The 60,948-nt window shown below is 47.5% G+C and overlaps 2 protein-coding genes across 4 annotated transcripts in view; one reads left to right on the forward strand and one right to left on the reverse strand.

The window, feature by feature from the left end:
- PNOC (prepronociceptin) overlaps window positions 1–10,027 on the forward strand; it is a 21,674-nt gene extending 11,647 nt beyond the window's left edge. For both annotated transcript variants that reach the window (XM_032389130.1, XM_032389129.1), the window contains exons 3-4: window positions 6,382–6,828; window positions 9,618–10,027. In XM_032389130.1, coding sequence (XP_032245021.1) covers window positions 6,382–6,783 — 402 coding nt within the window. In that variant the 3' untranslated portion in view covers window positions 6,784–6,828; window positions 9,618–10,027. The remainder of the gene's footprint in view (window positions 1–6,381; window positions 6,829–9,617) is intronic.
- A 1,736-nt stretch (window positions 10,028–11,763) lies between these two features.
- ZNF395 (zinc finger protein 395) lies at window positions 11,764–59,176 on the reverse strand. 2 transcript variants are annotated; one of them, XM_032389079.1, is made up of 10 exons: window positions 59,082–59,176; window positions 27,043–27,289; window positions 25,379–25,611; window positions 23,263–23,372; window positions 19,567–19,802; window positions 19,021–19,121; window positions 18,017–18,296; window positions 16,587–16,679; window positions 15,476–15,579; window positions 11,764–15,182 (listed from the first exon to the last, which is right to left on the reverse strand). In XM_032389079.1, the coding sequence occupies exons 2-10, from the start codon at window positions 27,274–27,276 to the stop codon at window positions 15,071–15,073; spliced, it is 1,503 nt and encodes a 500-aa protein (XP_032244970.1). In that variant the 5' UTR covers window positions 27,277–27,289; window positions 59,082–59,176; the 3' UTR covers window positions 11,764–15,070. The 2 variants fall into 2 exon arrangements, with proteins under 2 accessions (XP_032244970.1, XP_032244969.1); XM_032389078.1 differs by lacking the exon at window positions 59,082–59,176 and adding an exon at window positions 58,919–58,971 and having other exon boundaries at window positions 11,764–15,217.
- Window positions 59,177–60,948: the final 1,772 nt, after the last annotated feature.

Below are 60,948 nucleotides of genomic sequence, written 5' to 3' on the forward strand. Positions count from 1 at the left end.
CCTTTATTTTCCGCTCAAAAAAAGCATTAGGACTTAAACAGATATTTGTGCACCCAGGGAGGAATCTACACTTGCAGCTTTGACCCCCTTGTGCTGCAACACTCCTTAGCTGCTGTCTCCGGGGTCTGGGGCCAATTTGCAGGCTTCCTCCTCCTTGTCCTCTCCTGGTGACCTTGCCTGGGTCTCTTCCCCATTCCAACTCTTCTTTTTCTACTTCCTGTTGGGCTCCTACTCCCCTCCCCACTCCATAAACACAAGTGACCCCCAAGATTCGGGGCTTATCTCCCCATACCCTGTCCTTCTGAGATGCCATCCCTGGATCCCAGGCCTTCGGCTCTCCCCAAGCTGCAGGTGACTCCCCAAGGTACACTCCTCGCCTCAGTCACTTTTCATAGTTCCTGACAAATCCCTCTTTCCCTTCCTGGCCTTCCCAAGGCTTCAGGAACTCGCCCCACCATTCTGTGCATGTCTCTCTCTCCTCCTTCATCCAATACTCCTACTTCAAAACTCAGATTAAACTTCACCTATGAGAACACTGTGCTGATTCTCCACCTGTCCCCAGCAGAGCCATCCCCTCGCTCCTTTATGTCCTGTCCTGACAGTTACTTGTGTCCGCCAGTCTCTCACCATAGGTGTTTCTGACTGTGTTAGGGATCCCCAGCGTGTGGCACAGAGCGTGGCACGGAGCCGTACTCAGTGAACGGGGTCCATGGTAATTGTAAGACTGCAAGATCCTTAGTCTCCTAGTGGGTCCAACCCCTGCAGATGCTGCAGAGTTTTTACATTGGTGTCTTCCAAAGCCAGTAAAGAATTTGGAGCACGCTTCCATCCCTCCCTTGCATCTTAAATCTCTGGGGTCCAGACGACGCTGTTAGATACTTCTTTAAAACAAGTTAGAATATGGCCAGTTAGAGCCTCACAGTGAGGGATAAATCTTTCAAAGTGCTTGCTGACCCTCAGAGGACCTGACTGCCTGGTTGTTTTGTTTCTAGTTTGTATTCACTTTTAACCTATTTTTAAAAGTTTGGTGAAATGCCTAGAATGTTGGCAACCACATCTCATTTCCAAATCTTGCAACCCTTTTCCAACTCTGTGAATTATGGGGGCTGGGGGAACTTAGATATTTCAGCAAGGATCATCTTCCCAATCCCTACACTAAATTATGTAATACTGAGCTATTCCCAGGACTCCCTAAATCCTTGGCTTTATCAAGAAGTTCTGTATTTCTCACTCCAGATCAATGGTCCAAGTATGGCTGGCTTTTTGTTAGACTATAAGTTGGGTCGGTAAATGACTCATACACCCAAACCCATTGCAATGTCTTGGGCGTCCACCTATGAATGGTACCTACTCCATCAGCTTACATAGAAAAAACTAGATTCACCGAGTCATTTTAGAGGCAAACAAGAAGGTAACCCTCAAGGTCTGGGGAAATTTATTTACAACCTCCTGAAACTTGATTAATAGCAAAAGAAACTAACTAGTGCTTTCTATCCTTCAATACAAGAAAATTCTTATTTGTTGATTTGCAGTTAAGAGTTCCTAATATGGGGCTGCCTGGGTGGTTCAGTCGTTAAGCATCTGCCTTTGGCTCAGGTCATGATCCCAGGGTCCTGGGATCGAGAACTGCATCGGGGTCCCTGCTTGGTGGGAAGCCTGCTTCTCCCTTTCCCACTCCCCTTGCTTGTGTTCCTGCTCTTGCTATCTCTCTGTCAAAATAAATAAAATCTTTAAAAAAAAAAAGAGTTCCTAATATGTTTTTCTCTTGCACTATTCATCTGCTTGCCTACTAGTGTTAGCCCTCAGATATTCTAGCAGAACCTCCCAAAGCAAGTAGCTCCCAAATGTCTCTTGGTCAGAGGTGATTCGATCCTTTGGCAGAAACTTGACAATCTCAATGAGCCTCTTCTTTTCCTTCCAATGGGTTCATGTGCCTCTATTTCCCTAATGTTTGATCCCAGACCTCCAAATGGCCCTTTGCTCAGTTTCCCCACAAACCCAGCTTTACAGATCAATTTGGCACCAGTCTGAGACTTTCCAGATGCTCCTCCACACTCTGGCTTAATATAGCAATGTCATCAGCGTGGGCTGTGAAAGTGTGTCCAGCTCACTTAATAGGCCATTAACCAGTCTCTGGAAAGAGGCCAGTGGGGCCCTTAGACCAGAGTGTTAGGCATTAAGCTCATCTGCCCATCTGGTGCTACAAATGCTGTTGTGAATTTGGATTCCTCACATTTGCCCAAAACCTTCTCCTAAATCAAGAGTGGAGATGATTTTGTTAGTATCTAATTCATCTAACAGTATGTTGAGTCTCTGCACAGCCTATGCATCTGGTTTGATCACAGAATTGTATTTTGTCTGATTGACACCTAATCTAATTACCATCTGGGCTTAGCAACCCAGGGGCTCACAGAAGATCTAATAGCCTCTAGGTTTAACAACCTCCACCTGTTCTTGTAAATGGAAGGAGCAGAATCGTTCAAAAAGCGTTTGGGGCTCCTATTCTGTGAGGAGTGGACTGAGTCTGCTCCAAGTCCATGTTAGCTCCAAAGTTGTACACTTCTGCTGGATTTCCCAATACTCCCCATGCTTTCCTGCTTTCCCCTGTAGAGTAGGAGTCCTCACACTCACCACTGTGGACATTTTAGGCTGGGTAATTATTGGTCATGGGGGGCTGTCCGGTGCATTGTGGGGTGTTTGCCAGCCTCCCTGGCCTCTGCTCATAGGTTAGCAGTGGCATCTCCCCTCCCCCTCCCCACCGTGTAACAACCAGAAATGTCTCCAGACATTGCCCAATGTCCCCTGGGGACAAAATTGCCCCCACTAGACACCCACTGCTAGAGAGCAATCACCCAATAGGATTATGATCTGAAAGATCGTACTACAAGTTTTTCTACCTGGTTTACTTCAAAGTATTTCAGGAGCAAGCTAAATACAGACCCAAGTAACCCTTTCTCTGAGGGAGACTCCGACCTCTGTATTCCGTGATGACACCTTCCTCCTCAGGGCAAGTTCCAAAGCAGGATTTCTCAAAGCACAGTCCAGCCTCAGAAGCACCTGGGTGTTTGCTAAAAATGCAGATTCCTCAGCCCCGCCCTTAACTTACTAGATGAACATCTCCAGGAGTAAAGGCTAAGGAGCGGCATTCTAACAAACCAGTAGCAATTCTCAGGTTTGTAGCTACTATTGTCTTAAAATCTGCCCTTCCCACCTATGTAGAAGCTGCTTTCATACCCAGGGACACTGGGGTGTGAAAAAGTGATTTCTCTATGTATCTCTGCTGAGTTGGCACCGATGATATTAGTTCTATCAGCATCTCTGCGGAAAATCTAAATGGAAAAGACATGCTCGTGACTTGTGTATCAGCAGGGACCACCGTGACCACCTCTGGCTAGTCGGGGCGGGGGGCGGGGGGGAGACTCCGCAAAGGCTGCACCTGGGAAACTGCATCAGTGAAGAAGAGCGGCACTCCCGCTGGCCACTGTCTCTTTCTCCTCTCTGGCCCAGCGGAAAATGAGCAATTTTCCCATCAGAACTTTACCTTTTAGTCTCGAAATATCCTTACCTACTCTTGTACTCATTTGCACCAATTTGCATTGCAACACACAGAGCTCACTGAATAGGAGATGTCCTGGGTTGGAACTCGAGACATTTGGGTTCTTGTTCAGGTAATATCTTGTCTAACGGTGTAGTTTTGGACACATTACTGAACCTCATCATAACATGGGAACATGGAATATGTCAGTGGTTACCAAACCTACGCAGATACCAGAATTACCTGAGCTTTGTAAAAGTAAGTTTAAATCCTGGTTCTATTCCTCAGGAATTTAACCGGCTTTTGAATTCTGTCTTTTTAAAAGTTCTGGGGGGCACCTGGGTGGCTCAGTTGGTTAAGCGTCTGACTCATGATCTCAGGGTCATGGGATCGAGCCCCACGTCGGGCTCTGCTTCTCTCCCTCTCCCTCTGCCCCTCCCTGCCCCCACTCTCTCTCTCTTGCTCTCTCGCTCTCTCACTCTCACTCTCGCTCTCAAATAAATAAGTCCTGAGATGATCTGGATTCACACCCAGACCAAGCAGAAGAGCAGACTTAAGGTGGAGAAAGTATATTAGATAATTAAATTCACCTGCCAGTAAGAAAGACCTAAAGTAACAGTGGCTTAAATAAGACAGAGATCTGATTCCTCATAAGGAAGCTGGGAGGTAGACAGTACGGGGCCGGGATGGCGGTTCTGACACATCACCGATGTCCCAGGCTCCTTCTCCTTCTACTTTACCTGTATACCGGTGCCACTCTCACGTGGCTTCCGTCCCCTCAGTCACTTCATGGCTTCAAGATAGCCAGTTGAGCACCAGCCAAAATGCCCACATTCTAAGCAGGAGGCTGGAGGAAGGGGAGAAAGAAGGGAAAAAGGATGCTCTCCCCAGATAAGTCAGCCTCCTGCTTTCCCAGAAGCCCCACCTGGTTACTTCCATTTATATGTCATTGGCCATCTCTGGCTACAAAGGAGTTGGAGAAACATATGTGTGGCCTTTCTTCCTGAAGGAAGAAAACAAGTGTTCTGTTAGGAAGGAAGAGGGCAGATGGGTATGGAATGGACAACTGGCAGTCTCTGCCCCAGAGGGAATTCTTAACAAATTGCATTTAAAGTGCTAGTCAGACACGTTGAAGGAGATACCAGACAGAGATCAGAGAAGCGTTGGGAGTTCAATGTCAGGGGCTGGACATACAGACATGGGATGCCCTGAAAGAAATGACCGAAATCACAGAAATGAACAGTCAGCAAGGGGCAGACTGTAAAGAGAGATGAGAAGAATCTTAAAGATAGAATCTTAGGAACACAGGAGGAAGGAGCACAAACAGTCTGAGAGGTGAGTGCACGTCAGAGAACTTTCAGGAGGGCGTGCTCTGCAGTGCCAAAGGCAGCGCAGCTGTGACAATGAGGGCTGATCGGAGCCGGTGACCGGGAAGTCACTGGTGGTCTCGAGAAGGCAGTTCGTGGAAGATGAGGGCGGGAAGCAGATTTCCAGGAGATGAGGCAAAAATGGAAGATGCTGAGATGGAGGCATGAGTGCAGACCACATCTTGGAGAAGCTTGGCGGGGACAAATAGGGTCAGGGTCAGGGGTGGCAAAGGGTTGTAGGAAAAGTAAGACTGGAAGGGCCATTTTTTCAGGTTTGGTGGGACAACTGTAAGGTGTGTGATTTAGCTGCATGCACATCGCACTCCTTGGTTAGGGATCAGGTTGGGAACTTTGCCCATATTGGTATCTGTTCCACTCTGAACATGGGGGGCAGGGTATCAATCCCCAGAAAGGGGGTATCGGGCACACAGTCTTCTGATGTCCTGCAGCTGTCCAGACAGAGCAGTAACTCTTGATGCCCCATTAGCCAGGCAAGAGCTCCAAGTTTGATGAAGGGCTCTGCGGCTGCCCACTGACCATGATGGCAAGGCCAGGTTGAAGTGGGATTTTCATCTGGATGAGCACAGAAACACAGAGAAGCGTTCGGGGTGAAACCAAAACAGCAGATAGTAAGAGAAGTTGGAGGTTAGACGCTTCCAAAAGACCCAATCAGAGATAGGAAAGTGGGAGGTAGGGGCAAGGCCAGGACCATTCAGGAGGGGTGTGGAAACGTCATGGCCAGGCTCTCGGTCTAGACTAGAAGTGGGAGATACCTGAAGACACAGAGCAGCATGAGAAGTTCCCAGGGGCCTGGCAGGTCCACTGGATAGCATCTGATGGTCTCTCTTCCCCACCTGAACCCGATTGTCAACCTGCCTACATTCCAAAGGGTCTTGACCCTCGTTTTCTATAACTGATGCGCAGATAGTGATAACTAGTATATGTGGGATGAAAAATGAACACCACTAGGGTTCCTCTTAACATGGTGACCTTAAAATGGCCATGCAGATATAAGTACATGCTTTAACATCCGCAACTTCTTAAACCAAACTGACCTCTCTCACGCCTGATAAGAGAACAAAATAAAATTCTTCGTTATGGGTGACCCGCGTGAGTTGTGTTTGGCTCCAAAAACTCAGCTAGGGGTCTAACTGGGTGTAGTTCAGGGCACTCATTCTGCGTTGACTTTCTGTGTCACCTGGGGTAAATTAATCTCACCTCTCTGAGCCCCGAGTTTCTTCATTTGTGAAATGACGGAGCTGGGACAGATAGTTTTCTGTGTCTCTGCAACTGTGAAATTCTATGAACCTGAGTAACTACATGTAAAACTGCTACATGGTCCTTAATAAAGAGATGCTTCAGAGTCACTTGCATTGGTACCGATGTGGATTTGGTATCCAATAGAAAGACTTTATGTCATTGCCTTGGACTAACAGGCATTCCCAATCCTTCTCCTTTCTCCGGCCTCTGTCTTTGCAGGTGTGCATCCTTGAGTGTGAAGGGAAGGTCTTCAGCAGCCCTCTCTGGACTCCGTGCACCAAGGTCATGACCAGGGGCTCCTGGCAGCTCAGCCCTGCTGACCCAGAGCACGTGACAGCTGCCCTTTACCAGCCAAGCGCCTCCGAGATGCAACTGAAGCGCATGCCTCGCATCAGGAGCCTAATCCAAGCCCAGAAAGGGACAGAGCCTGGCATGGATGAGGCTGGAGAGATGGAGCAGAAGCAGCTGCAGAAGAGGTTCGGGGGCTTCACCGGGGCCCGCAAGTCGGCCCGGAAGTTGGCCAACCAGAAGCGGTTCAGTGAGTTTATGAGGCAGTACCTGGTCCTGAGCATGCAGTCCAGCCAGCGCCGGCGCACCCTGCATCAGAATGGTAACGTGTAGCCGGAAGGGGAGCCCCCCAGCTGCACCGTCCACTTCAACCCCTGAGTGAGTTGGGCACGAATGAGCTGGGCGTGAAAAGAAACCTTATATACCCAACTGTCTTAGCCTTCCTCCTGGGCCTGGAGGCACATTCGCCCCCAAATACATACACACACCCCCCACACCACCTCAAGGTGTTCAGCTCCTGGGAGGCCGGGGAGGTATATATTCACCTCCCCCACCTCCTACCCACCCTTTCTCTAGGGAGCAAAGATTTTCCTAGGCTTGCTCCTTAAGGCTGACCACTGCCATTTAGAGACTGGTTACCATGGGGATAATAGTAGCACGTTAAGATAACTAATTCCTCCATAGCTCTCCAGGAGCTCAGTTACTATGGGGACAGTTAAGTGGACCAATCTGCCTATCCAGTTGCCATAGCAACCATTCAGTTCACCTTTCCTCAGAGTCTATCTCTAAGAACCCATAGCTGGACCTACCTCTAGCCATTTGCAGTCTGATTTCTGTGGCCGTGATGTTGCTATTTCACCTCTGAAGACAGCTTAGCTCTCTCCTCCCCTACCCCCTGTATCTCGAGGGGACTGGATTCCACGGAAACCACTGCCCTTTCCCACTCTCCCCCTGTCAAGGAGTTCTTGTTAGGACCAGGAGTTACACTTTCAGCTCTTCTTCCTTCCACTCCTCATTTGTCCATCCTGCCACCTTGCCAGAGATGGACTGATTCCCTGAAGTCAATGGCATCATCCCTGAGCAAGGCTTGGAGAATCTGACCCACCTGACCAAGTAGTTTTTGAATAGAGACTAACAGATCATCCATCATCTTTCCTCACTTCCGCTTCTTCCCGAGAGCCATTTTTGGTTTTTTTGTTTGTTTGGTTGCTCGCTTGCTTGCTTTTACTCCTCTCTCCCTCCTGTCCTTCCTCCCATGGGAATGCTTATACACGTACTATATTACAAATCAGATAATAATCAAAACCCCTAATTTATTGCCCAGTCATTACAAACTCCACTCTTCCCAGCCCATCAACCTGTATAGAACTTCAAGTGGCATAGGAAACTAGCACAGTGGAATTTTCTGAAAATCTAAGAAAACCCCCCCCATCAGGCATATGTGCCTTAATTCATATATGGGAATCTGATTATCTACAAAGCCTCATACCTCTTCTTTAACAGTCTAAAAACTCACCCTAATGGAAAGAACTAATCAGTTGGCCAAAAACATTCCCCAAACATTACCCAAGCAGGACTTTTCCCTAACTCAGGGGCATTAAAAAAAAGAAAAAAGTCTACATGTGCTGTTTTATTTTGCTTTCCATGTGTCAGAGGTAGCCAGATCATTAATAATCTTCATTCAAAGCATGTTAATACAAAGGTTAATCTTTGGCACCCACACTTCAGCATGGGGGCAGCCCACGTAGCTCTTTGCAGGTAAGCTGGTTTGCAAAAGGCCCATTGCCTAATACAGACGTCGGTATTAAGTTGTGAGGAGAAGGCTGCCATGTGTATTTTAGCAGAATGACTAATCTCCAAAGGCCCTGAATTAACCCGCACCGTTTTTGAAGTCATACTCTTGGATTCTTAACAAGCATCCTATTTCTTCCTAAGCCATATTTGCACAATATCTAATACAGTGTATCTTTCAGAAGTGGCCTGGATTGAATTCTTTCAAATCTTAGACATTTATTCTTCTTAAAGTGGCTCTTAAGGGACACTGAGGCTCTTGTCTAATTCTGAACCACAATTATTTTCTTTACCTAAAGACAGTTTAAAATCAGTCACATTAGCAGGAATCAATTCATTAAAAAAAAAAAAAACTATTTGAGCCCCTATTGAGACAATTGATTCTGCTAGTTTTCTATTAAGCTTCCAGCTGAGAGGCCCTGAAACATAACTGATAACTAGCTTCTGTCTGCTGCTTTGCTCAAGATGTAACGTTCTCGATGGAACCATTGGAAATGTTAGCCAGCTCATCTGGGTGTATTACTGATTGCTCTCCTTCCTCTTTCTACAACCATCTGTTTCCTTTTTTGCACACATTCATGGTGGCTGAGTTCCAGTAGGGATATGTACTTACGAGTCCACCCCAAGCAGCTTAAACCCTGTCTTCACTCACCTACACACACCCCAACCAGCCCCACACACACCTGAGATGTCTCCATGGGGCGGGGGGGAGATCCTGTTGCCGGGCTGTTCTGGACTTCCGAGATACCCAATACCAAACTATACTTGCAAGGCTGCAGGAAGTGGGGCCTCCTCACACCAAAATGGGTAAAGAACCCTATTTAGAAGGTGTAATGTGTTAGGAAGGAGGGACACTGAGGTGCAGGGACAGTCCTAGACAGAACTGTGCAAAGGGGTGTCCACCTCCTGTCCCTTTCCCTGTCCCTATTCTACTCTATCTTCTGCCCCACACCTTGACCCTTCCCGACAGAGAAAAGTGAGCAGATTCATTCATCGTGAGGAATTGGTGAAATCAGGTTTAAAGAGATATATAAGAGAGCCATAAATGCGGACACTATTTAGCCTCAAGAAATGAATTATTGCACATGGATTCCAAATATTAGGGCTAAGAGAGCTGTTTCTGGGCACTGGGCCTATGCTATGCCTTTCAGGTCTCAGCCCACAGACCTCCTCTTTATTCTGAGTCCTGCCAGTAGACTTGAGGCCAGAAAAAGCAGGGGCATAGGGGAAGTTAGGGAAGCCTACTTGCAGCTTTAGGAGCTCTTTACTCAGCTGATAAGCTTTTCATTGCCTCCCTATTATTGCTCAGGCAAATGGGATTGAAAGGTCAGAAAAACCTATTGGGTTTGCCATTTTAATCACTTCTGTCTCCCCAGGTGTCCGGGTGATCCCCAAAACAGCATGTCTCCAGCCCCAGACCTGCCGGCTGGGAATCGGGACTCCTCCTTCCCCAAGGCACTGAGGCAGGATTTGCCTCCAGGTCTCCGCCCCCAGGGCAGAGACCCTCCCTGTCCAATTGTCTTTCCCTCCCCATTCCCCCACCCCACCCCCATGGCATGTTTCATGACAACCTTGTTGCTACATCAGAGTGTATTTTTGTAATTCCTCCAGCTAACATAGAAACAGCCCCATTTTTCCTTCTCACTCCCCTTTCTTCTAACGGGTGGGTCAAAGGAACAGGAAACCAAGCCTGGGGTTTTGACTTGTCACTGCCATAACTTGTTTGTAAAAGAGCTGTTCTTTTGGACTGATTGTTTAAAACACGTATTTCTCCATTAAACTTCTACTGAGCAAATGGTTAATAAACTGGTTGGCTGTTTTTAAGTGAGGTAACTGAGACCTGGGCCATCAGAGCTGCCTCTCTTGGGAAGCAGAGGCAAAAAGCACACGGCTCTGCTTGATATAAAGCACGACAGGCAAGAATATGTGAGCATAAATACCCCAGTTGTGCTAGGTCTCCAGATCCAAGTGCGTGAATGGATGGGGGGCGGGGTGGCAGGGTGCTCAGTACCTCCCAGTGCCCATCAGCACCACGGCTCGGGCAGCTCACTGGGCTCCACCCCCAGTTTCTGACTCTGGAGGAATTTGCATTTTTAACAAGTTCCAGGTGACGCAGATCTTGCTGGTTTGGGACCACTGGATGGAGACAACGAGGAAAAGGGCAATATCATTTTTATCTCCAATTTAACATGAAACATGTTAAGGAGTAACTGTCAGGCCAAGAAACATGGTGCACCCAGACAGGGTCAATGAGGAGAGTCAACCGTCTACAGTGTAGACGGGGTGATGAGAAATCAGTGAGAGAGGGTAAGGAGCTCTTCCGGTGAGGGGGAGTTACTACTGGAACCCAGGGAGAACTGTAGCTCCCCCCGTACCTCTCAGCAGGGAAATGGTAGCCATTCAGACACTGTGTGGTGCAGGAAGGGCCAGGAGACGCAATATCCCAACTTCTCTCTCCTCCGGCCCTTTAGACCCCAGTCTGGTCTCACCTGTTGATCAGATCCAACTGGAAGCTGGCAAGTTAGAGTGCGTGCATGCAGCCATCAAGGTGAGCCTGGGAGGTGCAAATGGAGAATGTGCAGCCCGAAGTCACAACCGATGTAGAAGGGCTTGGACAGACTGTAGCTTAGCAGTGGATTCTACTGGGACTTTTCTTGGGGGCGGGGGCGGGGGGTGGGGGCAAGGAAAAAGGGGCAGAAAGAAGCCCTCTGCTCTACTACAAGGTAACGGAAAAGGCCAGAAGAGCACCCCCATACCAGCATTACCAGCTGCTGGGCTTGAGTGATGTAATCCAGCCCTGGGGTCTGGGCACATCACTCTCTCCGTCAGGCCCCATTAGGGGTCCCTAGGTCCCACTCCCAGAGATGCCTGTGGTCCCGGAAGCTAAACTTGCATACAGCAGTTCCAGTACAGCAACAATAGGATGTTACTCTCTGCTTCCCACCCAGACCAGCTTTATCTAGCCCTTTGCGCCATCACGGGACATGGAATCAATGAACTCAGGGAGTGCCCCGTGTTGCTCCCTGTAGTCAGAACCCATCCCATAAGCAGAATATGACTTTTTCCTAAGTCATCTGCCAATTCCTCAACAAACTCAGGAATATAGCCAAGAACATGCTCCCCACTGTCCATATAAGCAGTACAGAAAAATGCTTACTGCCTGGGTTACAAATCTTAGTGGCCTCATTTCCCAGTCTATGACCTCGGGTAAGTTCTTTAACCTCTGTGCCTCCCTCTTCTCATCTGTAAAATGAGAATAGTAGTAGTAACCCTTTCATTGGGTTATTTAGGTAAGCACTTGGTTATTCATGTGAGGACTCGGCCTGGCCCCCGGTAATGGTCCCTATTATTATAAGCTAATGAACGTGTACGCCTGGCCCAAATGCCGTCATTTGTTTACCACCACCACCAACAGTAATCTTATCCTTTATAGGAGGAGGGGGTAGAGGGACAGGCACACATTAAATGAGACAATGTACCATTTTATTCCTTATAAAATATATTTCATATTGTTGCTGTAAAAACATTACATTTCACATTTTTAAAAAAATTTTCTTAACAGTAAAAATAATACTTGGAAGACAGCTGGGGGAAAAGGCGCCAATAAGACAAATTCACAGATGGGATTTATCTCCCTCTTCTTTTTTTTTTTTTTTTGTGGCCCCTGGTAAGGTCAGAACCTGGGAGGACCAGAAAGTAACAGGACAGATTTCTTCCAACAAATGAAAGTTTTCCACATCCAAATTAATAATGTCCTCCAAGGAGTCAAGCTATCGGCTCACTACCACAATGTGGATATCGCGTGAGACGCTCTCTGAAATTACAAAATTGCTTTCACAGCCAGCTTCAAAGCCACACAATTCAATCCAAGCTATTTTCCTCGCTAGTCAGTCCATGAGCTTTGCCCCTGTGATCTCACTTGACCAGAGACCTCATTCACCGGCCTCTGCACTGAATGAGCACGGGTTCAGCTGTCCAAAGCACGCGCCACAGACTCCAAAGGTCATTCCAAGAAATACTTTGAATAGGGGTAACATCCCTGTAATGAATGGTTTCCCCGAACCACTTCTTTTGAAAATCAGTCCTGTTAGTTTCAAATGCTCAGCTGTGGCACCTTCCCTCCTGTCAGATTCTGCTGCCCAGGTGGGCGGGGAAGTAGGGAGAGACACAGAGATGAAGAAAACAGGCATAATCGCTGATCAGTTCACAAGCCACCCCCACCCTCCAAGAAGAAACAACTGGGGCAACCCCAAGGACAGACCACATGTCAAGGACCAACACAACGGCCACAAGATGGAGGAGCGGGAGGGCGGAGGCCAGAGGCGGCCACCACCACCAAAAAGGAGCGAGGAGCAGATACAGACAGGGAAAGCTGCACCAAAATAAAACATTAAAAAAAAAAAAAAAACCTCAGTTTTTAAACTGTTTCATCCATTTCTTCTTTCTCTCTTCCTTTGCTGCCCTGGGTACCAATGACAGGAGAAGCCTACCTCACTTAGAGGAAATCTTTACAGCCAGTTAGAGCTCCAGGGTCCAAACCAGGGTGGGGGGGGCGGGGAATGAAGACGGCTTTTCTAGAGATTCAGCAAGAGCTGTGATTAAGAAGGGAGGGGAAGACGCTGCTAGGCAGAGTCCTCCCATCTCAAAAGCTCCCTCCCCTCACCGATAAGATCTGAAGATGGACAAGGAGGCAAGCACAACCTTCTGTCAGCTTTTAATTCTCACGGAGGTGGAAGGGAGCGGAAGGAGAACCCTGGGCCACCTCTTGCTGGCCTGGTTTTGGGCTTTAGGGACAGATTCCACATACATTTTTTTTTTTAACTAAGTTATAAAAATACACCCCATCACCACCTTCCCTCCGTCACCAAACCAGGGCACCATCACCCGTCACACACATCTAAGGTTGGTGGGTTTTCTTACACTCAGGGTGTCACAGATTGACAAGCACCTGCACAATTCCCACGCAAAGTGGCCAAAGGAGCCTCGAGAGCCGGGGATTTCCACCTGGGAGAAAGAGGACGGCCTTGGTGACAGCCAGGGGATGGACGCTGCTGCCCAGCCCCAGGGTAGGGGGCCTGATGGGATTCCTGAGCCCCTGAAGCGCTGGTGCCCCGGGGCAGGTGGACAGCCGGCCATGCTCCTGCAGGCCTGAGGAACTCCCAAACAAGTCTTAAAATAAAGGGCAGCTCCAAAACAAGACGAGCCCTCCCCTGATGGCTCAGGGGCCTGGTCTCTATTCAGCACAGATGGGCAGGGCACTAAACTCCCCACCCACATCTCCTTCTCATCAGCCAGAATAGCTTTGCTGATTTACTTCCCAAGCAACGCAATCCCCACTCCCGGCTCCCCTCGATCCCGGAGGGCTCCAGAAATAACAAGGGCTGAAGCGCCAGGAGCTGCTGATCCGACCTCTCCTCACAGGAGCTCCTCACGGCTCTCCTACCCTTCCCCTCCCGCCTGCAGGCCAGAAACGCTGCTCAGCATATCCCTGAGAAGGTTCCTCGGCATGAAACTGACCTTCCCATCACGGGGACCGGACGACACGGATAAACACCCAGAGGCCGCCGACACTGATGGAAGAGTCCTGTCCTACCTGTCACCTCAGTAGGAAGACCGGATTCTCCCGGGACCCTCGGAGCCAACAGAACAATGGGAACCTGCCAACTCCATCTCCATCACAGGGACAAGCTGCCACTTACCTTTCTCTCTCTCCTTGCCTCTCTCTCCCCCTTCTCCCGCACCAGCCCTAACTGCAGCCTTAGGAGGGAAAGGGACTGGTAAAACTAGAGACAGAGGGAGCTGCGCAGGGCGCGCCGATGGGGGGCTCTCACCCAAGTGGAAGGGAACTTCCATAAAAACCTTCTCTGAATACACGGGGAAAGAACACAAAGTGTTTTAGAGGTGTCATGTCCATAATTGGAGGGAGGAACATCAAGAGGGAGTTTATTTACTCAGGTAACAGCAGAGGGCTTCCACAGAGACTAAAACCCTCCAGCTTTTCCTCAAGGAAAGAGGGGGAAATGGTCAAGGTAGTGTTTAACTGCCACATTTTTCAAAAAGTGAATTCATATAGCCTTTTGGCTCAGCTATTTGGGGACAGTCTTTAAAAACCTACTAGTCTGGGCTTTGAGAAGAAGCCATACAATATTTGTTGGGATGCAACCCAACAGCTGAGGGACCCCAGGTACAAATCGTTGTCATCAAGAAAGGGTTTTCCTTTTACTTCCACAGAAGCTGCTCGGTGAGAACAGGCTCTCCCTTCTCCTGGATTCGGGTGAAGAGGGGCCGGCTGCACCTTAAAAAGTGCACAGATCCCCCCAACTCTTCCCACCCTACCCACAGCAGGTCCTGCTCTCGGACTCATCAGCCAGAAACTTTTTTTTTTTTAAGAAAAGTAAATTCATCTTGGTCACAGTCCCTTCTGGAAGAGTTGAGAAAGCAAAGAATTCACCAACTCAGCAGGAAACAGAACGAGCTGTTCCGTCTTTTGATACATGCAAACTAATCCCCTAGAGAGAGACGTGGGAAAGGGAGGGTAGTTAATTCTTTGGTCTCTGGTTCACTGCAGAATACCCTTGGTCAGTTTTGGCTCTCTCCTATTTTTTGGGGCGGGGGGGGGGGATGTATTTTCCTTTCTTCTTTTAAGAACTAAAATGTTCCCCAAAAGGGAGGGGGAAATGTTTTAACTACTGAACGGTAGCCAACAGAGCCCAAACTGCCAATGTCCACTCTTTATCTTTCAGGTTTCTGCGCAGGGCTTGTGCTGTGGCTGTCTTTTGTCATCTGGCTGCAGGGCGGGGCGCGAAGAGAACGGGCCGGCGGGACAGGTTCAGTCCAGGAAGCGCTGACAGGCCTTCTTCCAGCGGCAGGCCGTGCACCACTGGTCCCGGTGCTCGATGCCGTACACCTTCCGGCACTTCTTAGCCTCCCCGCGGGCTTTCCTGTCACACAAGAGTCAGGAGGGTACAGACACGCCCTGCGGGGGGAGGGGGGGGACTTGGGGCAAGGGCGGCCGGCGGCATGAGGCTGAGCAAACCAGGCAGGGGCTGGAAAGCTAGGAGGAGCCAAAGCCTCCCTGGCACCCAGTGTGTCCCCCCGCCCCGCCACCTCCCCCACACAGGGAAGGAACCCTGGAGACTCCGGTCGGTCGGTGGGCTCAAGGTCTGCACGGGCAGCGGGCAGGGTGGGGACGGAAGCCAGCAGGGAGGCCTCGGGAGCGAACGGTCTCACTCACCTGGCACCGCTCTGGGCCCGGGGCGGGGAAGTAACAATCAGGTGAGATTTCCCTGCGGGCGGTGGCTGCTGGGGCTCGCTGAAGCTTAGCGAGCGGCTCCGGACCTGGGCACAGCGAGAGGGGCCGTAAGCACAGGCCGGGGACAGGAGGGCAGGAGTGAAAGGGGAGAGAACCATCCCGCAGGGCAGTCAGCCACACCCGCTGAGCCCTTCTTGGTGCCCGGAGGGCAGGCCGCCTTCTCCGGTGAGATATTCCAGGTGGAGGCGGGCAGAGTGAGGGGCAGGCCTGTAAGCCACGCTTTCGATACAGTAGGTGCCCCGGGCAGGGGAGCCTCTTGACGGGCCGCCCGGCGGGCTGCTCCCTGCAGATTTAGATGGAGTCACCGCACGGAGAACAAACGAGGGACTGCACTGCTTCGGGGGCACTTTCAGGCACTCAGGTTCCACAGTGTGTAAGACCTTCCCGTAGGAGATACTGAAGACCACGACCCACTGGGGGGGGGCCAGAAGGACTTGGGATTGATATTAGTTCAGAGGCAAGCAACCTAAGGCCATAGTCCACCCCATCCATGCAGGGCTCCTACAAGCTCCCATCTTCCGTCTTGGTTACCCTCATCCTCTCCAGCTTCCCCACATTCTCTCCCTTCTCCTCTGCACACTGAAACCTTAACAAGCACCCACAGACACACAGTGCTCACAAGGGACTGACCCCGGACTCGCCCAGTGACTTCCCTGGCAGTAAACGGTGCTTGATCTGGGTTCTCCTGTGCACACACCCGCCTTGCACCTCCTAAGAGGGGCTGTGAGCAGCTGGGTGCGAGGCAAGGGGAAGAGGAGGCCTTCAAGAAGTCTGGGCGCTGCTCAACGGGAAGCCTGCTTCTCCCTCTCCCACTCCCCCTGCTTGTGTTCCCTCTCTCGCTGTGTCTCTCTCTGTCAAATAAATAAAAATTTAAAAAAAAAAAAAAAGAAGTCTGGGCGCTGGAGGCAAGTGGGGAGGTGGGGGGGCGGGGCGGAGAGGGGATGGCCTCCAGCACCAGTAATGTGTGGAAGAGCCTCGGGCTTGCTCCGGGGCCCCCAAGGGTGCCCACGTACTCAGAGACAGGCACACTCACCGGGGAGAGGGAGGAGGCCGTGGAGGGGGCGGCAGCCCAGCTAATACTGGTGTAGATGTGTGGCGACACGGGGATCTGGAAGGACGGCAGGGCCTGTCGGAGACAAGAACAGGTCAGCCTCGGGCCCGCTCGGGCAGCATTCAAGTCCACCCACACTCCCTGTAACTTCACGGGCCACAGCAGAGTACTGGCCTCCGAGCGGATGATACCGGGACACACTCGAACGTTCTGCCCGAGAGATACTAGCAAGCCCAAGTCTGCGAGCTACTCTCCTTAGTCCCAGGCTCCAAGCTCTTTTTGGATCCCTTCTCTCAGAGCGGGTCTTTGTGCCGGCCTCAGGACTGAATCCCAGCGTGGACTAGCGCCGGCTCACCCACCAAGAACAGGCTATAGGCAGTGCCCAAAAGAAGTCCGCACACCTTCTGGGCACGGGCGGTATTGCCGCACAAAGTTTATGGTGTCCCCGGGCAGCCTCTCGGAAGGAGCAACACGCTCCTGGATGGCCGGGTTTAGGTCTGTTCGTGAAAGCACCAGCCGCGCTCTCTGGGTCCCAGCTCGAGGGTCAGCCAGCTGCCCCAAGGGCCCCCTGAAGTCGGCCACACGTGAACTAGCCCACAGCCACGCATTCTAATGAGGAGAGCGGGCTCATCATGTAAAGGCTTTCTGCCTGAAAGCACTGCTGTTTAATTACTGACTTGTAAGCCAGCCTAGAGTCTGATAAAACCAAGCTGTAGGCAGAAAAGGATTTCTTTTTTAAAAAATGGCACAAAGCGAGCTGTGCGTTCCCTGATTACCACCTGTGTGTGGTCAAGGTCACCCTACAGGTCACCCCCTCCATGACAACGTGCCCAGCCACACAGGCCCAACAGCTTGGTTCTTCCTGTACCCACAATTTCTCCCGCTTCTCGTAAGGTGCTTTGACTATTATAATTAATCAGACTTATATATTCATTTCTCTCTCCAGCTAAACCATGCACTTCACAAGGTCAAGGACTATGTCTTATTCTATTTGAAAAGCTAAGCCCAATGCTTGACTGGTATTCAAAAAAAAAATGGGAGCCGGATTGTTTGTTAATGTCACGCAACTTTAGGAGCTAGGATTTACTGTGGGAAGCCCAACTACACGACTCCACGCCCTCGTATAACCAGTGACGTAACAATTCGCCTGGCTACTCAGGGATTCAGCCAGATTTCTAGTCACTACCCATGACAGCCACCGATGTAGAACTCTGGAATTCCCACATTTATTGAGTGTGAAGTCATTTTCCTTTTCTTCTTTGTAGAAGTTAGAGATTAGCAATTCAGCAGAAGGCCTCAGCCTCCAGCCAGGGCGGTCAGTGGCCTGTGATCAGGCGGGCCGGTGACAGGTCAGACACGGAACATCCTCGCGGCCACACGGCTGAGCCCCCAGGTGTGCCCCTGCCCCATACCTGGTACGCGTGGTCGGCCTGAATGTGCCAGAAGGAGCCAGGAGCTGACTTGCTGAGAGCTGCACCCGAGGGCAGGTAAGACTCCAGGCCAGGGTGTTCGGGGCCTGAGGACTGGGTTTTGGGAGGAGGAGGCGGAAGGAGAGCGAGGGGCGGGCTGGTCATGCCGGGAGCGGGAGCTGGGTCAGCTGTGGGCGCGCCGGCAGCAGCTTCCTCCTTCATCTGCACCTCCGTGTAGTAGAAATCCTCCTCCCGCTTGAACTGGTCCGAGTCCACAGTGTCCCTGTGAGGGCAGGAGATGTGGTGATGGTCAGTTCTGACACAGGGGACACCGTGGCCCAAGAGGGACAGTGCTTGCTCAGGCCGACCCGGCCACGTCAGGGAAGGGGCCACGAGAACGTTCACCCAGGAGCCCCACTGCCGGTGCGGAGTCACAGAAGAGTGCATGCCTGCACATCAATGGGCATGGTCTTTCCCGGCACCGAAGGCTCCTCCTCGCACATGACACATGCACACCTCCTCCTGCCGCAGTCATCTGGCTCTGCCACGGGCCCTCTCTGGGCCCCCCCACTCCGCTTGTGCTCACACCTCTCCATCCTGTGGGTCCGTTTCCACTGCCATGAGCAGCCCTGGCTCCAGGGACTCAGAGCTAATGGAGCCCCGGCTCCCTGAGGGGAAGCAGGTGCAGAGCCCACGGTGAGGTCTCCCCAGATTACCCAAATTCTACCCAGAGCTAAAACCTCTTGCTTCCTACGGTGAGGCGGGAAGACACGTCCACAAGATGGACAGAGTGCCCTTCCCGGGAACAGCATCACCATTCACGAGAGGAGGGCCCTTCCTTCCCAGCAAAGATCTCTTTCCAACAGGCTCTTCTGCCGGGAGAGGCACCAGATGGTGGTCTCAGCAAGTCATTTTCTTCGAACCATTCTTGCCTGTGGGTCATGGGGAAGGGCGGAGGAATGCCCGAGTGGGTCCCCAGGCAAACAGGCCCTGGGCGGGAGACCTACCCCAGGTGGAGGGCTTTGACGTGTCGTTTGATGCCCACAATCGAGCGCAGAACTTTGCCACAGTTTGGCCACAAGCACTTGTACATCACCTTCACGGAGTTCTAGGAGAAAGGAAGATGGGATCGTTGGGAGAGGCTCCTCATCCTCACCCCACGGGGACTTCGGCTGCCCTCAAGCAGAGCTCAACAAAAGGCTCTAGGGAAGGGATTGTCTGGGACCAGAGACACAGACAGGCAGGGGCAGGGAGCCGGAACCCAGGAGGTGGTCCTGGTGTCAGCAGCAGCGCGTGGTGCCGTGGGTAAGACCCCACGGGAGGTCTTATGGGATCCCTATGGGAGTGCCGCGAGGAAGGCAGGGATGGGGCAGAGGTGAGAAGGAACGGGCACGACAGAGGGGAGGAGTGAGCCCCTGCGGACAGCACGAGCAAACACGGGAGCAACGGGAAACGGAAATGGGATGGAGCCTGAGAGCACGGAGGACCCGTGGGGCCCCCGCCGCTCCACCGCCGGCCCCAAGCCGAGGTCCGCCCCGCACCGTACCACATACCTTTCTTTTGCGTGGAGCTGGTTCATCCAACAGGAAAGCATCCGGGTCGGTCTCAAATCCATTATCAGTCTGGGGAGAACCGAAGGCATCCCCCAAATACTTGGGGCTGGCCTGGGGGTGGGGGGGCGAGGGGGTGGAGAGGCCACTGCCGGCGCTCCAGTGCCCGCTGGTGGTGCTGCTGCCGCTGTCGGACACGTCCCCGCTCTCCTTCCACGGGTCACAGGCGGCTCGCGAAGCTGAGCGGAGAGAAGACAGGCGGCGCTCACAGGCCGTCCCCCGGCCGCCGGATTCGGACCAGCAGCCCCGTCGGGGACCATGAAGTGCAAGTCTGGAGTCTGGGTTCCTGAATCCAATCCCTGGCTCTGGCTCTGCCTGGCTCTGCCACTCCATGGGGGGCGGCACGGGGGGGCGAGACCCCCCAAAACCTCTCCTTTCTGAGCTTCCGTGAAGTAGCCCTGCTCTGCGCTAGCGAACACTTCCTACCACAGCCACACTGATAATCGTTAACCAACAGACACACACTACAACTTCGTTTTATAGGTTACTAATAGAAAGACAACCTCATTAAAATCTATTTCTCACTTTGTATGTCAGGAAAAAAAAAAAAACAAGCAGGGGGAGAGTAGGGTGTGGGGTGTAGGGTGTGGGGAGGGGAAAGCCCCTCCACCTGCATCTGGGCCTAGAGGTAGGTGAGAACTTGCACAGACAAGCGTGAGGAGTCTCCCCTGGAACCCTTTCCCAGCAGCAGAGTCGGGTGGAAAGGCCGACTTGAGGGCTCCGTGGCCAGGCTTTCTTGAAAAATGCCTTTCGGTAATTAAAACCCAGGCAAGGACATCAAAACCTGCGTGTGGAAGACAATCCCGCGAGCTAGCTACAGCCCGGTGAGTCCTGCCCTCACCCACAAGTCCCACGGCCGGAGAAGGCAAGACAAACTCTGAGAGTAACTCGGACTGATCATGAGCAGACGTGGAGGCCCTTCCACCCTACACGGCCCTGCACCCACCGCCCTGCTCCCAGCAGTGCGTCTGGACACGGACACGGGTGAAATTCTCAGCTTCTATACGGCCTGTCTCCAGGCTGCTTTAGGCCAGACCCAGACTCTCCCTGCCTAGGCCATAAATCCGGATTGATAGTAATCTGAAATTCTGATGCAAGAGAAGGGGGGCAAAGCCTGTGACACGTGTAGGTATGGTGGCCATGTCCCCCGAAGCCCCAACTGCCAACAAGGACAGGTGTTCCAAGGAGCTGCCCTACCCTGGATTCTGAGACCGACTACCACATCCCCTGGGGCAGCATAAAAATCCTACTGCTTTTCTCTCATCCTGCTCCAGATCCCCAACTGCTTCTAGGCCCATCCAGACATCTGAAATAGACCCTGAGCATTACAGGTTTCCAACGCAGGCTCTCCTCCATGTGAGGAGAAGCCCACCCAAACAGAATGGCATGGAGGAACTCCTCCCTCCCTAAGTATCACTGTCAAGTCTCAAAGCTCGGACTTCTTAACCCACAATTTCAACATGTACACAGGGCTTAACACAGGATAGCCCTTCGGGGCGCCTGGATGGCTCAGTCAGTTAAGCGTCCGACTCTTGGTTTCGACTCAGGTCATGATCTCAGGATCCTGGGATCGAGCCCCATGTCAGGCTCCACGCTTGACGGGGAGTCTGCTTGAGATTCTCTCTCTCCCTCTCCCTCGGCCCTCCCCACCCCCCGAGCTCACTCTCTTTCTTGCTCTCTAAAACAAATAAATAAATCTTAAGGGAAAGACAAAAAACAGGGTAGCCCTTCAGGGAAGAACTCAGGAGCCACTAACAGGCCAATGGGTCCAGGGCCCACACACGTGTACTCAGGAAACCCACCGGGGAAAGAAGGGTCAGGGAGCGGAATGCTATGTCTAGTGCGATCAGGAGTCTAGAGAAAACAGTTAGGTCAAACAGCAGGCCAACCCTACAATACAGCAGCCTTCCACAGAGGAACCGTTCAAATGGCTCAAATGCTCAAACTGGCAAACTGACTTACAAAGGAAGAAAAATTTAAAAAAAAACAAAACACTTAGTATCGTAAGTTAATCTCTAAGTTATAAGATAAACATAAATGACCCTACCTTAGATCAACAAGATCTTCTACGGCAAGGTTAAATGGTATTCTACACCATTTGCGCTGCAAATGCAGAGCTATGAGAGTTTACAGTGAATTTCTAAGAAATATTTATAATCTCCTCTGTTCTACACACACACATACACACACAGCCAGCCTAATGATACAGAGAACAAAGAAAATAGGTGGTTTCTGTGCAAACCGTACCCAAGACTACAGCAAGGTATAGACCTCACCTTGCAGAATACTTCAATACCATTAGCTGCCAAGAAAGCCTTATTTTTCCACTGACTTCGATCATAAGATCAGAAACATACTGTCATGGGAAAAAAGTCTTTAATAGATGATTAAAAATGCTTGTCCAATGGGGACCTATGCTATCAGGATCAGGCGTATTATCAGTCAGGTGTGCATATGCTGGTGTTGGGCTGTGTGTGAATAAGTATTTATGTGTGACATGTACACATATCGCACACACCCTGATGCGAACTGGAGTCAATGATTTTCTCTCCCTTTGTGACACTTTCCTGACCTTCCTCCTGCTGACAAACCTCCTGGGTCTCCTAAACTTGTAGAATTTCCTGAAAACGTAAAACAGCCTCCTTCCCTCCCCGTTCTGCTTGTGCAGCTCCCAAGCACTAACGGAGCAGGCGTGCGATGCTGAGCTCCGCCAACTCGGCGCCGCCCAACTGCCTCGACTCACTCTAGCAGCCTCGGCACTGACCACAGGCTCTGGGTGAAGACAGGAAGCCTGCCTCATCGCTCCTTTAAATTCACTGTCCATCCAGGGCAATTCCTCATGAGGGAAACCTGCAAAGTCCACTTTCCTCCTGGCACATGCTCTGAGCGAACTCTTATTTTCCCCTAAGCTTTTAGGTAGCTCGCAATTCAGTTAGATGTCACCAATGGAGACAAAGTTATTCCCTGGGAGTAAGTTAGGCCAGCCCTGTAATGAATTTCGAAAGAACTCCAGGTTCACTACCGGTCTCGTCAAACTGCTGGCATCCAGCAACCCTTCTTCCTCCCGTGTTACCGATAATGTATTTTGGGCATCGCGCCAGAAGGATTTTATTTTAATTCAGAAGTTTGCTGTGCAATCGTACTATCGCTTTGCATTAAGCAGTTCGATTTGTTAGACAGACTTCAGCTCGTGCATTCCAGGTCCTTGGCCTGTAGGCCCGCACTGATTTACAAGGCTGAAGTAGGCACTTGGAACGGGGGCATGAATCTTCTGAGGCCACCAGGGGACCATTTGTTAGCTTCCCCTTCGTGAACTAAATATTCCTCGACTGGCCTTGTTCAGGCCCCCACCAAAGTGCCTCGCTCACTTACTCCCACAGAAGAACTTACTCGAGCGGCCAGTGTGGCTCAGCCTCGTGCTCAATCATCTTCACAATGCACCAGGAAACTCCTCTCCAGCTGAGGAAGCTGAAGAAAAAGAATGGAAGCCTCTAACTCAGTGTCACTCAGCCAGTCTGAGGAGCTAGTGAGAAGAGACCCCGGCAATCCTACTGCCAGGCAACGGGCTGGTCAAAGCAGAGGCAGTGAGGGGCGGGCCTGCGCCACACCCAGTAGCCGCCAGGGGGCCCCCTTCCTCACCGGAGAAGTTGGCCTCGGCCCCAGGAGGGCTCTGCACGACGGGGCTGCAGGACAGGGACGTCAGCACCATGGCCGCCATCATCTCATCCATTTCCACCGCGTCGGACTTCCTGGATTCAAGTGGGTGAGTGCCAAAGGTTACTTCCTGACACAGCGGGGCACGTGATCGGCTCACACTTCTGGACTGTCCCCTCCATGCCCCCACTCCAATCAGTGTGCGTGCTCAATAAAGCATGAAGGTCTCTCCTCATTCTTGATGACAAATACCCATTCGGAATTGCGTTTCTACTCTCAGTCAACCCGGGTGCAAGCAGGTCGGTCCCCAGGCCACTGCGGACACCTGGAGGCAGCTCCATTCTCCCCTATATTCACGACGGACCTCTCACTGGGGCTTAAAGTCAGAACTTTATTCGGGGGAAAGGAAGAGCGAAGCCATAAAATCAACCATGGGCATAAAAGATGCCTGCTGGAATTCAAAAGCACTAAAATTACCTTCCTTTCCCCATCTTCTATTTAAATTGAAGAGGGAGCAATTACACTAACCAGTTCCCTTCCCCTCCCCTGAGAAAAATGATGAGGTATTCTGATGGCTTCTGAACCTAGTACACAAGCCAATGAGCAAGTAAACCAGAAACACTAAAATAAATCTCCTGGTATAAATCTTAATGCTTTTCACAGCAGAGTTCTATAAAATTTTACATATAATTTTTTAAAAACCCATATAAAGTTACATTACGTGGATGTAAACTTAGAGCTGTCTGTAAGTTACCGCTAAAGTATGAAAAGTTATTCTGAAATAAATTTCTAGGTGGCTCGTCTATTTCAAAGGGTTGTATTAATTCATTCTTCACTATTCAGATCCACTGAAATATGCGACTGGGTTGGAAGAAGTTAAACCAAGACTTGTAATATACTAAACAAATTAGCATCCCCTTTGTGTGATCTTTGAATGTTTATTTCCATAGAACAGCAAAACAATTTCTTTGCCGGCACTCCACTGAATTCACAATCAAAAATTATTGCTCTCAGGGGCGCCTGGGTGGCTCAGTCGTTAAGCGTCTGCCTTCAGCTCAGGTCATGGTCCCAGGGTCCTGGGATCGAGTCCCGCATCGGGCTCCCTGCTCAGCGGGAAGCCTGCTTCTCCCTCTCCCGCTCCCCCTGCTTGTGTTCCCTCTCTCGCTGTGTCTCTCTCTGTCAAATAAATAAATAAAACCTTAAAAAAAAAAAAATTATGGCTCTGGTCTGGTCTGAAGACCCTGGATATACTGTATCAGTAGTACCCACAGACAAACACAGAAGGAGAGGTGGAATGGGGCCTAACCGCTTGCACATCCTGATTTTCCCTCTTGATCTAAAAAGATCAATGTACACTACAGTACATAATATAGAAATTAGGAGGCAGATATATATTCTCAGGGAAAAATTGTATCATAAAATTTTAAAGCAATATATACATTCTTCACTCATCGACGGTTTTGAATAACTAAGCCAGGGCTCAGCAATCTGTGGGTTGTGGGCCAATATGCCCTGCTGCCTGTTTTTATATGGCTCGTAAGCGAAGAACGGCATGATTTTTATATGGTTTTAAAAATCAAAAAGAATTATCTCTTGATACGTGACACGTGAAGATTACATAAAATTGCAATCTGCATGTCCGTAAGGAATGTTTTGTTGGGGCGCAAGCATGCCCGTGTTTATGTGTCATCAGCGGAGCTGAGCTGCCAGGACAAAGACGATCTGGCTTGCAAAGCAACGCGACTTACCGCCTGGCCTGCTCAGAACAAGTCTGCGGACTCCTGATCGAAGCCATTTTTTCCTGTCTCTCATCATGAAAAACTACTAATCTTAATTTAAGGATGAAGGGGGGAAATAGCCCTTGGCCACACCAAAGATGTACCACCCATAACAGAGTCACAGGGAAGAAAAGATCCCATTCTGGGTTTTGTTTTGTTTTTTTTACAGGATGCCCCCCTCTCTGTATCCCATTTGCCCAGTATCTTGACAACTAGACACCTAGGTCTTTCATGTTCCTTCTCCATCACAAGCCAGCCCACAACCCCATACCTCACACCCACAAGACTTTCAGAGCCCAGAGCCCAGGGGCTCCCACACAAACCTCTTTGGGACATCGATGTTCCTGGAGACAGGCCTGTAGGCTGGTGCCTGGGTTCCCTGCTCGGGAGGAGGTGCCTGGGGCACGGGGCCCTGCAGCTCAGCCAGCCACACCTCCTCCGCTTTACAGCAGATCTGTAACTTCTGATCCAAAAGCCAGACAGTCACCTTATCCTCCGCCCAACTATGCTGCTCCACCAGTCCTGTGCACTCCTGACCCCCATACCACACATAAACCTGAGGGGGAGAAAAAGAGCAACCAGTGGTCAGTACGTGGTAGTTCTTACATCATATGACCCAGTTCTGAGAGCCAGGATCCACCTGCGTCTCTGACTCATTTTTGATTCAAGCAGATGCTCCCAGGTACCTGCTTCCCACCTGAGCACCCAAATTAGCCATAGTGGATCAGTTCTTCCCAAAACAGAGCCTTATAACCTCTCTAGATACAGCAAATGTGCCAGTTTCTGGAACTTTTTTCTGATATTGGAATCTGTGTACAATTAAAGTTACTGCCTGGCCCTCTCAGAACAAGTCTGTGGACTCCTGATCGAAGCCATTTTTTCCTGTCTCTCATCATGAAAAACTACTAATTTTAATTTAAGGATGAAGGGGTGAAATTCCTTTTGATGGTAACCAGAGAGAAAAAGATGTTTTCTGTAAGCTTCATGGTAACCAGAGAGAAAAAACCTCTAGTAGATACACAAAAGATAAAGAGAAAGGAATCAAAGCATAGGACTACAAAAAAAAAAAAAAATCAACTCACAAGGGAAGACAGCAAGAGAGGAAGAAAGGAACAAAGGAACTACAAAACAGTCAGAAAACAATTAACAAAATAGGAAGTACTTACCTATCAATAATTACTTAAAATGTAAATGGATTAAATTCTCCAACCAAATGAATTTGGAATCTATATCCACCCTCCTGATGACTTGCTCTGTCTTGCTCTTGAAGTCCTATATATCTGCTGCCTGTATATATCCCCAACTATGACCTTGAATAGATCAACCCTGCATTTTTCCCTTCAGAGAATTCTAAGTCTACCTGGGGACAAGACGGTAGGGGAGGAGAAGTAAGCTGCCCACTCTCAAGGGGTGCCTAGCAGTTGGCAGGTCACCTTATATCATGGGAAGAAAGGCCTGGACAACACAAGCCTCAGCAGGAGACAGAAGGTAGAGTCTCTATGGGCCCTTGAGAAGGCAATGCACTTGGACCTAGTGATTATATCAGGGACAGGGGATGACTGGGCCCTGCCACAAGGGGAGGGAACACTGGAAAAGGAAATCCAAATGTCATTCTGATTAAACACCTTTGCCTCTTGAAAATGTCTAAAGGCAATTCAAAGATGCAATATTATCTGTCTCTTACAAGCCTAAGATTCTTGTTTGGTCAAGTTGGAAACGGAGGCAGATTGAGAAACTGAGCCCTTGTCATGCTTTGAACTGAGGCTTTGAGTAGGCCTAAGTCTGAAATACCAGATGCCAGACAGCACTGTCATGGAGGAACCCTGGGTCTGCTAATGATGGCTCATACTCTAGGGAAGCCTGCTTCCCAAGGGCCCCACAGCTGCAAGTAAAAGGTCTGTGCACAAACTGGTGCCCAGTGAGTTTCTGGCCTGCCAGCCCCAAGCCTGGAGAGATCAGACACCTGTCCACTCGGGGATCAACCTACCTTCTGCCCAGGCTGAAAGGCCACTTGCTGGAGGCCTGAGGTGCCAGGAGCCTTGAGGATTTCCTTGGGCTGCTCCTGGCAGGAAGTGTCCTTGGAGGCAAGGAAGTGCTGGGGAGCCGCCCCTTCCAGCAGCTCAGTCTGAGGCTCTGAGGGTGGGGCAGCCCCGGGAGGCCCCAACACGCGGGCTCCCAGGAGGGACCGCTTCCCAAGGCGCCGGGACAGCACGCTGGCCATGCTGCTGCCTTTCCTGGTGAGGCAAAGGGGACAGAGAGTCCTTTATCCATTATGTGGAGGAATCAGGAAGCTTTTACTACAAGGCCCTGCGTGCAGCAGGAGTCTGTAAGTATCCATTAAAGTAGATGAAACAATTTTAAAGTAACTTCTACAATTCCTCTTCTTTTTACACAAGTAACAGCCATTCCTAGTAGGACATTTACAAAATACTGGTAAGCACAAAGAAAAATCAATCACTCAAGATGCTGCCTCCCAGAGATACCCAATCTTCCTACAGAACATTCCATGCTTTCTTCAGTATGTATGTATTTACATACTTCTATTTACACAAAAATGGGATCATGGTTAGGTAAACTGAATTTTTTTTTTTTGTAGTTTTTAATTTTATTATGTTATGTTAGTCACCATACAATACATCATTAGGTTTTGATGTAGTGATCCACGATCCATTGTTTTCGTATAACACCCAGTGCTCCATGCAGTACGTGCCCTCCTTAATACCCATCACCGGGCTAACCCACCCCCCCTCCCCCCTCCCCTCTAAAACCCTGTTTGTTTCTCAGGTCCATAGTCTCTCATGGTTCATCTCTCCCTCCAATTCCCCCCGCCCATTTTTCCCTTCCTTCTCCTAATGTCCTCCATGTTATTCCTTATGTTCCACAAATAAGTGAAACCATATGATAATTGACTTTCTCTGCTTGACTTATTTCACTTAGCATAATCTCCTCCAGTCCCATCCATGTTGATGTAAAAGTTGGGTATTCATCCTTTCTGATGGCTGAGTAATATTCCATTGTATATATGGACCACATCTTCTTTATCCATTCATCTGTTGAAGGGCATCTCGGCTCTTTCCACAGTTTGGCTATTGCGGGCATTGCTGCTATGAACATTGGGGTGCATATGGCCCTTCTTTTCAATACATCTGTGTCTTTGGAGTAAATACCCAGTAGTGCAATTGCTGGGTCATAGGGTAGCTCTATTTTTAAATATTTGAGGAACCTCCACACTGTTTTCCAAAGTGGCTGTACCAACTTGCATTCCCACCAACAGTGTAAGAGGGTTTCCCTTTCTCCACAACCTCTCCAACATTTGTTGTTTCTTTCCCTGTCCATTTTTGCCATTCTAACTGGTGTAAGGTGGTATCTCAGTGTGGTTTTGATTTGGATTTCCCTGATGGCTAATGATGATGAACATTTTTTCATGTGTCTGTTAGCCATTTGTATGTCTTCTTCAGAGAAGTGTCTGTTCATCTCTTCTGCCCACTTTTTGACTTGATTATTTGTTTTCTGGGTGTTGAGTTTTTCTTTATAGATCTTGGATACCAGCCCTTTATCTGTAGTGTCATTTGCAAATATCTTCTCCCATTCTGTGGGTTGCCTCTTTGTTTTGTTGACTGTTTCCTTTGCTGTGCAGAAGCTTTTTATCTTGATGAAGTCCCAAAAGTTCATTTTTGCTTTTGTTTCACTAGCCTTTGGAGATGTATCTTGAAAGAAGTTGCTGTGGCCATATGCTACCCAGAGCAATCTATACCTTCAATGCCATCCCAATCAAAATTCCAATGACATTTTTCAAAGTGCTGGAACAAACAATCCTAAAATTTGTATGGAATCAGAAAAGACCCCGAATCGCCAAGGAAATGTTGAAAAAGAAAAACAAAGCTGGGGGCATCACGTTGCCTGATATCAAGCTCTATTACAAAGCTGTGATCACCAAGACAGCATGGTACTGGCACAAAAACAGACATACAGACCAATGGAACAGAATAGAGAACCCAGATATGGACCCTCAACTCTATGGTCAAATAATCTTTGACAAAGCAGGATAAAACATGCAATGGAATAAAGACATCTCTTCAATAAATGGTGCTGGGAAAATTGGACAGCCACATGCAGAAGAATGAAACTCGACCATTCTCTAACACCATTCACAAAGATAAACTCAAAGTGGATGAAAGACCTCAATGTGAGACAGGTAAACTGAATTCTCAATAGCATGTGTAGGTTTTACTCTATCACTAAACGTTTATTCAGTAAAAACAATAAAAACTCTTTTAGAAACCACACAGTATTTTCTTAGGCAGATGCCATCATTGCTAACTTAACAAATCCTTTATTATTGTACTTGAGGGCTAGATCCCTCGTGGTGCTGTTTAAGCTGCTCTGCCGGCAGGGAGCATCCTCTGAGCTCAACCTCTGCACACACATACCAAGGATGCTTCCTTAGGTCAGGTTCCTATATATGACATCGCTAAGTCGGAGCATGAGGACATTTGTCAGAGACTTGCAGATTCTGCAGCTTAGTTGGCTTCAAAGTTGCAAAGAGTAACAGAAATGAGATGCCAACTCTCCTCTCCTCATTTTACACTTAAAGAAACTAACACTGAGAGCTTAAGTGACTTGTTCGCAGCAGGCAAAGTGGTCGATGCCAGAACCTGAAGGAGATCTGCTTTCCCAACTCCAAATCCAGGTCTCCTCACTGAATCACCGTGGCCTGCACACTCTCTCCAACAGCACCTGGTGTCAGACTACTAATGCACTAAGGGGTGATGGAACCGTAGGACCACACCCCTGACACGGACCGAGGAAGACTATTCCAGGCCTTGGCGGGTTCATCCCAGGATAGGAGCTGTTGTGAAAAATGGCACGTGTCATTTCAGGATACTCCAAGGCATCCCTGTACCGTTTATCACACTGCAGAAAGCAGGGAACTGGGTAGCACTTGCCTTCCGCACTTTAGAGAAGGAAAAGCTAGGAAGGAGATTGAAACTGATGTTTCACTATTCAAAATCCTCCTGCGTGAGAGGAGGGGTTCTACACACCCTGGCCCTCAGTGAGCCCCAGGGCTAGGGGAGGACCCTCAGGAGTTCTTTGGGCCACTCCTTGACCTTGATGCACCTACACCATTCCAGAAAACAAGAACTCTATCTTCCAGATCCCTCAGTAATCAGCATCAGTCAACAAGCTGAGTCGGGAAATCCTTCCCCTGACCTGCAGCCTCCCTGCTAAGTGAGATGCAGGGAAAACACAGAGCTGTCCTCGGGCCACATGGGCAGTACCCACTCAGAGCCTGTGGGTCCTCATCTACAAATCACAACACTAATACTCCCCTCACCAGTATCTTGGAGGAGCACATGAGAATGTTCCTGTAGAAGCTTTTCACGACCTGCGAAGTGTGACAGAAATACAAAGTAGCATTATTATGATGAAGTCCGCTCTAGTTCCAGATTCAGGGAAATGAACATTTTGGACACAGACTTCTACATAATTCTGTAATAGACTTAATTTTCATATTCTTAAAAAGATGATGAATGGTCCCATTTTTTTCCCATTGGGTAACAAGTCCTAACCCCCAGGCCAACTGGACAGCTCACCTCTGAATACCTCTCGTATATACATAGACATTACATTCATACCTAGTGCTTATGAGCACTTCCTATGTGCTGGACCCTATGCTAGGTGCTGTACTGGCATTCTCTTTTCTGCAGGTACCATTTTCATCATCCTTGTTCTGCTCTCAAAAAAACCCCAAAGGCTCAGAGAGATTGAGATATGACCAAGGTCAAAGTGGGTTAAGGCCAAGTCAGAGACCCCAGAACCTGCTGACTTCAAAGTCTGTTTCTTAGGAGTACACCATGCTCCCCCTCCTGTTTCCAAATATACTTTGGGTAGGACCCATGACCTAGAGCCTCTACCTCTCTATTCCTCATCTCCTTTGACTCCACTGACCTCCATCTCCACCACCTATGTCATGAACTGGCTTCAGAAGGTACTGTCCAATTCCAAAGGGGCAAGCTTTGTGTTCACAATCCCCAACCACATCCTCCTTTTTGGCTCCCCCAGCCTACCAGCTGCCCTTCTCACCAACTCCCGAGCACTGACTTCCATTAGTCACCTAACAAATGGTAGACCTTTGCAGTCCCTTCAACACCACAAACATGAATCCTTTGCTCCTGCACAGGGTTCTAGGGGCAGGTGCCTACTAGGGGGCCTAGCTGCTCTCAGGCCTCCGTCTCCTGGCAGAAGAGGAAGAATCAGACCCAGCACTTTGCAAACTCAGGCTGCCCTCCTTCTCTACAGCACTGATTCTTCAGCCATCCTGTGGTTCATTTCCTTTGGGGCCCCTAGTACATTCCTAATCTCCACTGTGCCAGGTCCTCTGTTCCCTCCTACTCATTTATTTAGTTAGTATCTAGTTGAGGAATTGAAATGTACAAAGCACATTCCCCAGTGCTGTGATAAGTATAAAATACAAGGATATTCATGGACCTCTACACCAATGCTATTTCTCCACCTGGAATGTCCCACCAGGCTACCTCCACCCCTGTCTATTAAGCTTGGCATTTCAAGAGACTGTTCCAGTCACATTTCTCCTCCCTCCCACCTCTTTTCCCCTGGCCACCCTCACACCAGAAGAAAACCATCACCATAGCTATGAATTCAGACTTGTTTTGAACAGTTCCACAAACCTTCTCTGCTTTTTAACCCCTGTCCCAAAGTGCATCGGGGCTTTGTTTGGTCTCATGCTATCTCCACATCTCTCAATCCTGGCCTCTTTTCAACCATTCCAGCAAATTATGCTAAGCAAACATCTCTACAGTAACAAAATACAAACAGGGAAAATAAACTTAAAAGATAGTAATAAAGTTGCAAATATTGGGGGGCTCAGTAGGTTGAACGCCCGACCCTTGATTTTGGCTTAGGTCGTGATCTCAGGGATGCAGCCCCGCGTCAGGCTTCACACTCAGCACAGAGTCTGCTTCAGATTCTCTCTCTCCCTTTGCCCCTCCCCCAACTCATGCTCTAAATAAATAAATAAGTAAAATCTTTGGAGTTGCAAATATTGAGAAAAAGTGTTTGGCTCGTTTACAAATATTTTTTACTCCAAGCTTCAGATAGCATGGTATCAGAATCAGATGGAATCAGATAGCACGGTATCCTCACCATGATTTCCCTAGAAAGCAAAGAACAGATAAGAAAAGGTCAAAGAAAAGGTCAGAGTCACAGCATCCTATTGAGTTCCTGTTCAGCTGTCTGGTGACTTTACATTCAGGAACACTATTGGGAAGCTTTAACACAAAAAAGGAAGAAAAATGTAAGGAGTAAATTCTTTACCACTAAAAAAAAAAAAAAGTATATCCAAGCTAATTCAGTTTCAGAAACTCAGTTGCCTACCTTCATCCTTGGAGCCTCCAGCCAGAAACAAGAACCTGGGACTTTCAGGTTGATTTCAGTGGGCTCCTAAGAGCTAGAGGCGAAGCCGCAATGCCACTCGAAGACATCAGATGGCAGCACTCATCCAGAGAAGAAAAAAGGAGAAAACCACCCCTTCTCTTGACCAAAAAAACACAGTGGCCACCCCCACTTTCCACAGCAGGAAGTTTGAGGTTTCTACCACTGAAAACGAAGAAAGGATAATACTTCCAAAATTCCTGGGCTTCCAGTCTTCAGATGGGGCCTGAAATATTTGGCTAACAGACTCTGACAATGTTTTTGTAAGCCTTTTTCTTTTTATTTTTTCTTAAGATTTTATTTACTTACTTGACAGAGAGCACAAGCACAAGCAGTGGGAGCGGGAGAGGGAGAAGCAGGCTCCCCACTGAGCAGGGAGCCCGATGCGGGACTTGATCCCAGGACCCTGGGACCACGACCTGAGCCGAAGGCAGACACTTAACCCACTGAGCCACCCAGGCACCCTCTTTTTAAATTTAAAAGAATACTTTTCCCTTGGTCTGTGAATCCCACGCCCTCCAAAGCCTGCTGGATCTGTGCAAAGTTGGTGAACCTGTCCACTCCCAGCTCGTCCTGACGTGCATTTGCTTTCATTCTCTGGCCTTTCTCCTTTAACTGGCCCAATTCCACTGAAATGCATTTTATTATTTGATTTATTTATAGGATGCCCACATCTTAATTTTTAAAAGCAGAAGAGAAAAAAGGAAGGGAAACTGCCTTTATTAAGTACTGAGTAGGCACTAGCTTTCATAGATTGTACTTAATTAAATCCTCAGAAATGACTTGAGAGCAACAAGTCTTCTATTTCTGAGGAGGAAACTGAGCCCCAGGGAGGTTAGCTTGGGGAGGCTACACAAATAGGAACCAGTGCTCCGGGTGGGGGATTTCTAGTATGTGTGGGAACTCTCAAAATATAACAATTAAGCTGCTTTTTATCTACATGGTATTTTTCTTTTCTATGTCAATGAACTTCGATAGAAAAAACTAGCTCCCAATCCTACAAGTCTCTTTTCCATTTCTTTGTACACTTTCTTTACTTGAAAATCTCTTCTCCATTTAGCCTCTGACCTACAAAATAAAGGTCAATGCCTTAGCACGACCCTGTTAAACAGTCCAAGCCACTGTTAATCATTTAGTGGTTCAGGAAGACCTTTACACATATATTGCCCTCTCAGAGGGCACAAAGAGATAACTGACAATCCCAAAAGTTAAGGAAAATTTTAGCTAAGTTTATACTGGGGATTGCTAGTATGGACGTGAAGAACACAAATCTAGACTGAATATAGACTGGGCAGCATCACCAGGGGTGAGTTGATGCCTCTCTTGTGTTCATCGGTATACTCATTATTTTATGGACATGGCTTAATGCACAACATAATCAACAGAGTTCTTCAGGGATTCAGAAGTGAACCTAGCACCCACAGAGGTCTGTCACGCAGGTGGGTGAAGGGACCAGGGTAACTCCGAACCCAGAGTGACTTGCCAGGATCGCCTGTTAATTTACATCTCCGGTGGAGGGTCCCACCCTCCCTATTACTGATAGAAGCCTCCTTCAAACCCCTCTTTCCTCATCTCTACTTCTATTCATTCCCCATCTGGTTTCTTTCTTGGGAGCTATCAGTGGTCCATATAAACAGCCATGCCCTAATTTGCTACAGGGTTCCAGTGCAGCCAAGAGAAATCAAGAAACCTCTATTTCAGCCTAACAGTAACAGTGTTTCAACATGTAGCCCAATCCCACTTTATGAACTCACTTACCGAATTCCTTGATGGAAGCACAAACTATGCTAAAAAAGCCTTCCCAGCTGATGGACAGTTTTAAGGGGATCCTGAGCCTTCTTCCTGCGCTTCTCACCCCTGCTGTTGTCACTAATAGGTGGGGTGGCTGCCCTTGTATTTTGGTCAATGTCCAAAAGGGGTTAACCTCAGCAAACATCTTCTGATGTACTAATAGCCCTTCATGAGGACATCTGCCATCAGTTAAATAACTGGGACAGACAGAATAGGAAAACAACCCCTTTCTGTGGTTCTGAGTTGCAAATTGCTATGTGACACGTGACTATTGCTGGACAACCACCTGTCTCAGCACACGTGCGTGTGTGAGCGTGCATGCGCGTGCACGTGCTCATGCACAATGGCTGCTCTCTCCTCCCACCCAAGGACACTGCAGCAAGCCAGGACATCACCTAGCAGCACTTTCAGGAGGCAGGTCATAAGTCAACTTGATTCAACACACACCTAATGAGGTTTCTTGGGGGGTGTTGTTGTTGTTGAAGGAGAGTGAAGTTTGGAATAAGACTCCCATTTGTTAAATCCTGGGTGCTTGCTGCCTCTCTAATGAACAATTTATGGATCATGGGGAGGGACACCAACCCTCTGCCAGGAGTTTCGGGTCCCCTACTGAACCTCAGCTTTCCATTTTATGATCTCCACTGGGTAACTACTACACAGAACAACAGTTTGAGTTTTTAGTTCTTTGGCTAATGTTTTGCATATACTTTTTTTTTAAGATTTTTTTTTTTTTTTAGAGAGAGAGAGTACAAGCAGGGGGAGCGGCAGGCAAAGGGAGAGGGAGAAGCAGGCTTCCCACGGAGCAAGGAGCCCGATGTGGGGCTCGATCCCAGGAGCCCGGGACCATGACCTGAGCCGAAGGCAGACGCTTAACCGTCTGAGCCACCCAGGCACCCCTTGCATATCCTTCTTAATCTCTTATCAGAAAGCCAATTTTTTTTTCTTTTAAACCTATAAAGTTTTTTTATTTTTTTATTTTTATTTTTTAATCAGAGAGAGAGAGAGAGAGCCCAAGCAGGGGGAGTGGCAGGCAGAGGGAGAAGCAGGTTCCCTGCTGAGCAAGGAGCCCGATGTGGGACTCGGCCCAGGACCTCAGGATCATGACCTGAGCCGAAGGCAGCTGCCCAACTGGCTGAGCCATCCAGGCATCCCATAAATCTACAAAGTTTTAACTTGAAAATTTTTTTCAGTGTGATTGTCTAAGCTCATCCAAAGGTCAAAATATTGTAGCGAACCACATCTATTATTTTACAACAGAACTCATCAGGGTATAGGATTCCCAAACAATTCATTTTTCAGCAATGCTTAGCCAGGGATGATCTCTGTTGAGAGATGCCATGTGCATTTACAGCATATTTATGATTATGTGCAAATACGTCTGTGGTTCTCTTAGTGTGCAGGTCACCATTTCAACCCTGGCAGAAGCAAGTTGCCATACCCATATGTCATCACCACCCAAATGCTGCCTGGCAGTTCTCAAGCTTTATTATTTTTTCTTTTTTCTGGAATGCCTGCTTCAGAAAAAGTAAAAAAAGTACTCACTTCACTGGGCATACATTGACCTTTCTTCCCAGAAGCCTCTGCCCAGCCTGGCTTTTGATAGAAACCCCTGAAGAGTGGCCAAGGGCCTAAGCTAAAACATCAAGTTATTTATCAGGCCCTATTACACCATTTCAAAATGTATGGTGTGCATTTTAGATTTTCGCAATACAAGCTTAAGATATACAGCACTGAGCATGTTGGTGATTGACTCAATACCAACATTTCTTAATCAGCTGTTCGAAAAATGACTATTTGGATTCTCAGGGCCTTCTAATTATCATCTTTTTCTCTAGGTTTGTAAAAGCTGGATTACACTGCATCCGTGTATAATGGTTTAGGCTACCAGTAAAATTAGAATTACTATCAAGATCGACAGGGACCTTAACGACTGCCCATCTGCCATCCAGGGCTGGAACCCTCTCCTCAGCGCCCCCTATCAGTGAGCACCCAGCCTTCCCACTACTGGGAGTAATAGATGTTAACAGAATAATGGAAGGAAAAAATAAAGGTCCCAAATAGCAGTGTTATTTTCATATTCCAGCAGACGGGCCATAGAAATAGGTCATCTGATCTGGTTATACTGAGTTTTCTCCAGCAAATACTCAATGACCCTGATCAGCAAACACGTTTTGTTGGTCTGACTGCACAACCACCACTCAGTCAAGTAGAAGAGACCACTCTGTTTGCACTGCTGGCAGGGAAGGAACGCTGCTTTCACAGTTCTACCCAGGAACAAGTGCACTTCCCCCTCCTTCACACCTAGCTCCCCGTTTGCTTTCAAAGCCACCGCGGTGCGCTTTGTACATTGCTCTATCCTGCATACACTGCTCTGCAGTAAGCAAGACAATTCTTAGGCCAGTGCTTGGCACACAGGTCCACTCGTGCCAGGAGGACTGCATCTCCCTCAGACTATAAGCCCTTTGAGGACAGACCAAATCTTGCTTCTCCCATCAGATTGAGGATTTTTTTTTTTTTTTAGATTTAGGATTTTAAATGGATGATATCCCTATGGGGAGGAGAGCCCCAGATTCCAAAAATAATGTGTTCTAAGAAATAATACCTGCTGCTTGCCCTAAAATGAAGATAGGTTATCAAAAGCAAAGGTAGAGTTTTAGTGTTCAAACTCAGTTCTGAGACTGTAGTGTTTTCGTGAAAACAGGCAGGGAATTCTATATAAGGAAGCAGGCAGAGGTAAAAATATGGTTACAAATGTGCCGTGTGAGGCAGTTTGTGCAGCATGTTTTTGTACATGCACGGGGGGAAGGGAGAGCACGCATACACATGTGTACGTGTGTGCGTGCACTGTGGTTAAACCTGATCTGAACTGTGCTCAAACTATGTGAGCGTTCCAGGAGGAGGTGGGGAGATGAGTGACTGCTGACTCGGCATTTTACCCAGAGCCCAGCGGAGGGAGGAAACCAGGAACTGAGTATCTCCCGGAGAACGAGCCCAGAGAACTAACAGTTCTCTCTAGCAGTTTTTTAAAGGAAGCACACAAGAGACCTGCTCATTAACTCACACCACCAAGGGCTGTTTGAACGGCACTTGGGTTTACACTCACTTTAATACACACATTTGGGGACTTCCTTTTCCTCCTGACCTCATGGCAACTCAAGAAAATATGGAGGGACAATATAATCCCCATTTTCCAGCTAAGAAAACTGAGGTTCCTCAAGGTCATTTTTTTGCCCAAGCTAACAAGCTGTGGCGTTTGCAGTTTTCCTGGATCCTCTCTGAAGCAGTTCTGTTTTTTCCACAAGTGGAGACCCAGCAGCAGGACGGGGGCTCAGGATGGAGGGCTCTGGAGTTTACAGCCCCCATACCTTCCCATGGCCTTGTCTGATCCTCCAAGGACTGTGAGGAAGAAAGTGTGAGTTTCACTGGGAAGAAGGGATCTATTAGAAGCACTTATGGTAATGGAAAGCACAAAGCTGGCAACAAAACAACCACCTCCAAAAATATAAAACATGGAGGTGAGAATTTAAAAAGCCTAACAATCCATCAGCATAAGGTCCTGAGTAGCACACGTGCCAGAAAGGGAAGTCTGTGCAGTAATGATGCCCAAGGTGCCAATCCTGAAACAAAAAAAAAAAGGCTTTCTGATGTTCTCCCTTAGGACGGCAGAGAAATACACTCTCTCTCTCTATATATATATATTTTTTTTTTCATTTAAGTGGTTAAAGTAGAAACTATTTGGAATTCAACAGTCATATGAATGAATAATTACATTCCCTAAAGTCCTACAGAATGGGAAAAAAAAAAAAAATTTGCAAACCATGTATCAGATAAGGGGTTAATATCCAAAACATATAAAGAACTCATACAACTCGGGGGCCTGGGTGGCTCAGTCGGTTAAGCGCCTGTCTTCGGCTCAGGTCATTATCCCAGGGTCCTGGGATCGAGCTCCACCCAAGTCGGGCTCCCTGCTCAGCAGGGCACCTGCTTCTCCCTCTCCCTCTGCCCCTCCCCACTGCTTGTGCTCTCTCTCTCTTTCTGTCAAAAAAAAGAAAAAAAAAAAGAACTCATACAACTCAAGAGCAAGCAAACAAACAAAATCCTCAAATTACCCAATTAAAAATGAGCAAAAGGGGGCGCCTCGGTGGCTCAGTTGGTTAAGCGACTGCCTTCGGCTCAGGTCATGATCCTGGAGTCCCGGGATCGAGTCCCGCATCGGGCTCCCTGCTCAGCAGGGAGTCTGCTTCTCCCTCTGACCCTCCCCACTCTCATGTGCTCTCTCTCATTCTCTTTCTCTCAAATAAATAAATAAAATCTTTAAAAAAAAAAAAAAATGAGCAAAGGATCCAAATAGACATTTCTCCAAAGAAGATATCTGGAAGGCCAACGGGTACATGAAAAGATGCTCAACGTTGCTCATCATCAAGGAAATGCAAAGTAAAACCTCAATGAGATATCACCTCACTCCTGTCAGAAGAGCCAGCCTCAAAACGACAAGAGGTAACAAGTGCTGGCCAGGATGGGGAGAAAAGGAGTCCTCGTGCACTGTTGGTGGGAATGCAAACTGGTGTAGCCGCTGTGGAAGACCGTGTGGAGAATCCTCACAAATTACAAACAGAACTACCCTATGATCCAGGAATTCCACTGCTAGGAATGTCTCCAAAGGTCAAGAAAACATTAATTCAAACAGATATCTGCACCCTCATGTTCACAGCAGCAATAATTTATAATAGCTAAGACATGGAAACAGCCTAAGTGTCCATCGACAGATGAATAAAGAAGAGGTATGTATATACTGTGGAATATTATTCAGCCGTGAACAACAAGGAAATCCCCCCACTTACAACAACACGGATAGACCCTGAAGGCATTCTGCTAAGTGAAGTAAGTCAGAGAAAGATAAATACTGCATGATCTCACCTACATGTGGAATCTAAAAAAACAAACAAAAACAAAAGCAAAACAAACAAACAAGCAAACAAAAACTCATAGAAAAAGAGATCAGACCTGTGGTTACCAGAGGCAGGGGGATGGCAGGGCGGGGAATCAGAGGAAGGTGGCCAAAAGACACAAAGTTCCAGCGGTAAGATATGTAAGTACGCGGGATGTGATGTCCAACGTGATGACTAGAGCTACCACTGCTGTGTGGTCTATAGCAAAGGTGTTAAGAGAGTAAATCCTGCGAGTACTCACCACAGGAACACTTTTCTCCCTTTCTTCTTTCTTTTTATTGAATCGATACGAGAAGACAGATGTTAGCTGAATCTGTTGTGATTATCATTTCACAAAATATGTAAATCAACCCATCACGCTGTATGCTTTAAACTTATGCAGTGATGTATGTCAACTGTTTCTCAATAAAACTGGAAAAAATAGTAATCACATTTCTTGACAATGCTAAATAAACAGACAGTGGGGCTTGTAAGGAGGGTGAGAGCCACCTGCTGACTTGCCTGGCTGGAATCAGCAGGTTTTTAATAAAAGGGCAGCAGACCCTTCCTGTGGTGGGTAATCAGAGCACACAGGGCTTCGGGTGCCCAAGAAAGGTGCCACCTGGTCTGGGGGGTGGGCCAACAGTGTGAGACCCCAAATTAAAGATGAGAAACCATGCACATGCAGACAAGATTGGTCAACTTGGAGACACCTAACGAAGAAAGATAAACAGGTGAGCAAAGGGACCAGGGTGTTTTCTGTTTCCAGATGGGGGGCAGCCCCTCGCCCTGTCGCTCTATCATCTTCTCCTGGGAGACTCTGCTCTGAGAGGGGAGCAGTCCTCCAATACCAACGGGAATGCTTCCAATCCCCCAGGAATGCCATGGCTGAGAGGGGGAAAGGCTGGATGATGCACAGGGGGCTGACCCTGGCTCAAAACGGACAGCCAGCCCATGCAGGAGAAGCTAAGCCATGGCACACTCAGTGCACAGGGCACTTCTCCAGGGAAAGAACAGACAGTAGATAGGGATGTGAGTCGGTCCCCTCCAGCTGTGTGACTTGTGACACTCAGCCACCATACTGGAGCCTCAATTTCCTGCCTCACCTGTGAAAAATGAGAAACACACCCAGCATCTGGAAGGCACTCGACAGATGTGTTCCCTTGCCCTATTCCCTGACTCCAGATGGGTGCTAGATCGCTACATAACACAATACGCCACTCTGAATGCTCAGTGGCCACTGTACCCTGGCATCTGGTAATCCCACTTAGCAAAGGATATTCAACCAGAACCAGCAATACAACTACTGACTCCAAAGGAAATCAACAAGTAAACCACGGGTGAGCCACTAATTAATGGAAATCACAACAAAACTGATTTCAGCAGGATGAGGGGAACTGAGAAGTCCAACAGTGAATCCCTTTGGAGGCCTGTTGGCTACAGTGAATCAGCCCCAGGGATCAGTGCTTAGAGTACGACACCCAGCCAGACAGCTCTGCCCCTGCAGTTCAAAGGGAGGCCCCGGGCCACTGCCCGTCGCCCACATGACCTGGGCCTGCTGGCACACAGGCCCAAATCCCGCTCCGCTCCCCCAAGCCAAAATCTCTCTTGGTGCCCTGCCCAGGGTGGTTCACGGCCTGCTGCCAAAGCTCCCTGAAGCGGAACCTGACCAGTCTCTCTGAGCACCCTCCAGTGGCAGCCTCCCAAATCTGTCCCCACCCACAGACACTTCAGTCTCGGATTCCAGCTATCCCAGATCGGGACTAGGCCCAAACAGTGCAGACCCGCACGGGAAACAATTAGGCACCAACTCACCAGAGACCCAGGGAGAGGGGTACCCCAGAACAAAAACAGCGTTTTTAAAAACCTGCTGATATTCCACCCAGGTGCCAGGCTCTTCCCGATGAACTGACCAGAACAATTAAGAAGCTTAAGCTTCAGCCCCTGCCTTTAAAGAACATTAGGCTGCACTGAGCTCCCACCTGGATCACACACACATCCAGCACAGGCTTCTAAAAGCACTTAATATGCTCCAGAGCCACAGGCATATATTTGTGCTGTATAATTAGATGAATGAATCAGAATTTGCTTCTTACAGGAAAAGGCAAAAAACATCCAACACTCTGACACGGAAGCCTGATAAAAAGATGGTTTTCAGGATGAAGCTCACAAAACTAAATGAATATGCATGTTAAAATTTTAAGTGTTTGACATAAGTTAATTAAGCCAAAATAAAGTATGCTGTGAATCTAAAAAAAAAAAAAAAAATCTGCTGGGTGACTGGAGGGTGAAGGAGACAGACACATTTCCCCAGAAAACAGAAAGTCAGCCTAAGTGAAGAGAGTGGAGACACCGTAAAGGAAGACTGTTTAAATACACAGTGAAAAATGAACACCGTGGGGGAGGGGCTTGCCCTAAGCACAGCCCTAAGGGAGTAAGTGCCTTTCTTGGGAGAAGGCTGTTTTGGGCATCTTCATGCCCCAACAATTGCACGGCTGAGGCTGAGTTCAAAGACAAAACAGCGATGGGGAACTGGCTGAATGAATGACCCCAGGCTTGGCCCAGGACATCAGGGTGTCCACTCTTGAATGTTTTCCCTGAAATGGACAGGCTAATGGCATCGGGCAGAGAGTGCTCACTGGCGAGGATGTTCTAAGCCAAAGTGACAAAATAGATGTGGATCAATCACAGAGACCAGATGGCTCACGCTCCTGAGTTTGGAGAGAAGGATGAAATCAGCGCTCAGTAGGCCAAGACACACAGGCCGTGGTTACCGGGCACCAGTGAGCTCCTGCCGGCCTCAAGGACAATCAAGGAGGCTGCCCACATGTCAGGCTGGCAGGTAGACTGTACTTAGTTTGGGGCCAACAGAAGACTAGAACCTTTTGAGGAAAAGGCACTTCCGTGTGCACAGGAAACAAAACTTCATCTAACTACTTCATTAGAACTGTTACAGAATAAACCGGCAAGAAAAAAATAGGGGATCTTCTCTGTAAAAAGCAGCCTTTCAAAGACTGATGTTCCTTCAGGAAAGTTCCAATAGCCGTTATTTGCCAAAGACTTATGCGCCCGTCACTTGCTGAGCATTTCACGTACTATAGCACATTTCATCCCTCACAATAATCCCACGAGAGGAGGACCATCATCTTCCCCATTTTATAGAGGAGGCCACTGAGGCTCACAGACGTTGAGTCATATGCCCGAGGCCACAGAGCAGAAAGTGACGGAACTGAGATGTGAGCTCAGATCTGTCTGACTCCAGAAGCTATACGCTCTTTCTACTCTATTATGCAGGAAACCTATGCATCGAGGAAGAGGAGGAAGAGGCTAAACTAAATGACCTTTCACAGGCTCCTTGTTAGTGAAAACTCGAGTCACCGAGAGGTTAATGTGGTGGTGGTGGTTTGGGCACGGAAGAGGAAATGAAATGGGCATTGTGAGAGCAAAGAATCAAGCGTGGGGCTCACCCAGGGTCAGGACTAAAATTATTCTTATTTAACACTTTTATAACTACCCCAAGAGAATGCAGAGTGAAAGAGTCAGGGTTGCAAACGAACTCTAACTTCCCATTGCGTGACCTCGGGCAAATCACCAAGCCTCTCTGTACCTCAGCTTCCTCACCTATAAAATGAGGAAAACATTGGCTCCTACTCAAAGGATAATGTGGGGCTTTGAGGGAGCAATGCAGCTTTGTTTTCAACAGCCTCTTGGTTTTAAAGGGTCCCCAAGCTCCTCTTCCTAGAGATTCTGATTTGCTGGGTCTGACAGAGAAGCCTAGGAAAAAGTGAAAAAATGCCCCTCAGGTACTAAGCACCGTCCCTTCCTTGCAGAGTACCTGATAAATGATAGCCAGAAAAAAATAAAAGATAAAAGGCACTAGAGGGGCCTGGGTGGCTCAGTCGGTTAAGCGTCTGCCCTCAGCTCAGGTCATGATCCCAGGGTCCTGGGACTGAGCCCCAAATTGGGCTCCTGCTCAGCGGGGAGTCTCCCTCTCCCTCTACCTCTGCTCGTGCTCTCTCTCTCAAATAAAAAAAAAATCTTAAAAAAAGAAAAAAGGGGGCGCCTGGGTGGCTCAGTTGGTTAAGCGACTGCCTTCGGCTCAGGTCATGATCCTGGAGTCCCAGGATCGAGTCCCGCATCGGGCTCCCTGCTTGGCGGGGAGTCTGCTTCTCCCTCTGCCCCTCCCCCCTCTCATGTGCTCTCTCTCATTCTCTCTCTCTCAAATAAATAAATAAAATCTTTAAAAAAAAAAAAAAAAGAAAAAAGGGACTCAACTCTGAGTAGTGATAAGCCAAACCTTATGGGAAGATTACAAGGGAAACTTTGACCAAACAGGAGGAAAAGCAGCCAGTAAACTGTAACAATGGCAAGGGCAATATAATACATGTAAGGAGAAACAATCAAGACCATGTCAAAGCCCGGGGGCAACAGTCAGAACCCCATAAAAGGACCTCGATGTCACTGTAGGTCAGACTGTCATACTGCTGTGGTCACAAAGGCCAAAAGACAAGACGGACAAACCGTTTTGTCCAGCACCACTCTAAGAGTACTAAAAACAAACACACTGCCCACCTATCCCCCGCCCCCCATAAAATTAAGAGATTCGTCTACACTGAGAACACTGGCTACTGTCCACCAAGAAAGACAACTTGTAAAACCAGAGGACAGCCACCTAAATGGGTTGTGTGATGGGGAGGGCATGCTAAGAAGGCCAGAAAGACCAAGGCCAGGAGGGCCCAGAGATAAGGCAGGGTGCCAACTTTGTCACCAAATCCTGGAATGACAGAAGAGGTACCATCTGTTGACGCTCAAGGGAGACCAGAGGAGAAGATGCCTCAACATCCCCAAAAGGAGGATACGTAAATGCATCACTGGGTTTGGACAAGAGTTTTAATGCAACTGGAGGGGGGGGTTCCCCCTGGGGTCAGAACCAGAACCGTCTGCATTAACATCTACATAAGGGATCTGAAGGCAAATACATGTGTAGTAATTATGGCTGCAAAAGGGCCCTGCCTCTCTCACCAGTGAGGTGACCAGCAGCCCCAGCGTGTGCCTTCAGGAGCACACAGCCAAGTGCTTCCTTGCCACACTGGCTCCTAAAGGTATGGATTTGGCCTGACATGATGAATTTTCATGATTTCTAGGAGTTCTCGGAAATCCAGATGATGGCAAGAAGTGTAAATACAGAGAGACACACATCATCCTTCTCCAAATAAAATGAAACTGTTAATAAAAGTAACATGACAGTGCTCTAGATTTTTTTAAGAACACTAAAATGCTTCCAAACGTGCCTCACCCTTGGCTTGAGCATTTAAGCCACACTTGGAATTCTAAAGATGTCACAGAGAAGAATTACAGATGCACTAAAGGTCTCCAGTTTGGAAATGAACTGGATTTAGAATTTGCCATCCAGAGTCCTCAATGTGCTACTCATCTACCCTGTGATTCTTCTCCACACAACCACCACCAACATGCAGACCAAAGTCCTTGGGGAGACCAGACGGAATGAATGATGGGGCTCAGAGGGGCTCTTCCCAATACCAACCGCTGTAGCCAATCAGCCCTGACTTATGGGGGGCACACACCTAGGACAACCTAAACCCTGCCCTAGTCTTAGAAAACAATTCCAGAGCAATCAGACATGAGAGGGGAAAAAAGCACCCATATTGGTAAGGAAGAGGTTAAACTGTCACTATTTGCAGATGACATAATACTATACACAGAAAACCCTTAAGACTTCATCAAAAAACTATTAGAAGTTATAAATGGATCCAGTATAGCTGCAGGATACAAAATTAATACCCAGAAATCAGGTGTATTTCTACACACCAATAATGAAGTAGCAGAGAGAAAAATTAAGAAAACAATTCCATTTATAGCCATACCAAAAAGAGTAAAATACCTAGGTATAAACTTAACCAAGGATGTGAAAGACCTGTACACTGAAAACTATAAAACATCAATGAAAGAAATTGAGGATGACACAAACAAATGGAAAGATATTCCATGCTCATGGATTGGAAGAATTAATATTGTTAAAATGCCCATACTACCCAAAGCAATCTGCAGATCTGATGCAAACCCTATCAAAATACCAACAGCATTTTTCACAGACCTAAAACAAACAATACTAAAATTTGTATGGAGGGGCGCCTGGGTGGCTCAGATGGTTAAGCATCTGCCTTCGGCTCAGGTCATGATCCCAGGGTCCTGGGATCGAGTCCCGCATCGGGCTCTCTGCTCCTTGGGAGCCTGCTTCTCCCTCTGCCTCTCTCTCTCTCTGTCTCTCATGAATAAATAAATAAAATCTTTAAAAAAAAAAAAAAAAAAAATTTGTATGGAACCATAAAAGGCCGTGAACACCAAAGCAGTCTTGAGAAAGAACAAAGTTGGACGTATCATAATCCCAGATTACAAAGCTGCAATAGACAAAACAGCATGGTACTGACACAAAAACAGACACATAGATCAATAGAATAGAAGAGAATCCAGAAATAAACCCGTGTTTATATGGTCAATTAATCTATGACAAAGGAGGCAAGAATACATAATAGGGAAAAGAGACCATCTCTTCAATAAATGGTGCTGGGAAGAAGGGACAGCTACATGTAAAAGAATGACTACTTGCTTACACCAAACACAAAAAGAAACTCAAAAAGCATTAAAGACCTAAATGTGAGACCTGAAGCCATAAAAATCCTAGAAGAGAACATGGGCAGTAATTTCTTTGACATTGGCCTTAGCAACATTTTTCTAGATTTGTCTCCTGAAGCAAGGGAAACAAAAGCAAAAATAAACTATTGGGACTACACCAAAATAAATGTTTTGCACAATGAAGGAAACCATCGACAAAATAGAAAGGCAACTCTACTGAATGGGAGAAAATATTTGCCAATGACATAGCCAATTAGGGGTTAGTATCCAAAATATATGAAGAATTTATATAACTCAACACCCCCAAAATAAATAATCTGATTAAAATTGGGCAGAGAAACTGAATAGACATTTCCCCAAGAAGACATACAGCTGACCAACAGACACATGAAAAGATGCTCAATATCACTAATCATCAGGGAAATGCAAATCAAAACCACGATGAGCTATCACCTCGCATCTGTCAGAATGGCTAAAATCAAAAAGAAATTTTAAAAATTTTAAAAATTTAAAATAAGAAATCACAAGTGTTGGCAAGGATGTGGAGAAAAAGGAACTCTCACGCACTGTGGGTAGGAAGGCAAACTGGTGCAGCCACTGTGAAAACAGTATGGAGGTTCCTCAAAAAAATTAAAAATAGAAATACCATCTGATTCCACTACTGGGTATTTACCCAAAGAAAGTGAAAACACTAATTTGAAAGGATATATGCACCCCTATATTCACCGCAGCATTATTTATAGTAGTCGACATATGGAAGCAACCCAAGTGTCCACAGATGGATAAAGATGATGCAGGGTACATATACAATGGAATATTACTCAGCCGTTAAAAAATATATATATATGAGATCTTGCCATTTGTGACAACATGGACAGACCTAGAGGGTATTATGCTATATGAGACAAATACCATACGATTCCTCCGTGGAATCTAAGAAACAAAGCAAATAAACAAAAAGTAGAATCAGACTCATAAAAACAAAACTGCTGGTTGCCAGAGGGGACAGGGGCAGGGGGACAGGCACAATGACTGAAGGGGAGTGAGAGATACAGGCTTCCAGCTATGGAACAAAGAAGTCATGGAGATGAAAGATACGGCAAAGGGAATATAGTCGATGGTACTATAATGGCATTGTATGATGATAGACGGCAGCTACACTTTATAGAGTTGCTGAATCACTATGTTGTATACCTGAAACTAATAAAACATTGTGTGTCAATGAGAAGGAGAGAAGGGGCGAGGGAGGGAGGGAAGGAGGGAACAATTGCTTCACGTCTGAACACCCTTCAAGCGTGCCCTGGCCTACATTAGGTCTAAGCTAGGAACTGACGGAACTGACCTTGTAATGTATCTTCCTGAAGATTTCAAATCGGACCACCCTATTACCCAGCCATTGCTTCTGCTCAGTATCTACCCTATGGAAATGCTCACGCGCACTGCAAAGAAGCATGTGCAGCCAAGTTTACTGGAACAGCTTTTGTAACAGTAGAGGATTTGGAAATAACTTAAATGCCCATCAATCAGGGGAAAGTTCTCAGGAAGGCCATGCAGGAGTTAGAATCAAGAAGTCCCAGATGTACAGACAGGAAGCGATCACCAAGATGTCCCGTTGTGGGGGCCAGGGTAGCAATAGCACAGTACGAAGCACAATGCACTGAACCTGTTCTAAGTTCTATAGGTATAAACACAAGTATGTAAAGCATCTGAATACCAACAAACTCCTAACAGAAGTTAACCTCTGGAGAAGGACTGGGATTAGGAGTGGCTGTCAAGGAAGATTTTGTTTCCTCTGGAAAGTTTGCGTTTGGATTTTTTTTTTCCTACAGAGAATGTATTCATGCACTACTTTGGTAATGAAAATTTCATTTAACTGCTTTAAGTTTTTTAGGAAGGACGGAAGGAACTGACCCCGCTCAATGTTTCAATAACGTGTTGGGGGCAATTTCTAGCTGAATCTGACACATGCTTTCCAGGAGGCTGAGAGCTCAGCAGTGCAGAGAGTGGGCTTTGCAACACAGATCGTGTTACAATATTACAAGCCCAACACTGTAGCTCTGTGGATCATTAAGTTTATATGCTAGTTCAAGGAAGAGGCAGGAAGAGAAAGTATGTCAGGGGGCTTTCTGGGAAATCCAATGGGATGTGCTAGGAGCAACTGCAGTTCTTCTCCTTGAGCGTTCTAGCTCTCCAACCCAGCCAGCTCACACACACCTGCCAAGAGGGGCAGCCTTTACCCAACTACACGTATCCCACCCTAGGCCTAGTTGTCTGTGCTTCAGACTCTTCGTATCAGAATTCCTAACATTAATCCGGATCCCATGGACTAATGAGAAGGAAAAATCTGTCCGCAAGAGCAGACAAGCACCAAAAATTATTTACTTACCAAGGCCACCTAACCATATAGAATACTGATTTTTAAACACACACTCTTCCGCCTCTTCAAAGCCCTACTCAGAAACACAACATTTTAATATTAAGAACCTAGGAGGCAAAACGAACCTGGGGTGATAGAAATCAGAGTTGTAGTACTTCTGGTGGGGGGGGTGATAAACTGGAAATGGTCACAAGGAACATGTCTGGGGTGATAGAAATGTTCTGTGTCAAAACTGATTAAAGATCTTAAGCTTTACTTAAGATCTAAGCATTCCACTGTATGCAAATTATACCTCAATTAAAAAAAAAGGGACTCAAACACTGTTTCTCTGCTGGCTGCAGCAGAACTTTGAGCTGTCCTATCAGACATCTGAAATCTCTGTTGTGCTATGTAAAGAGCTCGAGTACCATGGCGACAGTCACCATAAAAATAGATAACAAGATTAAAATGGATAGAGGACACATGAATTTAAGAACGGCACACCAAGAGCAATTCATTTCCAGCAGAAGAAAAATAGAAAGAGGAGAGGGAGTTTTTCATTCCGCCAGCACTGAAAAAAACAGCCACTGAAAGTGGTTGTTTTTACTAAAAGAGTTTTATGGCTTCCCTATACTCAAAGGACAAAAAAGGCTGTGAACGGTTATTTCTTATCATACTTTGCTTAAAAAAAAAAAAAAAAAAAAAGCGTACGACAGTCTGTTTCCCATACCTCCGGTAAGTGGCCCAAAGAACCAGTACAGACCAATTCAACAAACCCAGCTGATGGGCCATACTCTATGAGGCCCAAACGATACTGAGATAAAGGAGACCCGGGCCCTTCTTCATCATTAAGGGCACAAACATTTCCAACTATAGTTCTAAATAACTAAGTTCTGCCTGTATTTTTACATACATCTAAAGCTGTCGTTCCCTACTTCCTGCACCCCCAAATTGCTTTACTCCACGTAAAGAGAGCACTTTCTTGCCAAATACTGATTTTTCAAGTGCCAAAATGTGAGGCTGGATCACAGGGACACAGAAATGATCTTGTGACATTCTCCAAAGATAAGCCTCCATTCTCTCTGCAGAGCTAAGAAATTGTGCTATGGGATTTAGCCCTAGCACTGCCCACCCCACCCCCCGCCCCCCGGCCAACAAAAAGTAATCCAAAAATATCAGGAAGAAAATCTAAAAATTTTAAATAATCACAGTAGATTCTAAATAGGCAAGTAAAATTTAGGCAAAAGTAAACTAAATCAAATTTTATAGAAATAGAAATTTTATTTTCTATGTGTAAGCTATTAATAAATTGAAAAAGTAAACATTTTTAACTCGAACCACAAACTTATGGTCTGATATAAACCAAGTATGTGCATTCCTGGAAAACCCCACTCCAAAGTTTCTTTAAATTTGTCCTTTGTTCTTTGTCCCTAAACCTAGAGAGCCATCACAAGGTTCAGTCTTATCCCTGGTGTCAGGATAGTTTTTAATGTGCTCTAGCTGGTGATATGGGAGATGAAACAGAAGGAGATGATGTGATCAAGGGCATTCCCAGGTCCTCCACAGCCAAGCAGAGGATCCATCATTCAATTAAAGGGCTCCATCTTCATTCATTCGTTACACTGAATAAAACTGGCCAATAAACACACTGGTCTTCGACATGTTCATCTATTTTATTATTTGCCACTTCCACCCGCCCCCCCCACTTTCTTGCTTTTCTGAAAGACCAAATTCAGTTTTCAGCAGCCCTGGGGCCACAACCCTGACCAACCATGAAATAGTTCTCCTCATCCTTCCTAAAAATGACCCCAGAAGGGTCTCTCAAAAGTGTGGGGACTCATTTATAAACATTTTTTTTTAAAGATTTTATTTATTTGTCAGAGAGAGAGAGAGCACAAGCAGGGGGAGAGGGAGAGGGAGAAGCAGGCTCCCCGCTGAGCAGGGAGCCCGATGTGGAACTCGATTCCAGGACCCTGGGATCATGACCTGAGCTGAAGGCAGATGCTTAACCGACTGAGCCACCCAGGCGTCCCTCATTTATAAACATTTTTAAAAGAGCTTCCATGATGACGTTGACCCAAATACTATGCAACTAGAGGTATATATCCCCTATTCCACATTACCTTTCAGCGTTGACAAGTCACATAATAACCCTAAGAACTGGAAAGGACCTTGGAGGTCAGCCTAATTCCTGTCCTTCTCTCCTATAGCATCCCTAATCAATAGCATTCAGCCCAAACTGAATACCTCCGACAATGGGAAGCTCACTACTCCATGGGCAGACATTTCCGTTGCTGGACAGCTCTGCCAGCTACAAAACCCGTTTTCATAGTGAACTGAAGTCTGTTCTCCCCGTATTTAGGGTTAAAAGGAAACTTAAAGCTCATCCAGTTCGGTGTAATCATTGTACAGATAAGGAATCCTGTAATGTATAATCATTCTACAGATGAGAGATTGGAAACTAGAGAGGATAAAGCAATTGTTCTATCCACTGGTCATATTCCAACACCGGGAGCAAAAATGAGTAAATCTACTCTTTCCTATACCTGATAACCATGAAAGCACCATTATGTACCCACCGCATGAGTGTACGCACTCCAGTCATTCCTGATCCTACATCATCCTAGTGTCCCTCCCGAGGATAGTCTTGCTTGCTCGTGTTTCCCTTAAATCATGCCTCCCCGACCCCCTCATGGCCCAAAGGTCAAATGACCAGAAGTCATTAAAAATAGATCCGGGGCGCCTGGGTGGCTCAGTTGGTTAAGCGACTGCCTTCGGCTCAGGTCATGATCCTGGAGTCCCGGGATCGAGTCCCGCATCGGGCTCCCTGCTCAGCGGGGAGTCTGCTTCTCCCTCTGACCCTCCCCCTTCTCATGCTCTATCTCATTCTCTCTCTCAAATAAATAAATAAAATCTTTAAAAAAAAAAAAAAAATCCTGTGATTGGATTGATGAATTTCCAATCCAGTTATGAACTAGATTCAATTTTCTAAAAGCCTCACCCCACTCAGGGCTCACGTTAAGCCATGAACAATAGAACAATCTCAAAACTTTTCTCCTACATGATTTGCCCCCCCTCCGTATGCGTGGAGTACCAAGAGGGCTACAGTATGCTTGTCTATTCATCTGTTGATCTCCCTCTTTCAATTAGATCATCAACTTCAGGTCAGGGGCTGAGTCTTATTTTGTGACTCCAGTGACTAAACCAGTGCTTGACACACAGTAGAGAGGTACTCAAGATCAGTCACGGAATAAACCATCTACTTTTACCCTATCCTGTCCTTGAACAACAAAATGTTTTGTTTTGTTTTGTTTTTAATAGCAGTGATCAAGAGAATGAAAAGACAAACCACAGACTGGGGGAAAAAACAGTTGCAAAAGACACATCTGATAAAGGACTGTTATCCATAATATACAAAGAACTCTTAAAACTCAACAACAGGGGCGCCTGGGTGGCTGTCGTTACGCGTCTGCCTTCGGCTCAGGTCATGATCCCAGGCTCCTGGGATCGAGCCCCGCATCGGGCTCCCTGCTCGGCGGGAAGCCTGCTTCTCCCTCTCCCACTCCCCCTGCTTGTGTTCCCTCTCTCGCTGTGTCTCTCTCTGTCAAAATAAATAAATAAAATCTTTAAAAAGAAAAAAGAACTCAACAATAAGAAAACCCACAATTCGATTAAAAAATGGGTCAAAGATCTTAACAGACACCTCACCAAAGAAGATACACAGATGGCAAAAAAGCACATGAAAAGATGTCATCACATGTCACTAGGTAAGTGCAAATTAAAACAAGATACCACTACACACCTATGAGAATGGCCAAAATCCAGAGCCATGACAACACCAAATGCTGGTGAGGATGTGGAGCAAGAGGAACTCTCATTCATTGCTGGTGGGAATGCAAAATGATACAGCCACTTTGGAAGACAGTTTGGAAGTTCCTTACAAAGCTAAACATACCCTTATCATATGATCTGGCAATCACACTCCTTGGTATTTATCCAAAGGAGTTCAAAACGTATGTCCACATGAAAACCTACAGCAGCTGCAGATGTCTACAGCAGTTTTAGTCATAAAAAGTGCCGAAACTTGGAAGCAACCAAGATGCCCTTCAGTAGGTGAATGGATACATAAACTGTGGCACATCCAATGGAGTATTCTTCACTGCTATAAAGAAATGAGCTATCAGACCACTAAAAGACAGGGAAAAAGTTTAATTGCATATTACCAAGCAAAAGTAGCCAATCTGAAAAGACTATATGCTGTACGATTCCAACTATATGACATCCTGGAAAAAGCGAAACTGTCACCATAGTAAGAAGTAAACACGGTTGCTGAGGGTTGGGGGGAGGGAGAGATAAACAGGAAAGCACAGAGGATTTTAGGGTATAAAAGTACTCTGTATGATACTTAATGGTGGATACATGTCATTACACATTTGTCCAAACTCATAGAATGTACAACACCAATAGTAAACCCCAATGTAAACTATGGTCTTTGGGTGATTAGACATGTCAATATGGGTTCATCAATTGCAACAAATGTACCACTCTGGTGGGGAAGTTATGCATTGGGGGAGGGGGCCAGGGGGTAAATGGGAAATCTCTATACCTTCTCAATTTTGCTGTAAACCCAGAACTGCTCTAAAAAAATACATTAAAAAATATATAGCAGTGTTTTCCCCCACTGTGCTATAAATACACATTATAGAAAATACAAATAATAAATTTAAAATGTAAAAAAAGTCACTCAACTCCATCCACCCTTCCAGTATTAGTAATTTTGTATCAGAATTATTAGTATATTTACTTTCAGCCATTTTCTATGCACTTTGTTTCTTTAAGATTTGAAATCATACTGTAGAGGCACCTTAACTTTTAGCAGAAACATTTGTCCATGTTATTTTAAAGCTATTCCTAAACATTATTTTTTTTAAGATTTATTTGTTTTAAGCAGAGACAGAGAGAGCATGTGAATGGGAGGGGCAGAAGGAGAGGGAGAGAGAATCTCAAGAAGACTCTGCACTGAGCACTGAGCCCAATGTTGGGCTCCATCTCACGACCCTGAGATCCCGACCTGAAGCCAAAAGCAAGAATCAGTCGCTTAACCGATTGAGCCACCCACCACCCAGGTGCCCCCTAAACATCATTTTTAATGGCTTCATCGTACTGTATTATAAAGACCTATCCATCAGAATCACTTAGAGATTACTTCCAGTCCAGTCACACCACTGGATATTTAGGCTGTTTCTAATTTTTCACTAGAGTTTAAAAAAAAAAAAAAAGAAAAAACTTCGAATAGTCTCTGCGTGTAAACATCATCTACATCTTGGATCTGGTCTTCGCTGTACTTCCAGAAGTGGAATTAAACTTACCAGAACGTATGAACAATTCAAATTTTAAAAACTAAATCAGACTTTATATTTATCCCTTACTGAATTTCTTTTTTAATTTGGGCCTTCATTCTGGATGACTGTGAACCTTGATCTAGCTACTAAATAAGCAATCCATCCCACCTCTGTGCCATCAACGAAGCTGACAAACACACCTTCTGTGCCGCCATCCACAACACTGGAAAAAAGGTTGAACAGCTCAAGGCCAAGAATAGAACCCTGTGACACTCCTCTTCAGACCCCCTTCCAGGCTGACTCAGTGCCACTAATTAACAGTTTTTGCATATGACTGTCAAATTAATAACACCATCCAGCCCACATTCCACTGCTTATTTAATATGGACCATCATATCTTAAGAAACTGTTAAATACTTTACTAAAGCCACAATTCCCTCATTTCTCTGTTCTAGTAATGAAGCACCCTATAAAACAGGAAATGAGTTCAATTTGATACCATTAGGCTGACTTCTGGTTATCCTGACATCCTACAGCCACACACTTTTAAGCAAAGAGCCCTTCACCTTTGACTTCCGTTAATGTCATAACAGCAACGTTTTAAGTAATCAGATTGTGCAAGCTGCATAAAGCAGGGCGACGACTATTTGGTCCCACTCACCTGTAGCTCACCTGGGGAAATGCTCGGAATCACTGGTGGTTATGGTCTTGGGGGGTAAGCCAAACTGTCCCTAGACCACACAGACCTGAATTTACTCATTTCAGCTGGTCCCAAAATAAGCCTAGTTTTCCAGGGGTCATTTGCACTAACACCTGGGTTTGAACCAATAATTCTGTAGTCATTTTGAATCCTGGATTATGAATCTCTGGACCCTAGAGGCCTACCCCTTGGGGGTATCCTAGGAATAGGGAAGTAAGAAATGACACAGTCCCTCTCTTTGCTGTTCCTTTATTACTGACTCATATAACCAAAGATCCTGAGACTCTAATGTCATATGGCATTTGACAGTAGTGACGCACATCTTACCAAATTATTACCCCAACATCATTCTCAGAAGATCCGCGCCAGGAGCCACCATCTACCCATGCCAGCCAGAAGCAGAAAACGGAAGCGCTTGAGAGATCTTGGGGTCACTAGAAATTGGCCTCACAATACAGAATAGAGCCCAAAAGCCCTCTCTAGTTAGTACCATTCCAATCATCAGAAAAAATATTTCAAAGTCCTAGCCAGCAGCAACTCAGAAAGTGCCGCTGACTTGCCTAAAACAAATCACTTGCACACAAATATCTCAGATTCCATCATGTCACACTCCCAGCCACCCAGAGCCAGGCCAGCCATCCCAAATTCCCTAGGTTGGCATTTAAGTCTCTTGAAAGATCAGGTCACAAACCCAAAGGCCTGCAGACTAAACACGGAATGTAAAGAGACTGTACTCATGCAGAGGGGGTGCCGGGACTACGATAACTGGGGACCACAAGGCCTGTCTCCTGTCCACAGGGGGCCGCCACTACGCACTGCCTGATCTGATTCTTTAAGAGAGTCCCCAGTCCAGAGGTTTTCTGGATTGTTCCCAATTCTTTAAAACCCTTGTATACTCCAAATTGTAACATTTCTGTAGGCAGAACACATTCTTTGGGTCACTGGTTTACAACCCCTACACTTTGATCCTAACCCACCTTTCCAGACCAGCTTCTCCCCCCTCTCTAATAAGAACCCTCTTTTATTCACTCTTACACACACTGTGCACATCCTAACTCCAAGCCTCTGTCCATGTTACATACCCCCCGACCTGTGCGGCACCATGAGACACCCCGAGTTCATCCCAGACTTCCTTCCCTATCCCCAAAAGTGTTCCCAAGCCACTCCAGCACAAGCTGCTTGCCCCCTCCTATGAACCCTACAGGGACTTATTTTTCACTTTGGCATTTAATCATCTTGCCTTGTTCCTTAATCATAGGTATACCTTCTCTCTCCAACTAGCCTGTAAATGTTCAATCTCTGCCTTATGCTTCCTTCCACTTACAGCACTGGTAAGGGGAGCCCTGCACACAAGCAGCTTAATAAACACTTACTAGATGTGAAAACTCTCTATAACTGTGTTTTTCAAACTGTGGGTTACATCCATGACAGAGTGGTTAAGTCAACTCAGCAGGAGACAGTAAGCATTTTTAAATGAAAAATAAAAGAATGGAAAATAAAGAATCAAAGGAGATTGCACCAAGCAAAAGAAAGGAATACTTCAGGAATTTAAATTAGATTTTTATATACATGATTTAATGTACCTAGGTCATGATGTAAATTTTATTTCTTAATGTAGGTCACAGACAAAAACAGTGCCAAAAAAAAAAACCAAAAAACAAAAAACAAACACTACTTTTTAAAGAGTAAATTAGTTCCACCACTGCTCCATGAATTTTTTTTGACAGTCATATATTCCCTATAAAGGAAAAATATCTGATGGACGCCTCTGCCCATGCAAAGCAGCTTCCCCTAGTTCACTGATCCTGCACCTCAGAGAAACAAGGAGGCTCAGGAACTGTAAGTACATTCTCCACTCCATTCTGCAACTTTTTGCAATCATCCTCCAAATTCACCAGCCCTCAGATGTTGCAAGTTGAGGCTTGGGGAATTTGCTCAGCAAATCACCCTAAGTCACCCTTGCGACAAGAAAGCGGAATTCAGAGCTCAGGAAAAAACCTGCGCCAGCTCCCCACTGCAGGTCGCTTGGTTCCTGGGAACCAGCAATGGCACAGGTTAGGACAGACCTGGCCCTGGGACAGGCAGTCTCGCTAGGCCCCAAATTCCCTCCTTGCTGGTCACCTTGCTGCTCCCACATCTTGTGGCTTCCCCCCCGCATACACCTACGAAGGGACACCAGGACTAAGTTGCAGGTCTCAGTGGAGAGCATTATTCAATTTGTTTCAAAGCCCAACAATTTCTGCACTTAGCAAATTCCATTCTTCCCTCCCATCTCCAAATCCCAAGTTGCTTTGCCAACTTCAGGTTCAGGACCTGGCAATGTCATCTGAATGGCAATACAGAACAGAGTCTTCCAATTCAGACCCTCGCTGCCACTCACTAGCGTCCTCTACTGCTAGGACCTATGACCAAGAAAACATCCCATGCAGAGTGCCTTCCCTCTCCCAGCTTTGGCAGCCCGGTTTCCCACCAATCTCAGAGCTTCAGCTGCTTGCAAGACACCTATGTTTGGACGTCTTGGCAAATACGAACCTCTGCAGCCTGTCAATTGCTTCTCTCCAAAACACACATTTCCGATTTCTCGAGTTACCAACTACAGCAGTTCCGAGGCCCTGGCGTGTAATCAATTTCCACAAAGAATTAATTTCCATTCATCTCCTTCCTTCACCCTGCCCCTGTCAACAGATTATTTCAACAGTAATGCTTCTAAAATCCACCCCCTTTTCCATTTCCAGTTATCCCAGTCCAAGCTCTGAGCACTCCACAACTGTAACAGTTGACTGATCTGTCTCTGAACATTACTTTTACAAACCTTTCCAAACACCCATTACGTCACTCTCTGGCTCAAAAACCTTTCATGTCTCCCCAGTACACACAGGGTAAAGTGCAATTCCCCAGTCTGGCTTTCTAGGACTTTCACAATCTTAGCCATTGTTCCTCTCCATCTTTATCTCCTGCTCAGGAAACGTTCCCTCATCTGGCCAAGCCCATCTCCTGTCTCTCAGGAAAGCCATGTTCAATCGCACCTCAAGACCCATCTCAAGGGTCTCATGCTCCAGGAATACAGTGCTGGTGATTCCTGCCCATAGACCTCTTCTCTGAGTTTCAACAGCATCTCTTCTACACCTCGAATTTTGACAGTTAATTGTGCCTTATCTTGAGGTCTTATTTGACATGCTCAAGGCTTTCTGTCTCCTCCAGGAGATTATAAACCCTGAAAGGAATCATTTCAGGTATCTTTTGCATCCTCCCTCACCGAGATAAACTGTTGGAACCCAGTCTCCTCTGGCACCTGTCACTTCTCCCTCTCTTGCCTTTGGGCCTTGGCCAGTGAGTTATTCTCAAAGTGCCTAACTTATTTCGTAACTTAGTACCCTCACTCCATTCCCCAACTCTAACCTTTCCTTTGATATTCCTCCTCCCCCCCTCCAGCATTTACAGTAATTTAGGCAGCCATAGCGCATTAATTTGAACTTGAGCTCTCAAATCACTTCCACCCGGTCAGTAGGATTTCTGAGGCCTTAGATTTCTTGTCTGCCTCTTATCATCTCTCCCTGAGAGCCTGGCACGGTGCTGAGAACGCAGCAGCCCCTCAAAAGTACCTGTGGAGTTGAACTTAATTGCTGGTTCCCTGTGTTTCAAGTTCCTTGAGACCCGGAACCTCTGTTTACACAACACCTCAGGAGGGTGTCAAAAAAGCCTTCAATACCTGTTGATCACTCACTTTCAGGCAAACTGCACCAGAGACACTCTTCTAGAAAGAGGAGTGTAAAGAAGAGAGTGGTGGCCTGTAGGTAACCCTGCGCCTGGAGGCCTGACATCACGAAAACGCCTGCCTGGTGGGAATGTTCCAAAGCCACCGAGAACTGCCCAGGACCGCCTGAAATCAAGGAGGCGGTCGCACCCCCACCGTCTGGCAGGTGGGCTTCTTTAGCTTTCCGAGTCAATCCCGAAGTGAAGGCGCGGGGCCCTTAACTCCAAGACAGGGAAGAGAATTCTGCCTTTGCAATTGTTTGCACATGACCAACTCCCAGTCCAGGCCCCCCACCCGAGCACCCCACATGCCCACAGTGCCGCGTCCAAGCAGGGCCAGGGGCCTCCGGTGAGGAGAGGCAGGATTAAACCGCCTGGAAGGAAGTGGGGGTAGACAAAAGGGGACAGAAAGGGTGGAGGGCAGCCCCCCGAGGTGGAGGGTGTGTCGCCCCGCGCGTCCCGGAGCCCGGCACTCGCCCGCTCGCTCGCTCGCTCGGTGGAGTGGGCAGGAACGCGCGGGGCGCCGGGAGGGCTGGGCTGCCGGCCCAGCCGGAAAGGGTCAGGGAGGGGGCAGGTCAGTCTCCGTCGGAGAGGCGACTCCGGACAAGCGCTCCAAGTTGGGGAGGGGGTGCCTCTGCGAGCGCCCGCGGCGGGCAAGATAAACAAGGCGGCGCACGGGAGAGCGGGCGGCCACCCCCCACCCAGCCAGCGCGGGCACTGGCACTGCCGCAGCGCCCCCGCGCCCCGACCGGCCGCTAACCCGGCGGCGCCCGCCTCCCGGACCCTCAGGCCGCCGGCCCGGCCCCCGCGGGCGTGCGGAGCGTGGGAAGTTCCCGGGCCGCCCCCGTCCCCGGGCTGCAGCGCCGCGAGGTCCCCGCGCAGCTCACCTCGCCCCGCCACGAGCAGCAGCGCGGGCCGGGCAGCTCCCGCTCGGACAGCTCGGCTTGGCTCGGGGCTGCAGCCGCCGCGGCCCCTGCCCGCCCACCCGGCGCGGCCCACCGCCCCGCTCCGCTCCGGCCGCCCGCCCGCCGAGGCTCCGTTCGCGCCCACCTGGCCGGCCTGCCCTCCCTCTCCGGGACACTGCGCTCACGTACGCGGCCGCGGCCACAACCCGGCCCGGATTCCCCGCCCGGGAAGGGAGCGGAGGAGCGCGCCAGCCAGCGAGCGAACGAGCGAGCCTCGGGGACACACCCCCGCCCGCCCGGCCCCCTCCCCAGCCACAGGCGCCGCGCGCGCACGCGGCCTGCGCGCCCCCGCCCGCCTCGCGTCCCCGCGGCCTGCTCACACACCCACCGCGCGCCGGGGATACACACCCCCGGCCGCTCGTAGACAGTGGGCGCTCAATAAGTGCCCAGCGACTCCTCACGCACATGCGCACTTGAACCTGACCGAGTTGTGACACCCCCCCACCCCCACCCCAAAATCGGAACCGGCGGCTGCAGCCCCAAACCAAACTTGAGAGTTTGCCTTTTTTCACTGACCCGCAAACCGAGCCAAAGTTTCTTGCTGTTGTTTTTCCAGGCCTGGCTCTGGGATGGGCTTCTCCGTGAGGCCGAGCTCGCCCCAGGGCGGGAAAGGAAGCCAGAGAGCTCTGGGCGCCAAGGACGGGAGTTTGGCGGGGGCGATAGAGACCCAGGCCGCGCAGCCGGCACCCGCTCCGAGCGCAAGCGAAAGCGCGAGAGGGAGGGAGCGTTGGAACCAACCTTTCCATCTCCTTTTTGGGTTAATGTTTTCTTCTCCATTTTATGACATTTTACTCGATTTTTACCCGTTCGTAGTTGTAAAGTGAGGTGTTATTTACTCTTTCTGGTATTAAATGAAAGAAAGTTAACTATTAGCTTTCAGCCCTTATGTAAACGATACCAGTTGCTTTTGGCACCGTTAGGCTCTGGCTTTTGTATAATTTGTAACAAGGAGAATTGAAGCTGTTCCATTGTGTTGCTCTATGTTTTTCAGAGATAAGACCACAGAGTTACAACGGTAGTGAGGGGCCCCAGTGTCTATAGGTATGGGTAATATACATTTATATTCAAGTAAATGTAAGGAATAGAAGAAATAATTCCCCTCCCCCCAAAAGTTTTAAATAGTTTTGGACATACTTGTTGCACTTCTTCAACTTGAGGTATGCTGTTTTTCTTGCAGGGAGGCAGTGGGGTGTGTTCTGGAAAGGACTAAACTTTGCAGTCAGACAAGCCTGGTTTGCAATCCTGATTTTACTGCCTTATCTTTGTGATAGCAGATTTTTATCTCTCTGAACCTCAGCTGCTTTATCTGTAAACTGAAATAGAAAGCATAGGTATAGTGCCTAGCTCATACCAAATAAGCAATATTGTTTCCTTTCCCTCTTCTCCCACCATTAGTTACATAAGAAAAATATCAAAGTAGAACCAAATTCTTATAGGACATACGTTTTCAACTGGGGGCGATTTTGCCCCCAGGAGACATTAGCAACGTCTGGACACAAGGGGGGCGGTGGTTTACAGAGGAGGGGAGAAGTGCTGCTCGCATCTAACTATGCTGCTAAAAACACCCTGGAATGCACAAGACAGCCCCACACAACTAAGAATTACCTGGTCTAAAATGTCAGGAGTACCACTGTTGAGAAATCCTGCTCTAGGATAATTCTGCTCTCAAATAGTTCACCAAAGACTGATTCTACCTTTCAACTCTCATCCTCAAGGAAACATTCTTGTTTTGAATTTAAAAGAACAAGAATGAAGCCACAGTAGGGATCACAGCAATTCTATTAATGCACAAAAACCTTTCCTTAACATGAAAATGCAGATTCGAATTTTACATTTTATTAAAAGAGTATTTTAGTTAATTAACAATAACGTGTGCTCCCTTGTTCTTAAGGTATTTTATATATTATGTATTACTACGGTTTATAAATAGTTTAATGTTCTTTCTTCCCTTT

This window comes from Phoca vitulina, unplaced genomic scaffold, assembly GCF_004348235.1.
Source record: "Phoca vitulina isolate PV1807 unplaced genomic scaffold, GSC_HSeal_1.0 scaffold53, whole genome shotgun sequence".
NCBI classification, from domain to species: domain Eukaryota; kingdom Metazoa; phylum Chordata; class Mammalia; order Carnivora; family Phocidae; genus Phoca; species Phoca vitulina.

Bases quoted from the DNA above. Each gene is read 5' to 3' on its own strand.
- ZNF395 (XM_032389078.1), bottom strand. From the start codon at position 27,276: ATGGCCAGCGTGCTGTCCCGGCGCCTTGGGAAGCGGTCCCTCCTGGGA. The intron at 19,803-23,262 runs GTGAGGAAGGGG...CTCTCCGCTCAG, and splicing joins GGCCGAGGCCAACTTCTCCG to CTTCGCGAGCCGCCTGTGAC. The intron at 18,297-19,020 runs GTAGGTCTCCCG...CTGCCCTCACAG, and splicing joins GTCAAAGCCCTCCACCTGGG to GGACACTGTGGACTCGGACC.